Here is a 69,944-nt window from a genome sequence, read left to right as displayed (position 1 = left end):
ATGCAACAGGTTCGGTATCTGGCTTCATTAACGCAATGTGTGAAATTGTCAATACAACGAAACGAGTGCCAGTGGCCGATTCCTGTTTGGATGTGCACTAACAAACCTTCAGTACTCATACAAGACGTATGCAACGACGTTAAGAATTTTTATTTCAATGTCGATGTGCAACAGTTTTTTTCAATGCAGCAATAACATTGAATCGACAATGACCTTGCATCTTATCAGGTGTACTTTAGAGAATATTAAATTCTGAAAATTCCGAAAATTCTGAAAAAGTTCCGAAAAATTCTGAAAAATTCCTAACAATTCGAAATATTTTTTAGACCCGTACGAAGTACTGGGGTCTTATAGGTTTACGCATACGTTTGTAACACATCGAATTGGACTCCCTGAGTAAGGGGGGAAACCTATTGTGGTTGTCTAGAGATGCCAAATCCGCGAAAAAAAATGTCCGTCTGTCCGTCTGTCTGTCTGCACGATAACTTGAGTAAAACGCATCCGATTTGAAAATTCTTTTTTTTTCCCGTTTGGTAATGTCAAAAGACAGGCTAAGTTCGAAGATGAGTGATTTTGGATCGACCCCTCCGAGCTGTGGCCCAATAAGTGCTTTACGGTTTTTTCGAAGATATCTGCGGACATTTAAACGTTAAACTTGTAAGTGATACGCGTCAAATAAAAGGTATTTACAATACGATCGACAAAAAAAAAGTTTATGGAAATCGGATGACCGACTCGTGGGTTAGACCCTTGGTGTGGAAAAGGCACAGGGCGGCAAGCAGTTTTTGCTTGTAGGTCGGCCACATTTTGAACATATTTCGTCTGTTTTAGCTTTATTAGATAGGTAATGACCGTACCAATCAGGGAAATTTTTTTTATGAAATTATGTTCTCCGGGAGCGTGAAGCTAGGTCTCTTGGAGTGAGCTCTTATCTGGCTACTCGGAAGAATACAGTGAACGTTGGTGTATTTTGACAATATCTCGAGTAAATTTTGACCGAAATTTCATGAATTTTTTTTGTTTGAAAGGTATTAACGTAATGTAAAGCGTCAGGTACTATTTTCGCGTTTCCTAACAAATGGCTGCCGGCGGCCATATTCGGATTTTACGTAAAATAGAAATATCTTGGGAAAAATGATACTTAGAGAGTTTCTGTTAACATGGAAATAATGTGTTAAGTGTGAGGGGTTTCAGGAGATTCCATATACGGACATCTATATATACCTATATACAGCTAATATTGAGCTATATACAGGCATATAGAGCCTATATAATAGCAATATTCATCTGTGAAATGTTTATTTATAGCGAAAATATTAGGTAAATATAGCGGTTATATAGCTGTTTAAATAGGAATTTATGAAATTTGACTTCGTACGGGGCTGTCTATATTGCCTCCGGCAATTTAGTGTTATATGATAACAAGGCAAAGAGTGGATAATGTAATTGGATTTCAAAGGGCGAATAGCTTTTCAGTAGAGAATGAAGTAAAAGAAATGAAGATGTTTCACATTGAAGGCTTTGATACGAATAGGTGTTTCGTACGGGTCGGCGTTTAGCTATGTTTTAGGAATTTTTTCAGAATTTTTCGGAACTTTTTCAGAATTTTCAGAATTTTAATTCTCTAAAGTAAGCCCTGCATCTTAATCGTATTGAAGAATGCGCTGGTATCTGCTACAAACATCTCTTCAGTCCGAGCATTTCTTAGCATTTCAGATGAAAAGGCTATGCCAGCTCAATGCAACTACATCAGCTATTACACTTACATGAACAAAAATTGAAATGTTTTACTTTGCCGCTCGCACGTTATTCGCTGAAAGCTGTGCAGCTTGTTGCAAGCTGTTCTCACACTGTACCACTGACGACAAAAACGAAATTCTCGAATCATTTTTTCTCGTTTCTCGTAAACATCACAGCCGCGACGTCTATTGCCCCGCGTCTTGAACAAACAGATTTGAATTTTCTTTAAAATGTTTTATTTTCCACAAGAAATCCAAAGTTCTTCACAATTTACTTCTTGGCCGCCAGCTTTCTTTCCAGCTTTTTTCAACTCTTGAATGCGAAGTTTACGCGTCTTTCTTCAGTACTCTGACGGAACCATCGGCCTTTGTCCTCTTCTTCAAGGTGTTGTATGCAACGGTAAGCAATTTGTTTCCGTTGCTCCTTCGGCGAATCTCAATTTGAAAACGGTCGAAATCGTTCAAAGCTGTGCGCTGAAAATGGAGAAAATTTTTCGCCAATTAGCTCGTCAATGGTTAGACAATGCTGGACGTTTGATGCGTAAATGGAATGAGACGGTCAGTATTTGAATAATATCTACAGGTGTGCTATCAGACGTGCAATTCCTATATGTTATCTGGATCATCATTGTCGAAGCGTTAATGTACATCTCTCTCTTTTCTAATATACTTTTTTAATTTTTTTTATTGTCGGAGAAAGCGTCCTCTCCCGCACTAAAACTCCGAAAAAAATATAATTAAATTACTACTAGCCGGATATCAACTTCACTATTTCACCTCAGCAGTTTTCCTATAAACTCTGTAGTGTGTCGACCAACGTGTTCGTACAATTGAGCAAATGGCTTGATCCACCCCTAGCATCTTTTAAATTTTATTTTAGCCCCTCTGACCATTTAAACTCCTTAACCACCTGATTTTTCATATTCTCTGAGTTCTGGTAGAAGGGATTTCGAAGACAGTGAGATTTTCGTCGCTTAGGGCCGAAAATGGGAGCAAAATTACATACGTACCTGTCTTGGACAATTGATTTACGGCACCTTCGCTTGTAACTCTCACTTCGTTCGGGCAACAACTTGCGAAATTTTCTACATTAATCGTCAAGAACACATATAACGTAATTACTCGATGAATTCAAAATCAACAGAAGTAACCGCAGTCAAGGTTTTTTCGTCTTATTGACTAGACCTTCGAAATCAATCTACGGAAGCCAGATACACCGTTGCGCTAAGGATTAGGAAACAGCAGATTAATTTAGCTATTACCTTGTGTGATGCGTTTACGGCTGTATACTTTGGGGAGGTAACGCAGATCGCCATTTTATTCAAGGCTGTATACTTTGGGGAGGTCACGCAGACCGCCATTTTATTAGATACGCGGGAACACACCACTTCTGATGATTTTACATGTAAAAAAATTCACCACATCATCAAGACGACGAGAATCATCAGAGTAGGTGAATTTTTGTATGAAATCGGCCATTTTATCATCAACTGTGGTGTGTAACCCGCGTATCTGTATCTGCGTGACCTCCCCAAAGTATACAGCCTTGATTTTATTAGATACGCGGGAACACACCTTTTCATCTGCATCTGTGACTGTGTGACCTCCCCAAAGTATACAGCCTTGTGATGCGTCAAGTCTAGCGAGTCTAACACAACAATGTCCACTTTTTCACTTTTCCTGCCACCAGAGAAAAAAAAAACTGTCGGTTCGTATAGAGAAAAAAATGTATTTAAATTTTCACAAACGGAATAGAATTTGCATACGGACACATCGACGTTCCATTGTCTTTTTGATAAAATAAACATATCAGCAAGAACGGAGGATAATGATGACGACTCGATGAAATATTTGTGAACTCAGTGAATATTTTTCCATTTCGTTCTTGTTAAAATAAACAGTGCAATAAAAGATGCTCCAACTGTTTCTGATAAAGTAAACATTAAAATCGCACGGTAAAATATTCGTACTGATTTCATGTTTCTATTATTCAGCTGAACTGAATACAATCAATACAATCAGGTTGTGTAATACTTAGTTATTTGTGTTACAAAACAGATATTGTTTGTTGAGGCGCCAGAGTGGATGGTCTGTTTTCTCATCAAAGCAAAAGAAGAGTTTTGAACTAGTTAACTTTTGAAAATTTCAGCAAATTTTGGAAAATTTAGAAAATAATTTTCCAAAAATAGTGCAAACTAGTGAAGCAATCACCTGAGTATTTTTAAACCACGACAGAGTAAAGTAAACCAGGCAGGTGCCAACGACCAAAATACATTCAAAGAAGGGACCTAAATCCCGTTATAATCGTTTACGTATTCGTTTCATGCATTTGTATTAGTAAGCGTTTTGCATCAAAATCAAAGGCATACTTATAAATTTAGGTCCCTCGTCAAAATCGACTGCTCTTGCCTGGGTTACTTTACTCTGCCGTGTTTAAACCAATTTCAAGAAACTTATCTTTCCTAGATTCTCTATTAGATTGCCTTTCGGGCATAACACATACGCCTTTATATGTCATGGTTTGTCGATTTTATCCGCATGAAGTTTTTGACGAAAAGTCTGGTCGGGAAAACTTACTAGCTGACACTGCCCTGGACGATTTTTGACATCCACAGAGCCTTTGCGAACATTTCGTCAACATAATTTTTTGGAACAGACCTGTAGTAAATGGGCACACCTCTCTCACGTATGTCAGATAAATCTTCTTTTTTTACTCAGCAATAGGCGCAGAGATGAGAAAAGATATTTAAAAGAAAAGCTTTAAAAGATCCTCTGGACCATCCGGAATACAACCATTGGTCAAAAGTTTTATTAAAAAAAACGCTTCGCAAAATTTACGCACCTTTTATGCTCAAAACAAACGAGGCATTGAAAACGTGTTTTGGTCCTATTTTTCATGACGAAATTTTCGAAACTTTCGAAACTGTCAAATGAAGTTAGAACTTTTTCTATTCAAAATTGCGACTGCTGCATCTGTCAATGAAAACTAGGACCAAAACACGTTTTCAATGCCTCGTTTGTTTTGAGCATTAAATATCATAACATTTTGGAACTATCGAAAGAGAAAATTTCATTTTGAAATTTCTACCAAATATTCATTTTATTTATTTATTCAAAATAAGAAAAAGACATTCGGCCATTACACCTAAATTTTCTCCCACGATCGGTTCATCCAATTCGTTAAACCATAGCACTGTTTTGGTCAAACTATACGATACCACTCTTTGAATATTTTTGCTCAAAACGCAGACCGATTGCAGACGCGTTGTGAATTCATTGCATATGTTGAACAAAAAAGTGACAGTGATGACAGTTCGTGTATATATAGAAAAATAACCCAAAAAACCCAAATTTTTTGTAAATATCATTTAAGAGCAATGGTAAAATGGTACACTCTTACCGCAATAGCAACAGTTACTGTTCTTTGACACGATGACTAACAGAAAGATAACCATACTGTACGGCAGTCAAACAGGCACAGCTCAAGATTTAGCTGAACAAATTTATCGAGAATCGAAACTGTACCACTTCAATGGACCCGTTCAGTCTATGGACAGCTATGATATTACCAATTTAATAAATGAAGTGCTAGTGATTTTTGTGTGTTCCACAACGGGACAAGGTGACGAACCGGATAACATGAAATCATTTTGGAGATTTTTATTGCGTAGAAACTTACCGACCGATTCATTGAGCGGCCTTAAGTATGGAGTCTTGGGATTGGGCGATTCCAGTTACAGTAAATTTAATTTCGTGGCTAAGAGATTATCGAAGCGATTGACCCAATTGGGTGGAAGGGAAATTACGCCAATCGGTCTGTGCGATGATCAACATGACCTGGGTGCTAGTGGAGTGTATTTTCCATGGATAGCGGACATGTGGAAGAAACTATTAGATGTTTGTCCATTGCCAGATGGACTCAAAATGTTAACCACAATACCGCAACAGCATAAATGGAATATTTCGATTATCGATGACAATAAGGAGAATATGGGTGAGCTGAAGCCAGACAGCACTGACATTTATGAAGGTTGTGTCGACCCAGTTTTCGATAAACCATTTACGACTAAAGTGTTGGTACGAATTGAATTATTAAGCAACCGTTCCATACACAGAACGGCTCAAATTTCACTTTTCTTTCAGAGTAATGTTCGCACCACATCCAATGATCATTTTCAAGACGTTCGTTTAATAAGCTTCAATAGCAAACATATTCAGTGGGCAGCCGGTGATGTCCTTGTAGTTAGACCAATCAATTCGAAGGATAAGGTTCGCGATCTATTCGACTTGTTCAGTGAACATAGCTTACAGCTGTTTCCGGAGACGATGGTTCAGTTGCATCAGATAGATTCAGGTGAGATTTTAAAGTCTTATTGATGGGTGATTTGAATCTTAGTTATTTTGCGCCTGGGGTGCTCTTACGGCAATTGGCGAAAAGTTTGATCGTTTATTAACTGATATTGAATTCGAGGATTTTTTTTTTGTAAAAAATATTGATCAATACTCACCCGCTTATTCTGCGTATGATCAGTACCATCCAACAAACGTAACAATTTAAAAGACAAATTCTCGCATTTCGGATACTTTAATTCTGTTCAACATCATCGTCCTGCACCCACCCATCTTCGTCTGACAAAAATCTTCTCTTTGCCGCTGTATTCATATACGGTCTCAAAACCCATTCAGTGTCAGCAGACTGCACCTCATCTAATGTACCCAATTTGATTTGATACAATTTCAACTGGAATCTCGGTCCGACTTCCGTCATATCAATTTCACGTTCAACGTATTTGTATGTGTGATGGCGGAACGCAATGTAATCGTCATGATTGGCAAAAGTGATCACACGTTTCGAGTCCTCTTTGGGCACGGGAAACAAATACTTCAAAATGGACATGGTTCGTTCGGCCAATTTTGTTTTGAAATTGTGGAATATCAGATGCGGCTTCTGTTCACTCATCGGTCCAATGTCGGGTACGTCGTGTCGCATAACCACACCAGATAAATTGAAATAGGCAGTTGGTCCGTGCGGCAGATGGCAGATGACTAAGTTATCGGGAACACCTCGATGTTCATGTACCACAACGAAATCGGTCACGTCGTTCGCCCGGCACGCATGAATTAGCTGTTTCATTTCGTAGTTACCACGGTTCATGCGTTGAGCATTCGGAAAGATTAGACGGAGCTCCTTAACAAACATCTTCAATCGAGCTGACGGGTCACGTGAGGTTGTGATCATGATTTTCGGATCTTCACACCCTGCATATCTGTACTCATCGTCTTGTGAATTGGCTGTATTAGCTCCACCACTAACACCGCTAATTGCAGCCGCTGCACTTGGACCTGAAGAAAGGAAATTATTATTCGACTTTCGAAACTGGTAGAGTAATTGAGTAACACGAACCTTCATCGTTCCATTTCAATTTATCTTGAAGCGATAGCGCTTCCCTCCGTAGATCACCATGTATAGGAATTCCTTCATCTAAGCTCCGTTTTAGTCGGTCTTTTTTCTCTTGTAGCTGTTTATGCTTATCTTCGGCACATTTTCTGTACAAGTATTCTCGCCGTAAACGGGCCTGTCTTCGCAACATTTTTGTTATTTTATCTTTATTGTCGACCGAAACTTTATTTTATTTTGAGGTTTCGAAGTATGTGCATTTCTCGTGCACGTTGTTTGAGAAGTTTTTTTTTTAAGACAGAAATGTCAACAGCTGTCAATGTCAACCCAGTCGATATAAATTGGCTGATTTAAAAAAATTCCACGCAATGGGGGGGGTGGAGCTGTCGACATACAAAACTGATGTAGTGTCAGAAGTATCTGCGCGATTCACCAAGTGTATAATTGGAGAATGTGAGATGCCATGCGTGGGGGGAGTGATCGGGCCCGTGTTGGGGGTGTGGGTGTCCGACGTACATAAAGTCAGACATTTGTCCCAAAAAAGTCGGACAAAGTCGGACATTTTTTCGCGATAAAAGTCGTAGTAAAAGGAACTTTATTTGAGGGATTCGACAACTCCTTGTGAGAATATAACACAATATAATTTACATAGTAAAACTCATTCCTTTAAAGATTTCTGTAAAATACATAGACCCTCGCATAGACCGGATCCTCGAGAAATCCTGCGGAATTTTCATGATTCTATATTGGCTGACGTGCTCGTTCATATTTCACGCCGTGAGTGCGACGGAAAATAAAACTCGACGCTTTGAAGTTCTTAAGTCTAGCTCAAAAGTGTGTAGATAGAATATTAGACTTTTACCTATTCATATGTCTCAAAAACGCATACTAAAATTCAAAAATGTTTGTAAAAAATCTTTACTTTACTATGTATGTAATGTCCTTCTTTCCCTCCCTAGGGAAAAGCCTTTACATCGCTCGTATAGCATACTATATCAGGAAGGTAACTCGATATCTAGTATCACGATGAGTAAACGTACATCGGGCTACGTATGCCTTTACTCATCTGAATACTAGATATCTCCTTACCTCCCTGATATAGTAATCTACTATTAGAAAGGCTGGAAGAAGTACGAACGATATTTTTCGACTTTATTTTATTTTCCTTCAGCTAGGGAGTACAGTTCATTTAAAAGATCCCTAAAAATATCTGATTTATGAATGACAGTTCATGTTCTTTGTACAGAAGCAGCTCTTCAGGATAATAAGTTGGGAAGAAATTCCTTTAACAAGTTGGTCTCCCTCCACAAACTCTACAATAAATCCTGTTTCGGGTGTTTCGAAGTATTTCTCAGACTATTTTGGTTTTCTGTCTGAATATAAACATCACAAATTCATGTCTGTTCTTACAAAATGAAGATTTTTATTAAAGTAAAAGCGAGCGGAGCGAGCAAAATTTTTTCTTTCAATTTTTCTAACAAAATCAATTTAGAAGAAAGAGACATATACTTTTACAAATTCTCATTACTGAAGAAAAGTCGGACAAAATCGGACAATTTTTATCAAAAAGTCGGACAAGTCGGACAAATGTTGAAAAAGTCGGACAAATCGGACAAGTCGGACATGTGGGACGTCTGATGAACACCGTCAACGTCAACAGGTAAAAAAACATTTGACCGTGAATAGATTCCCAAACAGAGGAAGCTATTTATGCAACAGGTTCGGTATCTGGCTTCATTAACGCAATGTGTGAAATTGTCAATACAACGAAACGAGTGCCAGTGGCCGATTCCTGTTTGGATGTGCACTAACAAACTTCAGTACTCATACAAGACGTATGCAACGACGTTAAGAATTTTTATTTCAATGTCGATGCAACAGTTTTTTTCAATGCAGCAATAACATTGAATCGACAATGACCTTGCATCTTATCAGGGCTTACTTTAGAGAATTAAAATTCTGAAAATTCCGAAAATTCTGAAAAAGTTCCGAAAAATTCTGAAAAAATTCCTAACAATTCCGAAATATTTTTAGACCCGTACGAAGTACTGGGGTCTTATAGGTTTACGCATACGTTTGTAACACATCGAATTGGACTCCCTGAGTAAGGGGAAACCTATTGTGGTTGTCTAGAGATGCCAAATCCGCGAAAAAAAAAATGTCCGTCTGTCCGTCTGTCTGTCTGCACGATAACTTGAGTAAAACGCATCCGATTTTGAAAATTCTTTTTTTTCCCGTTTGGTAATGTCAAAAGACAGGCTAAGTTCGAAGATGAGTGATTTTGGATCGACCCCTCCCGAGCTGTGGCCCAATAAGTGCTTTACGGTTTTTCGAAGATATCTCCGGACATTTAAACGTTAAACTTGTAAGTGATACGTCAAATAAAAGGTATTTACAATACCGATCGACAAAAAAAAAGTTTATGGAAATCGGATGACCGACTCGTGGGTTAGACCCCTTGGTGTGGAAAAGGCACAGGGCGGCAAGCAGTTTTTGCTTGTAGGTCGGCCACATTTGAACATATTTCGTCTGTTTTAGCTTTATTAGATAGGTAATGACCGTACCAATCAGGGAAATTTTTTTTATGAAATTATGTTCTCCGGAGCGTGAGCTAGGTCTCTTGGAGTGAGCTCTTATCTGGCTACTCGGAAGTACAGTGAACGTGGTGTATTTTGACAATATCTCGAGTAAATTTTGACCGAATTTCATGAATTTTTTTTTGTTTGAAAGGTATTAACGAATGTAAAGCGTCGGTACTATTTTCGGTTTCCTAACAAAATGGCTGCCGGCGGCCATATTGGATTTTAGTAAAATAGAAATATCTTGGGAAAAATGATACTTAGAGAGTTTCTGTTAACATGGAAATAATGTGTTAAGTGTGAGGGGTTTCAGGGATTCCATATACGGACATCTATATATACCTATATACAGCTATATTGAGCTATATACAGGCATATAGAGCTATATAATAGCATATTCATCTGTGAAATGTTTATTTATAGGAAAATATAGGTAAATATAGCGGTATATAGCTGTTTAAATAGGAATTTATGAAATTTGACTTCGTACGGGGCTGTCTATATTGCCTCCGGCAATTTAGTTGTATATGATAACAAGGCAAAGAGTGGATAATGTAAGTGATTTCAAAGGGCGAATAGCTTTTCAGTAGAGAATGAAGTAAAAGAAATGAAGAGTTTCACATTGAAGGCTTTTGATACGAATAGGTGTTTCGTACGGGTCGGCGTTAGCTATGTTTTAGGAATTTTTTCAGAATTTTTCGGAACTTTTTCAGAATTTTCAGAATTTTAATTCTCTAAAGTAAGCCCTGCATCTTATCGTATGAAGAATGCGCTGGTATCTGCTACAAACATCTACTTCAGTCCGAGCATTTCTTAGCATTCAGATTGAAAAGGCTGCCAGCTCAATGCAACTACATCAGCTATTACACTTACATGAACAAAAATTGAAATGTTTTACTTTGCCGTCGCACGTTATTCGCTGAAAGCTGTGCAAGCTTGTGCAAGCTGTTCCTCACACTGTACCACTGACGACAAAAACGAAATTCTCGAATCATTTTTTCTACGTTTCTCGTAAACATCACAGCGCGACGTCTATTGCCCCGCGTCGATGAACAACAGATTTGATTTTCTTAAAATGTTTTATTTTCCACAAGAAATCCAAAGTTCTTCACAATTTACTTCTTGGCGCCAGCTTTCTTTCCAGCTTTTTTCAACTCTTGAATGCGAAGTTTACGGTCTTTCTTCAGTACTCTGACGGAACCATCGGCCTTTGTCCTCTTCTTCAAGGTGTTGTATGCAACGGTAAGCAATTTGTTCCGTTGCTTCTTGGCGAATCTCAATTTGAAACGGTCGAAATCGTTCAAAGCTGTGCGCTGAAAATGGGAAAATTTTTCGCCAAATTAGTCGTCAATGGTTAGACAATGCTGGACGTTGATGGTAAATGGAATGAGACGGGTCAGTATTGAATAATATCTACAGGTGTGTATCAGACGGCAATTCCTATATGTTATCTGGATCATCATTGTCGAAGCGTTATGTGACGCGATAAGAACAACAAAAAATTTCCACTCACTTTCTTCACATTCTTGGACTTTTGTGCCCAGGCACTTTCTTCCCATTTCTTGGTCAAATCGGCACCAGCCCATTGTTTGCGAACCACTCTAGTTGGTGCATGGTATGGGAAGTTCAATTTGAATTTCGTCAATTGTAAATTGTTTAGCCGATAAGCTTGTCGAGGAACTCCGCTCTGTGGTCCATCAACGAGCACCTGCAAAACAAACAAACAAAAATGCCATGAGCTCATCAATTCTCACACGTGAACATCGACATTTTGATCGATGAGTGGATTCTCAGGTAGAAAGTTAGCTTCATATGTGTATCAGCCGGCAATTCCTATATATCTAAAGGATCATCATTGGCTTGGTGTGTGAATGTAAACAAATGGCTGTTACACATTCACCGTTTGTATGCGAAGAATGATTGAAACTTACCCGGGTTTGATCGATACAATCGACGATGCTGACGATCTTGCCTCGGAGTTTTCCTGATGTACATTTGGCAATGCGGCCTGTCTCAACGTATCTTTGGAATGGCTGGAAAACATAACCTCACTTTAGAAAATTATTTTCATCGGAACGGACACAAAACACAAAATTATGTCCCGTGATCAAGGAACCGTTTATCGTGAACGTTGATTGAATTTAGCGAAAAACGTTTCCATTGAAAATATGACCATAAATAACATCAAAATATACGCTCTGTAAACGAGCCATGTGGTTGATGTGGCAGTCATATTTACACAAAAAAAAATCTCAAAATTAGCTAAATTTCCGGCAAATAATGCGACGATTGCATTTAGTAGACACTATTGCAGCGATTTAATGCCATTTCGTTAATTTAACACTTTTAATTTACACGAAATTCACAAAAAATATCGCACGCACTTACCATCTTGATCCAGTTGATTTGTTGAAGAACGAAAAAGAATTTGCTGTCGGCTTAGTTCCAATTTTGTTCGTTTGGATGGGTTAGCGTAACTGGCATAAGTGGTCTAAACTGATCTGTTCTGGTACGAAATCGTTCTAAGAGGCGGTGTGAAGCATCAGTCGACGCTCACAGCACACACGTTGTACCTGTTATCACACACATAAAAGATCTAGTAAGTTTTGTTATCAATTGTTGTACTTGAGAGCAATAATACAATTACAGAGGGTGAAAATTCCCTCTATGCTATCTCAATGTACTTTCCTTATAGGTTCTGCCAATGTCATATATGAGGATATTGTAAACTCACTGGGGCTGTTTCGCCAGAAATGTGAATATAGTGTTATGATCAGAGCAAGATGACCAAATGCCAGTTAGGTATAACTTGCCTTGGCGTATTTGCTTCTCTTTCTACATTTTGCGATGCGATACTTGTCAAAATATCTTCTTCTCTTACACAAGGTATGGTCGAATGTCAAACTTTGTATGTAGCTGAGGACATAGCGATTTCATATAAACAGACTCACCTCTCACGAGAGGTGCAAATAACAAATATTGATTGAAAAACTGATTACTGTTTCTGAGATCATGTACGCTCATTTGATCAAAATCCGCCGATAACAATTTAATAATTTTCTCTTGGTAGCAATCACTGAATCTGTTGTAACCAAGGCTGTATACTTTGGGGAGGTCACGCAGATCGCCATTTTATTAGATACGCGGGAACACACCTTTTCCATACAAACAAATTCACCAAAATTGAATTTGTAAGGCGTGGTGAAATTTTTGTATGAAACGTGGTGTGTAACCCGCGTATCTGCATCTGCGTGACCTCCCCAAAGTATACAGCCTTGGTTGTAACGACAGGTATTCGCGAAATAGCGAAGCGTATTGATAAGGTAAAAGAATAGTAGTCGATACAAAATTACTGCCGTAATACCATTCCAGACGCCTGCAAATGAGGCAAAAAACTTGAGACCTATTAGTCTTTTGAATAGCTTGAGCAAAGTACTTGAAAAGGTTCTGCACAATCGTATGCTGAACTTCTGCGATGTTAACGACTTGTTGCCTAACAGCCAATTCGGTTTTAGGAACAAACATTCGACAATGCATGCGCTCTTGAGATTATACGAAGAGGCAATCATTGGCTTCAACGACAAAAAGATTACAATAGCTGCTTTCCTAGACATAGAAAAAGCCTTCGACACAATGTGAGTGGATGGACTCATTTACAAATTGATAAAGTTGAATTTCCCCACATATCTTATCAAAATTATAATATCGTACCTCAAGGATAGAAATTTCAGGGTTAAGTTGGGAGAGGCATTGTCGAACCCAGTAACTGTAAACGATGGGGTACCACAGGGTTCTATACTGGGGCCGCTACTGTTTATAATATTCATGTTTGATCTGCCAACACATATGAACACTACCTTGACAATATTTGCTGACGATACGAATACTTTCTCGACTAGAGTAAACAAAGCGAGATCAAATGTTCAAGGCCATCTTAACAGGCTACAGAACTACTATGAAAAGTGGAAGATTAGAGTTAATGCCGGAAAGTCCGAAGCACTCCTTATTTGCAGGGCCAACTACCTGAAACTTTCAGAAGGCGTATCTGCTTTGAGAATCAATGATTCGGATATACCATTCAAGAAAAGTGTTCGTTACCTGGGTTATCACATACAACCCAACCTTAAGCATAATGAACATGTGAATAGAACGTTGCTGAAAGCATACTCAGGGTTGCACAAGCTTTATCCAATTATGAGGGTAAATAATGGCATTTCACAAGCTGTGAAGATTAAAACTTATCTTACCATATTGCGACCGGTTCTCACGTATGCTATACCGATTTGGCATAATTTGCCTAAGTATCTTATAAAGAAATTGAAAGTTTTTGAGAATAAATGTCTACGCATGGCAATGGGTTTTCGAAGGTCGGCAACGAACTTCAAGTTTATATCTACTGAAGAATTGCACAGTATCACGAAAGTGCCAAGGCTCAATCTATACCTGTTTGACTTGGCGAGGAATATGCTCAAGAAAACGTATTTACATGATAACATTGTCATAAGTAAATTTGGAAATTTTTCAAATGAACGATTTGCTAACAGCACTTACAAGCCTCCCCATGTAATACTGAGGAGTAATGAATCCAAACTATTGTCTTTGTCATGATAGTGTATCGAGAATGACAGTACTTGATCATAAAAATAATAGGCACTGGCATGGCATATTGATAAATCTTGATTTGATTTGGCTACTTATAGCCATTCGACTTTTGTCGTACCCCTTAGGTTAAGCAAATTTCTATATATATAAAAAACGAGAATATTGATTGTTTTTTCGAGTCTTTTTTCAATCCTCAGGTGGCAACATGCACCAAAGAAATTTCTAAGACAATAATAAATCTCACCATTTTTCTGAATTGTCAAGTTATTAATATAAAAGTGTAAAGAAATGTCGGAACTTAAATTTGAAAAAGTCTGGAAGGCTGTAAATTTATCTTTATCTAGAATATAATTTTGTGTATATTTTCTAATTTGATTGAATAAACGAATTATATAAAACAAGGCATCAGAACAGTCGGAGCGTTTGCTGCGACTTAGCCCCGTACGTCCCGTAATCCTATTTCGTCCGTAACCATAATACGTCCGTAGCCGTAATACGCCCGGAACCCTAATACGTCTACAACCCTCTAATGCGTCTGTTACCAAAATGCAAGTCAAGTTCAGCGTGGTCAAATTTACTGAAAGTGTTCATTTTTAAAATTGCGCATAGCGCAATTACGAAAGCCCGTACGAAGTACCTCTCAAATAAAACCAACAATTTACGACATTATTTTAGAAACCCAAACTTTTTTGCCAACTTTCCATTGCCTTAGTGCAAGGGCCCAAATTTGAAACTTTTTTTGCCATTCTATTTGGCATTCAATTATCTCTCAAATGAAACAAAAACTAGCAAAATCGAATGAGATTTACTCGATTTATGTGCAAAAAACACTTAGGGCCGAGTAGCGGCCTTAGTCCAAGGGCTCAAATTTGAAACTTTTTTTGCCATAATTCTATTCGGCATTCAATTATCTCTCAAATCAAACAAAAACTACAAAATCGGATGAGATTTATTAGATTTATGTGCAAAAAACACTTAGGGCCGAGTAGCGGTCTTAGTCCAAGGGCCCAAATTTGAAACTTTTTTCGCTACGTTCTTTTCGGTATTCAATTACCTTCCATAAAAAACTAAATCTAGCAAAATCGGATAAGATTTACTCGATTTATGTGCAAAAACACTTAGGGCCGAGTAGCGGCCTAGGTCCAAGGGCCCAAATTTGAAACTTTTTTTGCCATAATTCTATTCGGCATTCAATTATCTCTCAAATCAAACAAAAACTAGCAAAATCGGATGAGATTTATTAGATTTATGTGCAAAAAACACTTAGGGCCGAGTAGCGTAGCGGTCTTAGTCCAAGGGCCCAAATTTGAAACTTTTTTCGCTACGTTCTTTTCGGTATTCAATTACCTTCCATAAAAAACTAAATCTAGCAAAATCGGATGAGATTTACTCGATTTATGTGCAAAAAACACTTAGGACCGAGGAACGACCTTTGAGCCCTCCCAACAAGCCCACGTTGCATCTTACCCAAAAACAATGTTCAGCAACTTTGTTCTACTCGTCAATACCTTTCATTTGATATATCACAAGCAGCTATTGCGTGCGTATTTCGGTAGATATAGTCGAAAGACTGAAAAACACCTATAGGGCCCTAGCTCTTGAAGGGCCGACCCTACCATGCCCATTTTCGAACTTGACCTTACTTTTGTCGATACCAATCGGGGAAAAAAAGAATTTTGAAAAAAGGTTGTGATTTGCTCAAGCTAGAGGGGTCACAGACGGACGGACGGACATTTTTTTTATTGCGGATTCGTCATCTATGAACATAACTAAATGCTTTGCCCTTACTGTCTGCTTCCAATTCGATGTGTTACAAACGGCATATTAATCTTATAAGCCCCCAGTACTTCGTACGGGGCTAAAAATGCATTACAATTCAGCGGTACTGACAGTAATTTGTGGACTCTTATGTACAATGTAGAGTGATACGGTCGTTTCTACTATGTACGCCATTGAGTATCAAATAGTTGGTTAAGAAACATTTGACACTTGACGTTTGTAATGCGGCATTTTTAGATGATTGTGTTTCTGTGGTTTGAACGAAATACGTTTACGTGAAATATAAACTAAATAAGAGACAGAACAGGAGCACAATTTGATTCTTCAAGCACCAACAAATTAGACCGTACGTTTTGAAACATTTTTGATTTTTAATGTGAACTTTTGTTACCCTAAAATACGATTGGAAGCATCTGGAGGTTATGTTTTGGTTCACTGAATTATTCCCCGATTTCAGATATTACAATGGACTCCGATTTGTATGACGAATTTGGTAACTATATCGGTCCCGATTTGGAGAGTGACGATGATGATGACAAAAGTCTGTACGGACAATCCGATCAACAGGACGAGCCCGATGTTTGTACCTCATACCTTAATTTCTGGGAACTTGTAAACAGATTTCGTATCCTTTCAGGACGATATTATGGAGGAAGATGAAGTCGATCATGACGACGATAAAACGTCAAGAGCGGTTGTGCTTCACGAAGACAAACGTTATTACCCCACGGCTTTAGAGGTGTACGGGCCTGACGTTGAAACGATTGTTCAAGAGGAAGATGCACAGGCACTGGATAAGCCGCTAATTGAACCGGTCAAGAAAATGAAATTTCAGCTCAAAGAACAAGACCTGCCTGAAACAACATACGAAATGGAGTGAGGAATTTTGAATGGTTTGTTGTGCGGCTGAACTGGAAACTAAATGAATTTTTCCGAACAGATTTCTTGCCGATTTGATGGACACACCACCGTTGATCAGAAATGTCGCGTTAGTGGGCCATCTGCATCATGGCAAAACAACGTTCGTTGACTGTTTAGTTCGTCAAACCCATCCACAGTTCGATTGTACCGAAGAACGAGCGCTCCGGTACACAGACACCTTGTTCACCGAACAGGAGAGAGGTGTAAGCATTAAATCCATCCCGATCACGTTGGTGCTGCCGGATATAAAGAACAAGAGCTATTTGATGAACATTTTCGATACACCGGGTAAGTTTAGACTGTGTGAAACCTTTGGTCGGAACTGCACTATCGCCTTGCGTGAATTTCGTTGCATGAAATGGTTTCAAAAAGAATGAATTTCCGGGCGATGATCTTGTTGATTAGTGTTTCGGTGGCCTTGAACTTTCATTTTTTTAAACAAAAAACAACTTCATTGGACAGTAGCAATGATATTTCGAAGGTAGAGCAATTTGAACGATTATTTCGGTTCACTTCAACAATGAAAGTCTGGAGTTGGCAATCTGATGAAGAATTTCAAAAAGCATCGAGTCTGCGTTTAGCAACGGGCTTCCATCTCAATAATTCAGTCAGGAATCCCGTTGAACTTCCAATATCTTTCCGATAGGTCACGTCAATTTTTCCGACGAAGCAACGGCTGCTATCCGACTGACCGATGGTATTGTACTCTTTGTCGATGCTGCCGAGGGTGTCATGTTGAACACAGAACGACTACTGAAACATGCGGTGCAGGAGAGAATGGCTGTAACCGTTTGCATTAACAAAATTGATCGATTGATTTTGGAGCTGAAGTTACCGCCGCAAGACGCCTATTTCAAATTGAAGCACATTGTCGAAGAGATCAACAGTCATCTCAGGTATGGTTTGGCGTGGAACATTTTTTTTTTGGTCAGAAAATCTCATTTCTCAATTTGTAGTCTTCACACCGGAGACACTCAATACCAAGTATCGCCAGTCATGGGAAACGTGTGCTTCGCGAGCTCGTTGTACGGTTTCTGCTTTACACTGAAATCATTCGCTAAATTGTATGCCGATACGTACCCAGGATTGAGCTACACAGATTTTGCCAAGCGGCTGTGGGGTGACATTTATTTCCAACCGAAAACGTAAGCATTTTTTTTCCCGTGCGCACAGTCTGAACTTCCTGTACTCAGAGCCAATCTAACTTCCAGACGAAAATTCACAAAGAAACCGCCACACAATTCGGCGCAACGCAGTTTCGTTGAATTCATTCTCGAGCCGATGTACAAACTGTTTGCTCAGGTGGTTGGAGATGTCGACGCATCCTTGCTGGACACGTTAGCAGAGTTGAATATTCGTGTGACAAAAGAGGAAATGAAAATCAACATTCGTCCCTTGTTGCGATTGATTTGCAATCGCTTCCTGGGCGACTTTAGCGGTTTTGTGGATATGTGTGTGGAGCACATCAAATCGCCGATGGACAATGCAAAGAATAAAATCGATCACATTTATACCGGTCCGAAGGAGGGCATTCTTTATGACAACATGGCATCTTGTAATCAATACGGAAATTTGATGGTACACAGTGCCAAAATGTATCCCACGGATGACTGCACATTCTTCCAGGTATGTAAAATCGAAACGCTCATTCATCAATCGTTGTGTATCATAACAATTCTTTGGAAATAGGTGCTGGCCCGTGTCATGAGTGGCACATTGCATTCGGAGCAAGAAGTACGAGTACTCGGTGAAAATTATTCACTGTCGGATGAGGAAGACTCGCGCGTTTTGCAAGTTGGAAGATTGTGGATATTTGAAGCTCGGTACAAAGTGGAATTGAATCGAGTTCCGGCCGGTAATTGGGTTCTAATTGAAGGTATCGATCAGTGTATCGTCAAGACATCAACCATAACCGAAGCCCAAAATACGGAAGATTTGTACATTTTCCGACCGTTGAAGTACAACACTCAGAGCATCATCAAAATTGCTGTCGAGCCTGTCAACCCGTCAGAATTACCGAAAATGTTGGATGGTCTGAGGAAGGTGAACAAATCGTACCCACTACTGTCGACCAGAGTTGAGGAGTCTGGCGAACATGTGATCCTTGGCACCGGTGAATTATACTTGGATTGTGTTATGCACGACCTGAGAAAGATGTACTCGGAAATCGACATAAAAGTTGCCGATCCGGTCGTTGCGTTTTGTGAAACAGTTGTGGAAACGAGTTCGTTGAAATGTTTTGCAGAAACTCCCAACAAGAAAAACAAAATCACGATGATTGCCGAACCATTAGAGAAGGGCCTGGCAGAGGACATAGAAAATGAGGTGGTGTCGATCGGCTGGAATAAGAAACGATTGGGCGAATTCTTCCAAATTAATTACGATTGGGATCTGTTGGCTGCTCGGTCTATTTGGGCTTTTGGTCCTGATGCAGCTGGTCCTAATATTTTAGTGGATGACACATTACCGTCAGAGGTAGATAAGACGCTACTGTCATCGGTTAGAGATTCCATCGTACAAGGTTTTCAATGGGGTACAAGGGAAGGACCTCTATGCGAAGAGCCGATCAGAAATGTCAAATTCAAAATTCTCGACGCCGTCATTGCTAATGAACCACTACATCGGGGTGGAGGTCAAGTGATTCCAACTGCACGACGTGTTGCTTATTCGGCATTTTTGATGGCTACGCCTCGGCTCATGGAACCATATTTGTTCGTCGAAGTTCAAGCACCGGCTGATTGTGTTTCCGCAGTATATACGGTACTAGCCAGACGAAGAGGTCACGTCACACAAGATGCACCCATTTCCGGTTCACCATTGTACACAATCAAAGCATTCATTCCAGCCATCGATTCATTTGGTTTTGAAACTGATCTGCGAACACATACCCAGGGACAAGCATTTTGTCTGTCCGTATTCCATCATTGGCAAGTACGTATGCGACGCTGATTTGTATTGAAAACAGTAAATTCAATCAATTTTCTCTTACATTCAGATTGTACCTGGCGATCCGTTGGACAAAAGCATTGTCATTCGACCGTTAGAACCACAACCGGCTACACATTTGGCACGTGAATTCATGATCAAGACCAGGCGTCGAAAAGGTTTATCCGAAGATGTGTCGATCAACAAATTCTTCGACGATCCTATGTTGCTGGAATTGGCCAGACAGGACGTTTTACTGAACTATCCGCTGTAAAATGATCACAACAGCTGGTAACATTTCGCATCAACACTTTATTTCAATTGAAAAAAAAAACAGTTTTCCCCGTGTGATTGTACAAACAATGATTGGAATAAACATTCGGTTTCGAATACATAAGTGGAATATGGGATGTTTAATGGTCGTCTTTTGCTGCTTCGTCGTCCCACAAAGCAACGGTTCGTTTTCTCTGGTTGATTCTATGCAGATGATGGTTCTTTTGTATTTGTCGGAAATGTTTCAGCAATTCGTTGAAGTCGATTTTGCTCTGGCATTGAATGGATTGAGTGTCCGTGCTGGAAACGAACAACAATTCCCTCTCAAATTAATGTTAACTCAAAAACGTTGACTATCTTACTCTTGATTCGACAATCCCCAATAGTTTGGAACGCATTGCAGCCGATTGGACAAGCATTTGAATGCCTCGGTTTGTGGGAGTAACATTAAAATTCCGAATAATGCTTGCGACAGATGCTTGGCATCGGCACGATTATTGTTATTTGAAACAAGCGTCAAACGGAGCGCTGTAAAATGACCGTTGTTGTTGTTTAATAGGGCGTATCGAATTTTGAGAATTTTAAGGGTCGCGATAGCCTGTGTGCGGAAAACGTAGATCATTGAAAACTAATTCCAGGCATATGGTTGATGGATCCGAAGGTGCCCGGGAAGAAGTCCCCCCGGACGACTTTAACTTTCGAATGGTCATAACTCGGAAAGTTGAGAGTATTTCTGAAAACAATGTTCTAGCAGGATGTAGAGCGTTAAAAACTCTACAAAACTGCTAAAGAAACCGATGGTCCAAAAGGTGTGTCTGTCGAGGTTTTCTAACATCGAAAGTTCGACATTTTCGTTTTTGACTTTTATTTCCTGAGAGACAAATTATTAAGTTTAGCTTTTGGCATGATGTTGTAGAGGAGGTCGAGTACTACCAGTACACTAGGCATTGTCCCGGTCGGCGATCCATCCGAAACCACTTTTTCAACATTAATGAATGAACTTTTTAAGTGTACCCACGTCGCCCACGAAGCCAGTGCAGACACTGTAACCGGTGTTGCTGAGTCGAGGTTAGGGATGGGAGGCGTTCAAAATTATCGATAATATCAATCGAAAGAAATTATCGATAATCGATTAATCATATCGTTATCGATAATTTAATAATTATCGATAATTATCAAAATATCGAAATTCGATAATTATCAAAATATCGATATTTTGATATTTATCTGAAAATTCATGATAATATACCGATATATCGGAATATATCGATAAATATCGGATTTTCGGACCGAAATATCGATATATCGAATTATCGATATCTTGATAATTATCAAAATATCAATAATTATCGATTATCGATATTTTTTTTGATAATTTTCGATAAAAAAAAGTCGATAATTATCGATTATCGATAATTGATAATTATCGATAATTGATAATTATCGATAATTGATAATTATCGATAATTGATAATTATCGATAATCATTTTCATTATCGCCCATGCCTAGTCGAGGTAACCTTGGTCAGTAAGTGCAGATAATATTCCATAACAGTAGCTGAACTCTTTTACAAAATATTTGGGATCTCGATGTAGCACATTATATTGACACGGTATACCACGAAGTTCAACCTTTTGTAAAAATATCGAAAAATGTGTATTTGCAACGAAATCGACTTCTTACTACTGTTCGTGGGTCAAATAACTAATTAAAACGTTTATTTGTTGTTTTTCTCACAAATTTCACTTTCTCAGATTTTGTAGTACAAAATGTGCTACACCGAATTCTTAAATATTTTGTAAAAGAGTTCAGCTACTGTTATGGAATATTATGTGCACTTACTGGCCAAGGTTACCTCGACTCAGCAACACCGGTTACATTGTCTGCAATGGCTTCGTGGGCGACGTGGGTACACTTAAAAAGTCCATTCAAAAATGTTGAAAAAGTGGTTTCGGATGGATCGCCGACCGGGACAATGCCTAGTGTACTGGTAGTACTCGACCTCCTCTACAACCTCATGCCAAAAGCTAAAGTTAATAATTTGTCTCTCAGGAAATAAAAGTCAAAAACCAAAATGTCGAACTTTCGATGTTAGAAAACCTCGACAGACACACCTTTTGGACCATCGGTTTCTTTGGCAGTTTTGTAGAGTTTTTAACGCTCTACATCCTGCTAGAACATTGTTTTCAGAAATACTCTCAACTTTCCGAGTTATGACCATTTGAAAGTTAAAGTCGTCCGGTGAGACTTCTTCCCGGGCACCTTCGGATCCATCAACCATATGCCTGGACTTAGTTTTCAATGATCTACGTTTTCCGCACACAGGCTATCGCGACCCTTAAAATTCTCAAAATTCGATACGCCCTATTGTTTAATCGTAAAGGAGATGTTTGTGGACTTACAAGCAAAAATTGGAGATTCGATCAGTTGGACCAGTTTATCGATTTCTGTAATGAATTCCACCGTTATCTCCAAATCGCCGCTGGAACGGGATTTTGCTTTTGATTGAAATTTAAAAAATTATTTGTTTGAGATCTTACAAGATTAACACCAATTCGGAGCAGTGCTGATAGCACTGAGCCAATAAACACAGTGACAGTGTTGATATTGGACAGTGACACCACGATTTGTATAGACATTGGAATAATGACGCCGATTTCTGTGAAATGCATTCGAGTTATTTCTGCTGAACTTAAGTAGACTCGTGCGTGGCCTACCTCATTTCGGATATCCTTCAGTTGACTTCTCAATTCAAATAGTTCGGATGATGTGACCAATATTGTATGCAGAGTACGAACCATTATCGAAGCGAATTTTACATTTACCGTCTCTTCAGATATAATTTCTGCGAACGTTCTGTAGATGAACTCGGCATTCAGTAGTACACACAGTTGTCTGGAAGTTGATCGCATCCAATAGGTAATGGGTAAGTGAAACGCGTAAAACAGTTGAACCTTACCTAATAATCAATGATCCTCGATTTTCCAGAAATGGTTTCTCTTCGCTAAACAAATTCAATAAACTAATGAGGAACTTTCTGTAATGAGTTTTGTTGATGTTTGTGTCTGAAAAATGGCGAAAACGAAAGAAAATCAATGAAAATTGATCGGTTAATGGGTGCAAAGAAACCAACCCTTTGTGTTAGTAGTATTGACAATTTCCGCTAAGACAATCAACCCCTGCAGAACGACCTCGTCAGAATTGTCCGACAATATTCCCAACAAAACGGGAAATAATCCGCTGGCATGTGCCGACATCTGGTAGATGAATAAAATAATTTCGAGGTCGCAGTCAATGTGATCGTTACGTTACCTTGTCTTTAGCTTCCGTAAATAAATGATGAATCCATTTCAGCACAGCCACCTTCGTATCGACGGAACTGTGTGCTAAGTACTGTCTTAGTACTTCCATGATAGAATCCAGGTCCAAATGTTTGAATATCTGAGACATATCGCTTTTCGACGAGACTAATTCAAGCATTGTTTTGTTGACAGCCTGAGCAGTCTCCTTTATGTCTAGACAGCGGTAAGATAACATGCAAAGTTGATGCTAAAATTCTTCAAATAAACCCTGGTGAACCTTACGTTTTCTGGAATCTCCTTCATAGGCCAAGCACGGCAAGATCGCTGTAAAAATCCCGCTAGCAAATGAAAGCATTTTCGGTCCGGATAGTTGTACGAACTCTCTAATCCACATGATTGCGGTGTACTACAATTTGTGACAATGTATTGCGAGCGGCTCAGGCTTCCCCACTATAAATGTCTGACTTTACCTGGATTAGCTCGTTCGTAGATTGTGCGTGTATTATCAAAATATTCGACATTTTGGACATATCGGCCGCACTGGGATCGTTCTGAATGTTCCGAAGGAATTGAGAAAGCAACGTTTCGCACCTGAAAATCCGAAAACCGTTGGAGAAATCAAATTGGGATTTTTGTTGGCTTTCAATGGTTTTTACATTCGATGAATTTCGACCATGTTGTCTTCGAGCATTTGAAACAATCCGTCCAGAATTTCCGGTAGATACACAACCATATTAATTTCCGGCACCGCATTTAATACGGACACCCACGATATGACAAATTGTCGAGAAAATGAATTGTTTGGATAGACCCGTTCCCTTATTAACGGAATGAACGAATCTAAATCGAATGTTTGTGAATTCTCCGTTACGATATCCTATCAATGGAATGAAATGTTCACGAAATCAATGAAATCGAAACAAAGTGTGAGGTGCACTCACCTTCAGTAATCGATCCAGCAATTCACTACCATTTTTCACTGATTGGTCAGGGTCTGTAACTAGTCGACTTAAGGCAGAAAAAATATCTGGAAACAGAGGCACTATGGCCCCTCTAGCTACCTTCACAACATTGTACAACGATTCACTAGCAAAATATCGGACCTTTAATTCTGGATCGGATAAACAGTTAAGAATCGGTCGAACCAGATCATTGATGTACTTCTCCGAATCCTGTAATGGAAGTTGATGACGGCACCGCTTAATTTAATTAGTTTGTTCAAAGTAAAAAAAACGAACCTTTCCAAGTCCAATACTGACTGCTGCCAGCCCGATAAGACCTCCCTTTCGTTTGTTGGAATCTCTGGAGATAGCAAAATCGTTTCCCAAGAGATTCAAGAGCTTACGAATTTGATTCGTATTTTTGGCTTTGTTGAACTCATTGACCATTCTAGAACAGAAATGATTCATCGACATCCATCAATGAAACCACTGATGATACACCCAATTTTCCGAAATTTACTTCTCTATTTCCAGTGCCGCTGCTTTTCTCTTTTCATAGGTCTTATCACTCAGTGCCTTTGCACAAGCTTCTGTAAGTGGAGCATAGCTGGATTCCATTGCTATTAATATTCACAGATTCGTGTAATTCAGACTAGACCCTTTATTGCTGTGTGGCTGGGAAAACGGATGATAGAAGACATTAAACAAATCACGAAAATCAAAAACAAATCAAAACTGATCCACTTTGACGTAAAACGATACATATAGAGGGTGTATCTAAAAGTTTATCAGATCACAACTACTACCGCAGTTATTGACATTTTTTTAGAGAGGCAAACATAGATTATGTCGATCCGGATCCATGCAGAATGGAAACCGGAATTCGCGCTCTTCGAGACCGTTCAATTTTTAACAGAAATCGTTGATCCCAACAAAAATCTCTTCGAGAAAAGTGTGACGCAGTCTTTGAAGTACAATTTCTAAAATGAATGATATCGTCAATTCAGCTTCGTTACGCAAAAATTAAATTTTACACCCAATTAGTTCAAACAAGCTGGCTTAGTTTTTCTCATCATCTGCCAAATAATTTTTACCAAAAAAAAATTTGACTGGAACCAACCAAAATTTTACCAAAAAAATCTCCGTCGCATGTGGCAGATAAATTTTCTTGCTGGTCTGTTCCTGAACATTTGCCACTTTGCGATGCAGATTTTTTTGGTAAAATTGTGGTTGTTTCCAGTCAAATTTTTTTTGGTAAAAATTATTTGGCCGATGATGAGAAAAACTAAGCCAGCTTGTTTGAACTAAAATTGGGTGTAAAATTTCGAAAATTTGACGAAAATCAAAAATTTGACAAAATTCGGAAATTTGACGAAAATCGAAAATTTGACGAAATTCGAAAATTTGACGAAAATCGAAAATTTAACGAAAATTTGACGAAAATCGAAAATTTGACGAAAATCGAAAATTTGACGAAATTCAAAAATTTTACAAAATTTAACGAAAATCAAAAATTTGACGAAAATCGAAAATTTGACGAAATTCGAAAATTTGACGAAATTCGAAAATTCGACGAAATTCGAAAATTTGACGAAAATCGAAAATTTGACGAAAATCGAAAATTTGACGAAAATCGAAAATTTGACGAAGAAAGTAATTCTCTATCTGCCACTATTCAAGAAATATATTCAAAACCCCAATTGACCCACCCATTTCCAACTTTCGACATTTTTCACAAATGCCCTTCTTTTCTACTCGTAAAACTCTGAGACTTTGCCGAAGAAAGTAACTCTCTATCTCTCATAATCGCAAAAATATTAGTCCTTTCATCCTACGCTCGAGTAGCTCAAAATTTGGTCACTCTAATCACTCTAGCTCACAAGAATCTGACCCGATTTTTTTAATTATTTTTTTGTTCGAATACCTTTCATTTGATGGGTCGCACGCCTCTGTAGGTTTCAATACAGCTAAGCTACAGCCGAAAGCGCGTTCCCGACCCTCGAAAACCACTTCGAGGCCAATAAAACAAAATTCTGGTTTTTCTTGGGGTAATGGCGCATCACAATTTCATTTTTATGCCCACCCTGAGGTTCCTGCAAAATTTCATGGAGATTGGCTGACTGGTTTCCGAGATCGACCGTCGATAGATAGATAGATAGATAGATAGATAGACAGATAGATAGAAACATACAGAGTAAGTTGAAAGATTTTGATTGTTTGGGAAAAGTCAATTTGGTGTATTTTCTATGAAAAGTGCCAATTTCAAAACGATGTATCTCCGGTAATTTTAGAGCTACATAGTCGAGTGATAGCTCGTTTTGCTCGTATTTGAAGCGCGAATAAGATAGAAGAGGATTTGTGGTGATACAGGCCAAAGGAAAGAAACTTAAGTTCTCGCCTATATATAGTTGCCGCGTCTCAAAAATTTTCTTCGTTCTTTTTTTGGAAGTTAGACTGCGTCATCGTTGATCATCTTTCACTGACTCTAAAACCCTATTTCGTTTTATGTGTACAATTTCACTTATCACTACAAGGCTATTATTGGATACAATTCTCAGGTTAGAAGTCAGTGCAGTGTTTCTATTTCGTTTCTCAAACATTTGTCCCCTTTGACCAGTAAATCGGAATTCACGCCGTAAATGTGCCTAAAATTTCAATTTTAAGTGAACGATTTGATGAAAAAGTGAACCGAAAAATACATTTCAACGCGCTTCATTGTTTGAAAATGACGCTACGTTAGAAAGACCTCCGCACTTTACATTTTGAATTTCGACCGCACTTACGGCTTGAATTGTACGACAGGGAAAACGTCTATATACATACACAGTTCGTGAGGATAAATTTTAAGAGACAAAAATAGCTAGCTGCAACGCTTCTACAGTAAGTCCCTTAGCCTCGGGCCATTTATTCATTGCGAATCCTTCCTAATTATTTTCATGTGATAAATTGGTAATTTTGGTTGGTTTATGTGAATGATTACGAATTACTACTATACGGTGTTTAAGTAGAGGGAATATAACTGATCTCGGGGTATAACTGTCACAATAAAGTGAGCTAAAAATTTGAATTTGCGTGGCAGTATATTTTCATGTGAAAACAATTTTGAGTTTTCTTCGTTTTAATTGCATGTAGATGTAGTGTGTTTGACTTCAAAACAATTGAATAGTAAACTATAATCTTTCAATCGGTTGAATTTGTCTTTCCCAAATTTTAATTTAATTTTGTTTGCAAAATACAAAACAAATTCAAATTTTGCCTCCTGTTTTGACAGCTATACCCCGAGATCACTTACACTTAATTAGTCAAAAAAAACTCTCTGCTTAAGTGCCCATTCCACTTAAAAAAAAGTACGCCGTGAGAAAGCCGTTAGAGCGCCGTGAGAAAGCCGTTAGAGCGCCGTGAGAAAGCCGTTAGAGCGCCGTGAGAGAGCAAACTGTCAAATAAACAAAGAAAAATTGAAAAAATTCAATTTTGTCTCTCACACGGAGTACTTTTTTTGGTAAGAGGAAACTAAGCATTAAACACTGTATACAACGAGAAAACAGAACAATCCCTCTGCGCCCTACAGACATTGAATCACCCTGTTTATGTCAACATTGTGTTGACAGTTAAACTTCTTGTTTGTTTATTGAACTTTTAACCCTTATCGACTTACATTTTCAATGCGACTGATAAAACCTCGAGCGTCGGATGTTCTAACAACTTATTTGAAACAATGTAATGAACCGCCCTGGACGTCTTACTTTATTAAGGTAGAAACACTTCTTCGTTAAATTGTTCTTGCGGGAAATAAGTGAAGTCAAAATAAATTTTTAGCAAAAAGATGTATCCAACGATCAATGGGGTAAATCACATTTTAACTGGACTCTAGATAGTGGAAATAATTATCATATTCTGCGAACAGGATGTTATCCATACATGAAATATCACTGCAGCAAGCGACCTTATCAAGACCTTAGTTTGGATGACAATTTTTTCAGAGTCATGAAAGTGATAAATTTGGGTAAATTAGTTAGCTAGAATGATTGGTCATTTATACGATTATTTTGGGTGTTTTCTTAGGGATTCCTCTACTGTTTTATGGTTTAGCAGCAATAGCTTTAATCAAACACACGGAGATTGTTCACATGGCCGACGGGCAGAAGGTTCCAATATATTTCTTGTATCCAGAAGATAAGGGATCGCCTCATTGAACTGATTGGAGGTGAATGCGAACTGATCTAGTCAACGTTTAGTCGTTAGTTTAACTATTCCGCCACTTCCTCAAAATGTATAAATTCCGAACCCAATTCTGTTATTAAAATTACCGAAAAGACGAAAGAGAAGGAACTTGTAAATTCGATTTGAATGTCGGCAAAGCACCTAGCAGGGTAATAGAAAAAAATAAAGTAGTACTATAATCGAAGTATGCGAATATTTCCATACCTTTTTTTCATAATGTCATTGCAAAATTACCATTAAGGCTGCTAATGGTAATATTGGTATCAAAAAACTACTCTATTTGACGTGTAAAATCCTCTATTACCCTGCTAGGTGCTTTGATGTCGACTATCTTTAAGATGTTTACCTCTTGGGAATGGAGTATGAAATTGTACAACTTTATTGAAGAACCACAAGGCTCTTCCATTTAATTTGTACCTTGAGCCTCCTGCTAATTATTACGAGTCTAATAACGAAATAGAACATGATGGAGAAGTAGGCTGAAATCTGGTTACTCGCCCGTAGAATGGCTGATGACTATTTTCTGTGCAAATAAATTACTCACCGACGAATCTGCGGTTTTATGTTTGGAACGAAAGATTGATGACTTGAAACGTCTGACGGAAAAATTAAAAAAGATCAATTTTCACAGTGCGTTCTATTTGCTGAAGATTTCCATTTCAACTCCACGTTTGATCTTCTTTCTCCGAGGCAATCCGATGTGGAAACACACCCATGGCCTAGAACGATACGATGCCGTACTCAAGGAATCATTAGAATCGATTTTAAACATTCAACTGTCAATTCGTTCATGGTCCGAATCTTCTTTGCCAATTAAGTATGGAGGAATCGGAATCAGACATGCAACAGAGATCGCTTTGCCTTGCTTTTTGTCATCCATACATGAAGTTTCCGATTTGGTGGACCAGCTGTTATCTGAACCTTACCGACAGCTTGATCCAGCATTGTTGGAAGCAGAAAAGTTTTGGTGCGAAAATTTTGGTGAGCTGCCTGAAAAAGATCTAAGAAACATTCAACAAGTTTGGGAGTCTACTGACATAGAGCGAAAAATCGAATTTCTGAGTGGATCTTTGGAAAAAACGTGGGATAAGGCACGATTTAAAGCAAACTCTGCACGTGAAACAGGTGCTTGGTTGCATGCACTACCATCGCCACAACTTGGGACATTTCTATCCAATGATGAATTCCGAGTGGCACTATCACTACGTCTCGGCTTACCAATCGTTCAACCTCATGTATGCATTTGTGGAGAAAAAGTTGACAAATACGGACATCATGGTTTATCGTGTGCTAAGGCTAAAGGCACGAATTCACGACATGCAAATGCAAACGGTATTTTCCAACGTGCATTGAAATCAGGTCAAGTGCCGGCTATTCTCGAACCACCTGGGTGTTCTCGGCCAGATGGAAAACTTCCAGACGGAATGACTCTAATCCCATGGGCGAGAGGGAGGTCAAAGCTGTGGGATTTTACATGCAGGGACACTTTTGCGCCTTCGTATCTGAATTGATCATCCAATCATGTCGGCTATGTAGCGAAACAAGCCGAGAGGAAAAAAATCAGTCATTATTCGGATTTGGCCCATCATTTCATTTTCATTCCTATTGCTACTGAAACATCAGGGGTCATAGGAAAGCTTGGAATGGATTTGATAAAAAGTATTGGAAGTAAAATTACTGATGCTACTGGTGAAAAACGAGCTACATCGTATTTAATTCAAAGAGTCAGCATCGCCATTCAGAAAGGAAATGTAGTTTCAATTTTGGGAACAATCCCACCCACGAGAGATTTGAGCGAAATATTTTATTTGTAAATTAATTATTATTATACGAAACAATAAACGAATACGGAAAAATACAAAAATTCATTTTATGAATAGAAATCGAAATTGTAAGTAAAATTTAAAATATGCGAAAAATTGGTCAGGTAGACGTCAAATTTGACTAATTTTGGGGGTCTGCCAACGGTTTTTCGTGCGAATCTTGTGAAATATGGACTAAAGAGCATTGCTAACGACAGCAAAAGAAAGATATTGACTCCACCAATCAGGATTTATAACAATCGGTTCAGTGGATCGTGATAGATAGGTCTCGAAGTGAGCGTCATTCAGGCCACGCGGCTGTAGAATTAAAGGTTATACATTTCGCAAATAAATCAAGTGCAGAGAATGTGTTGATTGATTCTGGTCCGGCTTAGTACCCAGATTATGGAAAGTTCGGGTGCCAAGCTGAACTCCCGGCGGTTTTCGAGTAATCATGTAGTTTTTGGCACAAATTCTGGGTTGCTAGGAATCTCGCACCGCGTCATTCACAATAATTTACACTTTGACACATTTTGTATAAAGAAGATGTCACTTTGTGAGTTATTGTGAATGACGCGGCGCGAGATTCCCTAACACCAAATTCTGTTTTTCTTCAGTTTTCGGTGTTTTTGGACATGAAGTTCGACAGATAAAAAAAAAATTCTTCGGCAATATTATAGGATATTAAATTGTGCATCTTAACTCCGTAGACGAAAATTCTGTAGAAATTACAGGGATCGGTCAAAAGTGAAAATTTGTAAAAAAGTGCAATTTCATACGCTTCTTCGAAATTTCTTCATGAACTTTTTGTATCATAGAGATCATAATCGCTGCGAGTTTGCTCATGGTGAAATTCTGAACAAATTAAGTGTTTTACCACTTATGAATACAGAGTGGCCCATATATGTCTTGAAAAAATTCTCATAATTATCGAAAAAATAATAATTTGAAGCTCAAATTTCCTCTCGCTCGCCTAATATTGACGCAGTAGCTAAACTCTCAGCTTGGCACCCGAACTTTCCATAATCTGGGTACAAACCGGACCAGAATCAATCAACACATTCTCTGCACCTTTCATGGACACGGGTTGTTCTATGGCCCCTCGACTATATGTGTTTGCAGTTGCTATCAACGATGGAAATTGCACGAAAGTTCTATGTACCATTTTTGATAAAACTGAGAAAAACAACACAAAAAAAAACTTTTTTGTAATTTGCGGCGGTTCACAGGTTTTTATTCCAAATGTTTTAATTTGGAAGCATCGACCTCGAAAACCTTTTAGACAAAAAATTTCATGTCGATCTATTGTATTTACGCGACACCTATCGGCCAAGCGACACATATTTTTGTTTTACTGAATCAAAAGCACTACTGAAATCAACCATACGTGACATTTAACCTAGACCCGAGAGAATGAGTCATTCTCATAATACCAATACAAAAACCAGGAGGAGCTAAAGGATCACCCTGCTAATACCCTCTTTTAGAAAAAAGTGGTTCATCAGTAAAATAAAGATTCGAAGGAAGCCTATACGCCTGCTGCAACAAAGGCAACAACTCCGGACAAATGTCCTTCACTTCACCTAGCATGAACTTCCTAAACAGCATATTAAACGCATTCCTAAAGTCAAACTTAACCAGCACCATCGGTTCAGCATGATCAGCCATACAAAATTTACGTACAGCATGAACCGCTTCAGCACCACCCTCAATGCCGAAACCCCACTGAACCGGCTTCAACTTTTCAACTAACTTTTCCCTAATATTACTACAAGCAATTTTCGATGCTAAGCGTCTCCAAACAACCCCAACTGCTATTGGCCTCACATCACTCTCCCTTCAAAAGAGCAGTCAAAGAAGCACCAAAAAGGATCTTCGCAACTTCACTCTGCACTTTACCACCCTTAATAACATCCACAAATGCAGCAATCGCTCTCAACAATCGATTTGCTGAATCACCACAAGTAAAAGATATAAGATCTTTTAAGTGTTTAGGACGTAACCCACCAATCCCTCCAGAAGAACTCATAGGAAAACTCCTAATGGCCCTAATAACATCTTCAACTTCAGTCAACGGCAAACTACTCTCAAGCTTTATCTCCTCAAAAACCTCACCATTATCATCCGGGTGCTTTGCTCTCAATTTAGTAACAGTCTCAAAATTTTGAGGCGCTATTACTTCCGCACCCCTAATATCGCCTTCACTAATCTTCCTCGTAGCAGTCTTAATCGCTACACTATTCCTGTCAACTGACTTCTCTACATTAAAAGGAACACCCTTCTCACGCAAAACCTCAGACAAGGCACCGTTTACATCAGTGCAACCCCTGAAAAAACTCAAGTTAGACCTAATCACATTAACTCCATCCTTTCCTTTCGACTTATTACTCAACACAACATAGGGAAAAGCAAGTACCCTCATCCAAGAGCCTAAATCATCTTTCTCTATCAAAAGCTCGATTTCCCTAGTAAGCTCCTGACAAACAACCGTCCTTACAGACTTTTGAATAATCCTAGTCAAAGGAACCGTAAGTCGGCATCTATTAAGAAGCCAACCAAAATCGTTCAAAATGTCTGAATCACCCTCTAAAACCGGAAATACATTCCTACTCTCACTACTATCATTCCTATTCCCAAAAGCCACACCACCAACACTTCTAAAATCATTTCTATGCTTCCTCATATGAACACTAAGCCCATGGCTATTCTTCGCAATGAAACCGCAGCTCTCACAAAGAACCCTACCAAATGAAGACTTTTCCTCTGTCAAGACACAACTAGACTCCGGAAAGCTATCAGGAAATTTCTCCTTGCACTTCCTGATGTATTAGACTTGCAATAAAACGATACCGTTTACCGTACATCGAGAAAGTCAATGCACCTGATCAGTTACTGTTTCTTGCTAGGTCAGTTTCAAAACAAATAAGATTTTTTAGTACCGGATATCCAATTCATCTAATCCGAATGCATCATAAATAATGATGAAATCATCATCACAATGATGTGTGACACACGACCAAATAACTAGCGAAAAAAAAGAAGGTTAGCCGCTACATAGACAGACTATATATAAATGTTGTACATCAGTCGATGTACTATGTGCATTCAATAGTTTAATGGGATGTTCTTGCTGTTCATTTCAATCAACACGAAGATCAATGAAATATAAAATACGCTTTTACACCTTACTTATAATTACCTCATAAAAACCGATACAAATTGGTGAAGTTAATGTCGCTTCGATGTTTATCATGTATATAAGGTCAGCATCACATTATTATCGTGCCACTATCAATATATAAAATGGATGTGTGTGGCTTTTTTAGCGCGTCACATCTAAATAGTGTTCATCTCATTATTTTTATTATGTAATGCCAATAGAGAATAGAGCTGCAATTTGAATTTTAACAAGAAATAACGCAAAATCTAGCAACGCTTTGTGTTTTGCTTACGAAATGTTTATTGAGGAATTCCGGCCGGATCCAAAACAATTGTGGCAAAATTGATAGACACTTTTCTTCTCAAGTAGGTGATGGTTTTTAATGGTTTGGATGATGATTTATTTGCTTGTCTCTAATTAGAAATTACACAAGGAATGTATAATACGAAGCACATTTTAGACGGAGTTATTTGACTTGATGTGATATATCGTCGTCGCAATGTCAATTAAATAAGAATTTTAAGTGGAACTGACACTGAATGTACGAATTTTGGATCTAAATTTTTAATTTAAGGTAGTTGAAGCGTCTATAAAACATATATGCTTTACATGCACAGTCTGGTAATATCATCATCAGCTTAGAGCCGAATTTTCATCTGAAACACCGGTTCGAAAATTTGTCATATTTTAGCTGGATCATTTACCGTCGAACAGAGAGGGCTCTGACGCCCCACGAGTAAAATCAGCTTTCGACGACGAAAAGGTCAACAGTATCCAACAGTCTGCATAGGATACATCCGTTGGAACATTTTTTTCAGTTTTTCGTTTAGTATGGGGGGGGGAGTACCAGATTTTTCCCATTTTAAACGTTTATCGTGTAGCAGGAGTCATTACCGATCAAATGGTACCAAATTCGCCGAGTGCTGGTCCATAAGTCCACTTCCACATCCGTTGGAACATTTTTTCAGTTTTTCGCTATGGTACTATGCCAGGGCCTACTTTTTGGAAACTAATTTCTTGAATTTCTTGAAATTTCTCGAATTTTCTCGAATTTCTTAAAATTTCTCGAATTCGAGAAATTCGAGAAACTTCAAGAAACTCGAGAAATTAGTTTCTCGAAATTTCTTGACATTCTCGAAGTTTCCTGAATTTCTTGAATTTTCTGGAATTTCTTGAAATTTCTCGAATTCGAGAAATTCAAGAAACTTTGAGAAATTCGAGAAATATTTCTCGAAATTTCTTGAATTTCTCGAAGTTTCTTGAATTTCTCAAAGTTTCTTGAATTTCTCGATTTTCTCTAAAAGTTTCTAAAAAGTAGGCCCTGTACTATGCACATCCACTATGGTACTGTTGGGGAGTTGACCTCTTGTGATGATTATCGTTGCTGCGATGATTTTATGAAAAAAACCAAATTCTAGGGTCCATTCAAGTGCAGTGTAATATCATTTCATTGTGTCACCTACAGCTTCAGTAGAATTTTCGCATACTTTTTTCCTAACTGTTTCTCACCCCCACGTCGTTTAGGAAAAACTGTGCTCCTAACTTATGCTAAAAGGATTTTTTAGCGAATTCTATTCCTATTCGCTAAAAAAAAGCATTTTAGCATGCGTTAGGAAAATAACTATTTCATCATTCATACCATTATAATCACCACCCACATTTCATCAACTCTATTCAAATCGTTAGCACTTTGGTGTATCCAAATATAACGCCGCACACAAATTCGCCCGAAAGTTGGGTTCCGTATTTTTTGTGATCCGCTGAAGGTTTGCGTTACCTTCGGTGTTGATATACTTTGGCTACCTCTCCCACAGTATACAGAATTGATCTACTTGCAAAACATTGGGAAACATTCCTAATAAAAAGTACCTTCCCTGTTGCCCTGTTGTCCGCAGGATTTCCTTCGCCGTAAGAATGGCCCACGTAGAAGACTAATAAGGCTCGAAACGGGTTCGGGTTGACCTGATCAGTTCAGATTATGACCCGAACCGGAACTAAGACTTCGGGTTCAACCCGAACTTGACCCGAACTTGACCCGAACCTAAATTTTCGATTTCGGGTTCCAACCGAACCCGACCCGAACACGAAGTTATTCAACCCGTACTTGACCCGAACCCGAATTTCCATTTCGGGTTTGACCCGAACCTGATCTGAACCCGAAATTTTCAAGTAGATCAGGTCCGGTTCGGGTGACCCGAAAATTTTACACTAAAAAATGCCAAAAATTTCGGGTTAACCCGAACCGGACCTGATGGTTCAGGTCAGGTTCGGGTCAAACCCGAAATGGAAATTCGGGTTCGGGTCAAGTACGGGTTGAATAACTTCGGGTTCGGGTCGGGTTCGGTTGAAACCCGAAATCGAAAATTTAGGTTCGGGTCAAGTTCGGGTTGAACCCGAAGTCTTAGTTCCGGTTCGGGTCAAGATCAGGTTCGGGTTCCGGTCTGACCGAACCCGACCCGTTCCGAGCCTTAGACTAAAATCGATTCCATTGTATCAAAAAATCATTAATTTACAGAATTAAATTTTTATTCTTTGCAGAGAAAAAAATATTAATTTTCATTTTTTTTTGTAATTTTCATAAAGATATTTGCATTTAAACACAATAATTATTACACAGAGACATTCATAAAGTGACGATATAATTGTTTCAAAGAATAAAAACTCCATATGTCTCTCGCACTCTCTTTGAACAATTTTCTCTTTTCTCTTTATAAATAAATTATTTACATTTTCGACGTGGCATTTTCTTCTCTTCTTCTTTTTTTTGTAGATTTTATCTTCGTAATTTTTTTTTTATCATTTCTCATAAATAATTTAGTGTTAAAAATCTTAAAATATAAAAAAAAATTTGTTTCAAAGTAAAACTTCCATTTTCGTAATAATGTGACGTGTGACAGTTAATAATATTATAATGCTTCATTAGGTAAATAATTTGAAATGATTTGCATTCTTTTGTTGAAAACTTTATTTACTTACAATTAAATAGTTAACTGAAATTGAAAATAATTTTTTTTATGCCATGCCGTAACACAATTCGACAGATTCCGAATCTTAAGGCCCGTCATTGGGAAATGACAGGACAGTTTCCCGAAAATGTATGGAAAACTTTATCACAAAAATTCACCGAAAAGATTCAAAGAAACTCACCCATGATGCTTTCCATTGTATTCGTGCACCGTCTCTTTATGTCCCCAAGGCATATTTAAACACTAAAACACTTTTTACTCGATGCAAAAACAAAAAGTTTTTTTTTGTTTTGTCGCGACAAAAACACAGAAAATATTTCGACACAACTGTGACACTCCGCTACTATAAGTACTAGAATTAATGTTTGCTGTGTTCACTTCGGCGGTAAAATATTTTCATTCAAAAAAGTGTCGGACGTTTAAAAACAATCATCAAACAGTTGACAAAGGGTAGCGTATACATTCAATAATGCTCATCGACCATTTTTTAAAGCTTTACGAGAGCTCAGCGGACATTCTCTCAACGATGGGAGAGCATTTATTAAAAATTTAGCCTCTCGTAAGACTGCGCTGAACGTAAATAAATGTTCGTTCCTCTTTAGTAAGCTAAGAAGACTTCGCGAAGTCTAATTATGCCACCTCTTTGAATAAAAATATCGGCTGAGGTCGAATAATTCTCCGCTTAAGCTCTAATAATTCTTCGCTGAGCTTTAACAAACCTCCGCTGAGCTCTAATAATTCTCCGCTAGGCTTCAGGAAGTGTCCGTTGGGCCTAAGCAAGTTGCAGGAGGGCTTAATGGAGCGAATCGGACACTCAGCGGAGATCTGCCAAAGCTAAGTGGAGTCTTATTAAATCATAGCAACAATTATTAGGTATCCGCTGATGCTTATTGAGTGTTCGCTTAGCTTTATTGCCTTACTACAACGTGCTAAGGTCTGACGGACTCGTACTGAAGCCTAGCGGAGAATTATTAGAGCTCAGCGGAGGTTTGTCAAAGCTCAGCGGAGAATTATTAGAGCTCAGCGGAGGTTTGTTAAAGCTCAGCGGAGAATTATTCGACCTCAGCCGATATTTTTGTTCAAAGAGGTGGCATAATTAGACTCAGCGAAGTCTTGTTAGCTTACTAAAGAAGAGGGAGAGGTTACAATTTTAATAAATGTCTACCATCGTTGAAGTGTCGGGCACTTTTTTGAATGAAAATATTTTACCGCCGAAGTGAACGCAGCAAACATTCATTCTAGTCCTTATAATAGCGGAGTGTCACAGTTGTGTCGAAATATTTTCTGTGTTTTTGTCGCGACAAAACAAAAAATAAATTTTGTTTTTGCATCGAGTAAAAAGTGTTTTAGTATTTAAATATGCCTTGGGGACATAAAGAGACGGTGCACGAATACAATGGAAAGCATCATGGGTGAGTTTCTTTGAATCTTTTCGGTGTGAATTTTTGTGATAAAATTTTCCATACATTTTCGGGAAACTGTCCTGTCATTTCCCAATGACGGGCCTTAATAGCAGATAAAGTCAAGCGAACTGTCGGAATTAAAACAATAAGAACAAGACATGATCATTGATCAGATCAATGAAAGTTCTTCATCGAATTTAACAGAGAAATGATAAACAGGTGGAAATGATACCCAGTATCAGCATCACGTCTTTATCATTTCTTTGTTTTTCTTTTCTTCATTCTTTGTATAAAATAAAAAATTGTTTTATGTTCGTCTCATTGATATACGGCATCTTCACAAATGTGCATCTCGTTGCAGACAAGTTGAATTTTCGTAGCGCACGTCTTAATTTTCCAAGTGTGCTACAAAGACTTTGTGCAACACGGGTGCACAATTATACATTATTTTCGTCCCGCTTTTTATCTTGTACACAAAAAGAGGAGTTCAAATATTAAATTTCGATATTTTTTTTTATTAATCATTTAATCAACACTATAAATTGTTTAGGCTTTATAGCACATTATGATGCACATGACATTTATGTAAAGAAAAAGAAACGCAAAACGCGCAAAATATAAGGCTCTTTTATTGTGTGTCTTCGTACGGTTGAAGTTGTAGTAACATCCTAAGTTCCTTTTTCTAATTTTTCGTTTTGTTTTTGTTTTTTTAAATTAAATTTTGTAAACAACAAAACTTCCGGTAATTTTCTAATCATCAAAATTTGTAATTTTTTCTCTCTTCCACCCTTTCTTGTATAAATTTCCAACGAATCGTTTTTACTAAAGACTAACCATAAATTTGAAATTTAAAAAATTTCCATTTTCATGTAAAATTTGCATATAAAAAATACTTATCTACGCAGCAGTGGTTGTACGAAATTCCCATTCTGAATTTTTCTGTTATTTGAGTGTATAATTTTGTAGTTGCCCAATGTCTTCGTATTACATATTTGTTTACTACAAGTTTTCCTTCTTTAACTTAACCTCGTTTCGATGGCGGAATCAAATGTTCTGGTAATACATTCGGCAATTCATTTCCGTCCAATTTAACGTTTATTAAATGCATTGCTAAGGCAAACTCTTCGGCATCCAAAAATCCGTCAGCATCAACATCGGATAGTTTCCAAATTTTGCTCAACACCGAGTTCGGTAATTTGGATTTGATTAGTTCGGATTTGGCGGCTATTTGGGAAAATTAATTTTTGTTTTGTGGAAATAAATCGAAATAGTTGAAAATGGTAACATTTCAATGAATTTACCTGCTCCAGTTATTTTCCCGTCGACAGGATTTAATGACTCGAATAGCGGGTCCGTCTTTGCACGATCTCTGTCACAGATCCAGTCATGTTCGCCGAATCCAGCGTCGATACCTTCACCGCGTTTATATCCAAATGGTGATATAACGTCGTCCACGACTCCCTCAAATGCACCACCTGTAAATGATTTTTTATATTTTAAAAATGTGTGCAAAATTTCGAGAGTTTCGATAGTCATTCCTTACGGACAACAAAGAAAAAACGCGGAGCTTTGAACGGTACAAAGGCAACTTAACGGATAGATTTAGTTTTTTTTTTTACACAACAGTGTAGACACAAGCGAATTGGTGACTCTTTAATGGTCTTCATTTGAGTACGGTCTAAACCAAAAGATAGATGAAAAGTTGAGAAAATGGGAATTGATGTTTTTCTTGGAAATTTGGAGATTGTAGTTGGAAAGATAAAACCCGTGCAAGAAGTCGATTCCAACGTGCGGTAGAATCTAGAAGACACAAAATATGGGTGCGCTTGGGTAACGTTCGAATTATATGATCTCATTTTCTATAAGTTCCTTCGATCATCACTATGACAGAAGAACGAATATGGCAAAAGATTGTACCGTTAAAAGTTCCCTTCATCTGATGAAGTTCATCATCACTCGAGAAATGAACTGTTATGAACATTCTGAACAAACTTTCATACTCATCGTTCTAATAATAACTGCCTCCGAACAGACTTTGTTTTGATAATTTCCATTTCGGAACATTTTTATCACTTCCGGTGATACAGTGTGTGTGTGTGTGTGTGTGTGTGTAAGTATTAAGCAACGTATTTTTTGTACAAGTTATGTTGCTGGGGAACACAAAAATTCACAATTCACAATTCTGTCGCAATTTTCAAATTCTAGACGAATTCTGAGTTCCTATCAAGAATTTAGTACATGCACTGTACATAGGCTTTTACCTTTTTAAATATTAAAATCTCACGCTTGTTATAAGAATTCTATTCTTCATTAATCTATCGAAACATCAACATCAACATCAACAATAAACTAATTGATTCTGAATAATTAAACGACAAAGGTATTACGACTGTTTGCTACCCCATATAATAACCCATAACCCTGACATATATCAAGAAAAGGTATTCCGAATTTTTGTTATAAAAACTACAAATGTGTCCATCCCTTCGCATCCCTTCGAAAAAATATAATTAAGCTAGACAGCCGCTTTAATTCCAGACCCGCACTGGTAATACTGACGATCGAGTTATGGCCGATGCACCTTTACAAAATTTCTTCCAATTTCGCCTCTGTTGCTGAATTCAGGACGATTCAGCATTGAGAATCTGTTTCGATCCAATTTTTCCATGTTTTAAATATTATTAAGCATTTAATAAAAACTTCGTTAAGCGATTAAGCGTCAATGAGGCATTAAACAATGAAAAATTTGATAGAAACAGATTTTCAATACTTCGTCTGTATTCCTCTGTTATACGAAATTTCGGTGCCAAACCATTCGACAATCAATTTTATTTGAATGTGAAAACATAATCTTAAAACAAAAAGGGGCCGCCACGCGTTATGAGAGAGTTTTGTTTTTTAGCTTTTTAGCAGTTATTGTCGTTTATCAAGGAAAGTGCACCCAATCCGTAAATTGTACGGTATTATACCCTGTCCACTTGATGTGACAAAAAACTGCTTTATTATGCACATCCACCGAAAGTGATGATATAGAAGGACTGATGAGGCGACATAACTACACGGTCAATATCGTCAGGAACGATATTATCGTTTTTTAGACGATAGTATCGTCTAAAAAACGGTAGTATCGTTTTTTGGACGATAGTATCGTTTTTTAGACGATAGTATCGTCCAAAAAACGATAGTATCATTTTTTAGACGATACTATCGTCTTAAAAACGATATTATCGTCCAACAAAATTTCATCCAGGACGATAATATCGTCTAAAATTATAAATTTTAAAATATTTTCAGGATGATATTATCGTTTTATTGACGATATTATCGTTTAAAAAAACGATAATATCGTTTTTAAACGATAATATCGTTTTTAAACGATAATATCGTTTTTAAACGATAATATCGTTTTTTTGGACGATACTATCGTTTTTTGATGATACTATCGTCTAAAAAACGATATTATCGTTCAAAAAACGATAATATCGTTTTTTTGACGATAATATCGTCCTGTATGAAAATATCCGCTGGACGATATTATCGTTATTTTCTTTTTCTTAACAAATTTATCGTTATTTTGGACGATATTATCGTCCTGGGCGATAATTTTTGGGACGATAATATCGTTTTTAATTAATTAATTTTTTTAAATTTGAGATGATAATATCGTCCAGGACGATAATATCGTTTTTAATTTATTTAAAATAAAAATTCTAGACGATAATATCGTCCTGGGCGATATTATCGTTCTGGATGGTTGTTGAAGACGAAACTCAAAATCTTGTAGATAAACACCTTTTTATAGACGGAAAATATATATTAAAAATTGGTTCATTTGGTTCCGTAAATTTAAATTTCATATAGAAAAATGACACAGACTAATTATGACACGATGCGAGAAAAAAAAATTAACTCCTAAGTTCCGACACCGTTCCGGCGCCCGGCTCGCATTGCGGCCCTCCGCTTCGCTCCGGGGCAATGGGCCGGATCGCTCGGCGTGTTAAAACGCTTTTTATGTACAATCAAAGTTGGTATTCATTTCGTAAAAAGCTGAATTATTTAGGGACGAACTAAACGCCTTTTTTAAACACTGATGTGTAGGTGATTTCCTCTGACAATTGTTTTTCGATATTTTGGAAGAGAATTCGGTTCTTGCTGCACCTCTGTGTAAAATTGAGTCCTGGACAATATTACCACCCAAAACTAAACGATAATATCGTCCTGGGCGATATTATCGTTTTTTTAAACGATAGTATCGTCCTGGACGATATTATCGTTTAAGTAAACGATAATATCGCCAAGGACGATATTATCGTTTTGAACGATATTATCGTACAGAAAACGAAAATATCCATTAGATTTTCTAGAACGGTAATATCGTCCAGAAAACGATAATATCGTTTTTTGAACGATAATATCGACAAGAAAACGATACTATCGTCCAGACAATATTTTAGAATTTTTCAATTTAGACGATATTATCGTCCTGGATGAAAATTTTTTGGGCGATAATATCGTCTTTTTGGACGATAGTATCGTCTAAAAAACGATAATATCGATTTTGAGACGATACTATCGTCCAAAAAGACGATATTATCGTTTTTTTGGACGATACTATCGTCTAAAAACGATATTATCGTTTTTTAGACGATAGTATCGTTTTTTAGACGATAGTATCGTCCAAAAAAACGATAATATCGTTCCTGACGATATTGACGGTGTGGAAATGTCCCGCCACCAGAAGGACTCATCAGTAAAATTAATTTGCCATTAAACTAAACAGCTCGTCGATGGAAAAGATTTTTTTTTTTGAAAATTTCTTAAAAGGGGCTGCATAGATAGCGGTGAAACGTGTGAACCATTCATAAATTATTTTATGACATTGGTCAGGTCACCAACCTATTATGATTTAAGAACAATGAACGATCAATTTGGAATCATTGAAGAAATTTTTGCAATCATTTTTTCTCATCTAATTTTATCGTAGCCAAAATATCGCTTAAATGTACCTTGTAAAGCGAGTTAAAATATTACCCGTTTTCATTTACGATAAGAACACGATTTTTCATTATCTATCATCAATGTCCTACCTATATTTGAGTTATATCATCATTAACATCATACCGTACATACGTATGCATACCGTAGGTACATCATAATACGAGTCAAGAAAGAAAAAAAAAGATTACAAAATATCGTACCTCGATTCGGCAAAGATAAGAGTAAAATATTTTCCCTGTCGACATTACATTACGTTCGGTTGCCAACATAAATGATATCAGTGAGGTGTTGTATGAATAAGGTTCGCTTCTTTTGTTGCTTATGTTCAATCGGTACAATAGAAATGTAGCGAAAGAAAGAGAGACCGAAATGCACATTTTTGTCGAATATTCTAATTTGCACATTTTGCCGGTTGCAATTTACTTATTTAAATAAAATTGCATTCCATTTAATGGAAATGTTTATCGCCGATGTGGTCTTGCTGAAAATGTTGACCCAGTTAGAAAATGAATTGTTGTATGAGTATTCCAAACATAATGGCTGGGCTTAGCGTACTAATCAAAAATTTACTTATGTCTCTAATTGACTTTTAATTAACAACTTAGGCTTAAGGTTCGGAATTTTCGGACAAATTGTTTATAGCTTTTTGTAAATGTATAATTGCCACAAAGTAGCATTCGATGTGCGGCATATGAAGCCATTTTTAGAAAGAATGTAATTTTGACTCGTGTACAGTTTGAACCCAATACAAATCTGACATCCAATGATATCTGATATCTAACATCGCATGTAGCGACACATATTACCTCATAAGATGGAACACATAGATGATGTGACTTGCAAGTGCAACTCCAACTGTAATATCACAGAGAACATCTCATATATTCCGATAACATGTTTTACTGACACACTACTCATAGAAATAACGTCAATTACTAACGACCCCGTAAATCCGGTCTCCTTTTCTTAAGATTTTCGAAACTCCACAACCGTACAAAGCACAAGGAGGCACGAATTTTATGGATGGATGATCTCATCATGAATTGTCACACAGCAAGACTCAATCAGTGAAGATTTCTTCTTCGGAACAAAGAGCCCGAAGCTCCAATTTGAATTGCTATATTTCTTGTTCGATTTGGATCTTTGAAAGTGTTTCCACTGTTAAGAGTGATATCGCCAAATCTTCAGGTGATTGGAGAACAAGCGGTATCCGATTTTAATGAGTGATAGCTCGTTGGATTCGTCTTTCAATTCTAAGACACACGTATCTTTCACTTTTTCTAAAAAAAAATGTTTTCTGTGAAAAGCGTTCAAAAGTGAGGACATGTCAGAGGGTACCGAAAACAGTTTTTCGACAATAACTCAAGAAAAAAATGATTTTAAATTGTTGTAATGTTGTACGAATGTCGGCCTTGGAAAGACCTACAGGTATAGAGTATACGCACCGCTTGGTGCGAGTAGATCCACGAGAGTTACGACTAAAAATGTAGTGAATGTTCGGAGAGTCCGCCTTCTCTGCAGCTTCGATGTTCCACGAAACTGAGTATGGGGTGTTGTAGCTGGCCTCACCCACTATCGTTCCACATATAAATGAACCCAGTACTATTGTGCTACAAGCCCACAGAAGTGTTGGAAAAAAAGTTGGTGTGATATTGGTGGTCCGATTGAAAAACTAATTACAACACCTCATACTCAGTTTCGTGGAACACCGAAGCTGCAGAGAAGGCGGACTCTCCGAACATTCACTACATTTTTAGTCGTAACTCTCGTGGATCTACTCGCACCAAGCGGTGCGTATACTCTACCTGTAGGTCTTTCCAAGGCCGACATTCGTACAACATTACAACAATTTAAAATCATTTTTTTCTTGAGTTATTGTCGAAAAACTGTTTTCGGTACCCTCTGACATGTCCTCACTTTTGAACGCTTTTTACAGAAAATAATTTTTTTTAGAAAAAGATACGTGTTTCTTAGAATTGAAAGACGAATCCAACGAGCTATCACTCATTAAAATCGGAGACCGCTTGTTCCCAAAGTTAAAAAAATCACCTGAAGATTTGGCGATATCACTCTTAAGTCGTCTGTTAACGATTCGAAAATATCAAAAACCATTTTCTGAACACCTATATAACTTACGGGCCATAAGGTCGTGTACGCTACACAATATCTATAAAAGTGCCTACTAATCTCAGAGCAGACGAACTGCTTTGCCTTTAACGGTTACGTTAAGGTCTGTTTTTCATTTGAAATCAAACAGAATTTTTTTTATTTTAATCATAGAGTGGAAGGTAACTTATTACGGTGTACACAACAGCGCACACAGTGTACACATTATGTTTTAAAATGGTATACGATCGAATTTTTCTTATCAAATTGTAATGTGCATTGACTTGAGACGTGTTGAAAAGAAAAAAGGAAAAAAAAAGAAAACTTGTGATACACATCGTACACATCACAAGTATTGACTTTAGTCTCTGAAATTGGTAATATGAAATGGGTAACTGAATGAATTACTGAACTGAACAAATGAATTGCTTTTCGATGATGTATACCGTCGACCTTGTATGCGTCAACAATCCAAATGAATTTTATATTTATAAAATTAGATGACTCACCTTTAACAGCACTTTCGGCAACCAAATTCTGTTCTTCGTGCGGAATCATTTCCATCAATCGGGCAATATCGATAGCTAACATACTATCTACAACTTCGAGTAGATTCGGCTTCAATGAGTGGAATTTGGTGAAATCCTGATGTTGCAGATGTTCTTGCATTTTACGAACATCCGGGAAATCTCCCGGCGATATTTGATGTTCCCTTTGAATGCGATCGTAAATTTGACCCAAATTTTTGATCAATTCCTTCTTTTTACTGTCCTTGCCGAATACCGATGGCATTTCTTTGCGCAATTCGGATATGATGTATGCATGAACTTTGGCCAGTCTGGCGCGTTTTATTAAGTCGTTCAGTTTCCTAAGGGCTGCGTTACGCGGTAACGATTGCAAATCTCTGAATAAGTCCTGTTCTTCGTCTTCGAATAGCCTTCGATTGACGTCGTAACGTAACGGTTGGTCCCAAAATGACCCAATGTAAACACGAGCCACTTCGGGTGTTTGTAACACTTTACCTAATGACCACATCAAAGCACCGTAAACTCTCATCAACTGCTGATGATCAATCATATCAGCTTTGTTCAGAATAATTCTAATTTTGTCATCATGTCCTTTAAGAGCCTCAATAGATCGTCGAAATTCGTCGGATATGTCTAGTTTATGTGCATCGAACAGCAATATGATTCTGTCCACCCGTTCGGCAAACCATTCCAACACTCCGGTGAAATCGTAGCCGCGATCGATCCGTTGCTTCTCACCTGACAAAATTCCAGGTGTATCAACAATAGATATCGCCTGTAGCACTGGCGAACCGACCGAAGAACATTGGAATCGGTTTAAAAATGCATTTCCGTACTTAGAGAGCGGTCGAAATTGTTTTTTCGGATCGACGACTAATGCATTACCCGGAATCACGCCCTCTTTCTCGTCATACATTACCGCAATAAATCTATCGGTAGTGGGCTCCGGGCCTATTCGAATACCCGGAAAATCGCGCTCAAGCAAGTACCGAATGAATGTTGTTTTGCCTGTTGAATATTGTCCAACAAGTAAGATCATTGGCTTTGCATCGAAGTCGGGATCCTCCAGTTTCGGCGAATGGAAATCGTGGAACTGATAATGTTCCTCCAGTGGTAAGAGTTTACTTCGATAAATTTTCTTCAATTCACCGACGACATTCTCCACCACTTCGACTTGGGCCTTTTCTCGCTTCAGAAAACTAAACATTTTTAATTTGAATTCACTTCACAGCCAATAATTTAAATATTAAAGAAAAAATATTGACGTCCCCTATCACTGCACTGATTTAAAACTCCGAATGAATAATGAATTCAGTAATAAAGCGAGAGATATAAAGTTATGATGTGACGTAGTCTTTTTCAGCATTTGGACACAGCACGCCCAGTGAATAATGACTGAAATATGCTACAAAAAAGAATGATATAAATCATATGAAGTGAAAATGAACCCAGTCGCCACTATGTTTTCCAACATTCCAAGACATTTCTATGAAGGTAGTGACGTGACGAAATATGGAAACAGAAATTTGGTGTGTGTCAAATTCGGTGCACTAAAGTGTATTGCACTAAAAAAAATGAAATTTTGGATGTTCATTAAAATCGCCCAATTTCTACGAGTAACCCGTAGAAAGTACGTTTTGTATGTACAATTTACGGATGAGTAAACCATTGGTCTTATCGCGTTTTTGGGGGTTTTATCCGTACGTTGATGTACACTTTATTCGTCCATTGTTGTACATTTAATTCGTACTTATCATGTGGCAGATTAAATGAAAATGTTAAAAAAATAATCTGACGCGGGTTTGATTCGAAATTACGCAGAGGACAGCCACATCAAGAATTCAAAACTTTGATCTGATGAGGCCGATCAAGGTGATTGATAAATGAAAGGTTGCTCGTAAAATTTGCAACTAGTTTGTCTACCATTCTCATTTGGCAGTTGATGTTAGTAACTGACACGATGTTATGAATTGTTTGTCGTGTCAGTTATTAACATGAACGTCAATATTTAAAAAAATTTGCCAACTTCGATTTGAAATTATACTTTTGGGAAATATAAGGCGGGAAATATTTAATTATAAAATAAATTTTTTACAAAATCTAGAAGTTGAACTTACATTTTGATACGTTGTATCTGAAACTAAAAAAGCACCACTGTGCCAATCAATTATTTACTTTACTTTACTTTTCAACCGTTAATTAGGAGCTGGTCGAAATACACTTTGATTCTTTCAACGGCCTGTTAGCAGGAAAGTCTTTGCCTGGAGTGTGAGAGGTACCCGGTTCAAATCCATTGAAAACTTGTTTTTTTTTTTATTATTTATTTTTGCTTGTGACATCTTTTCAAAACTAAAAAACAGATGATATGATATGATTGTATCATTACGAATCATTAATTAGCTTTGATCTATTTTTAAATTGACAAATAAACGTCAAAATCTGTATGACACTTACTGTATGTTTTAAATGTACATGGTGTAAGGATGAGTGAACCATTTGTCTTATCGCGTTTTTGGGCGATTAAAACGTAAAACTTTTTTTTGGGTGTGCTGTGTAATCGACAAAGTATTTCAAGTAAAAAGATTTCCTTTGTTTTCAGCTCTTTTCCCATTGTCTTAAAATGTCAAACTTGCATTTGCTACCAATTTCCCTTGATTGATTCAATGTAATAGAGAACATTTTCGAATGCAAGTTTGACATTTTAAGACAATACGAAAAGAGCTGAAATACAAAAGAAATTTTTGGTTAACGTTACATTGCTATCTGAATCAACAGTTAGTCGAAATACCAATTATACATACTTGATATAAGTGTGCAGAGAACTTAGTGAAATCAACGCATTGTCCGCCATGTAACTTAGCAATTGTATTTACATTATTGTGAAAATGTAAATGTATCAAAATGGGATTAGTTGAACAAAAGCACTCCAGCTTCAAGCATTAGGCTGGCCTCACAGTCGTCCGTTTTCCAGCCGTTTATTTGACTGTTGGAATTAAAACAATTGAAAAATCATTCAAACAATAGAAACGTCATGTAAACATAGAGCTAAACACTCTTATGTCAAGCGACAAAATGACTCCAGTTTTTATACAAACATGAATGCAAATTTGAAAATGTATTGTTTTGCTTCATCGTACTAGATCAGCGAAAATGTGTACTTCAACTACACTTGGCAACGCGAAAGAAAACTAAATTTTGTCGTAAGAAAACTTCGTGAAGGATTTTTATTGGTTTAAAAAACGAAAGAGACGAATTTCAACCAATAGAAATCCTCCACGATGCTCTCTGACGGCGAACATTTTTAACTGAAACCAGGCTTTATTCAAATTTTTCCTTTGTTTTACTGTCAAATGTCAAATTTACTGAGACCTATTTGAACTAGGTCCCTTTTTTGCGTTGCTATATAGTTGCAGTTAGCTTATTCAAAGTTTATACACGAAAGCATCTTAATAATAACAACTAGTTCCATCTTGATTAGCATCTCTGAAGTAGCATAATTTGCGGCTGGGAAATTCTTTCAAGTCGTTTCAATTTTTGTTTCCATCGTTCCAGCAACCGCATACGTAAGACCTCTTCGATTCTTTTTCCTTCTTTTTCACTAAACATTGTCATTCGTAAGTTGGACTCGTAGTGCGATAAGCATATTATTGAAATTTCGCTTTTACATTTCGTTTAAACACCGATAAGTTACTGTTGTTGAGGAAAAAGAAAACCAGAGCATTCAATAATATTATTATTCCAACTGATTAAGTAAGTGGCATTCTAATAATTAATTATTTATTGACGTAATTAAAAAAAAAAATATCGAAAACGAAGTGTTATATTTATAAAATCGCAATTAGAATGCGGCACCGCCATTTTAAAAAAAAGTTGAAGTTGTTGTCGCCACATTGATTTTTTTTTTTCAAAATAAATAAAATTAATTTTGGTGTTCATTTGTCTTGAATTCGCAGAAAATGGTAGGAAGTCGCGTTTATGTTGGAGGTTTACCATACGGAGTCCGTGAACGAGACTTGGAACGATTTTTCAAGGGATATGGACGAACCAGAGACATATTGATTAAAAATGGCTACGGCTTTGTGGTAAGTTATTTCGAAATATTTTTGGATTCAGTCGGGCTTGGAATTGATTGGTTGATTTTCTAATTTTTTTTTTATTCCGAATTTTACAGGAATTTGAAGATTATCGCGATGCGGACGATGCTGTCTATGAGTTAAATGGAAAAGAATTGCTGGGAGAAAGGTACGCGAAAAAGTGCGTTTTTATTGATTTTCATAAATTTTAGTAATCTTAGAATAGACAAACAAGAAGGGAATTTATGTATAAGAAACTGTTCTGTGCTTGAAGTGTTTTTATACCGGCAAATCACCAATTCCACTGCCATTATGTTGACCCTTTGTTAAAAAATTGCGAAAAAGTTCGGAAGAATTATGTTGACTTCGGATTTGACTAATTGGAACGGACTTCTGTTTTTTTTTTTTCGGAAAGAAAATTTGGTGAATTTTGCGATAGTTGTCAATGGAAGTGAATCAATTTCCATGTGTGTTAAATCGAACATGAATTGAATACATAAGTTCGCAATAATTGTTTTGTGAGTAAAGTAGATAGAACATTTTGATGTTTGTAAATAGTGATTAGTGGTAAAAAAAAACAAATGGTAGAAGTTTCGGTAATCTTCATCTAACAGGCGTACCATTATTTTGACTGATCTGACATTTAGATGTTTTTTATTTTGTGTGTCAATCAATTATTACCAATTTTTAATTCGTCAACACATTCCGGCCACTCATACAAATTCAGTTCTTAGTCATTTCTCACTCTTTGCAGACTCTGATAGTTCTTGTGTTTTATTTGGAATCAGAATCCTAAATCCGGATAATCCGAGTCTCGACCGATTTCTATTACAAATTTTGTCCGGTTAATTTATGCAGTCGAATAGCTTCTCTTAACAACTTCTGCACGCATAGTGGTTTCATAGTGGTTTGGGGTCGGTCATCAAAATAAATATCTTTCTCGCCACAACTCAATTGACGTCCGAACATTGTTCCAACACACACAAACCACTTAGCAATTCTAAAATAAACATAAAATCCGTCTTCTCGCATAAAATTCACTTCACCCAAGATGATGATTATGCTGAAACCAATTGCGTATTTGATTGTAGTTTATCGACCTCCGGTTATTTATTTATCGAGAATTTTTTTATTTATTTTGTTCGTCGAACGTGGAACGATATATTTTTTGCATGCAGTATAATGTTTAACGTGTGGGATGATGGTGTAGATGATAAATTTTTCAGCTATTTTAGCTATGTCGCAAGTGTGATGAGTACTTTTTGGAACCAGTTTCGTTCTTCATTGTTTGTTAAATATGGTCTGTGTGCAGACGCAGAACAAAGAACTCGAACAGAAAATTCAAACGAATTTTTTGTTGTCTGTTTGATCGATTGAATTAGTCTTAGCCAAACACCTTGTAAAATACTTCAATTTTTCTGCCTATATCATGTCCGGAGCGATAGCGGAGGACTTGACGCAGTCTAACTTCCAAAAAAAGAACGAAGAAATTTTTTTGAGACGCGGCAACTATATATAGGCGAGAATTTAAGTTTCTTTCCTTTGGCCTGTATCACCACAAATCCTATTCTATCTTATTCGCGCTTCAAATACGAGCAAAACGAGCTATCACTCGACTATGTAACTTTAAAATTGCCGGAGATACATCGTTTTGAAGTTGGTCATTTTGATAGACAATGCACCAAATTAACGTTTTCCAAACAATCTTTCAACTTACTCTGTATGTTTCTATCTATCTGTCTATCTATCGACGGTCGATCTCGGAAACTAGTCAGCCAATCTCCATGAAATTTTGCAGGAACCTCAGGGTGGGCATAAAAATGAAAATGTGATGCGCCATTACCCCAGGAAAAACCAGAATTTTGTTTTATTGGCCTCGAAGTGGTTTCTGAGTGTGGTTTTCGAGGGTCGGGAACGCGTTTTCGGCTGTAGCTTAGCTGTATGGAAACCTACAGAGGCGTGCGACCCATCAAATGAAAGGTATTCGTAACACGATTCGAACAAAAAAATAATTAAAAAAATCGGGGCAGATTCGATTGAGCTAGAGTGATTAGAGTGACCACATTTTGAGCTACTCGAGCGTAGGATGAAAGGACTAATATTTTTTTGGGTTATGAGAGATAGAGAATTACTTTCTTCGGCAAAGTCTCAGAGTTTTACGAGTAGAACAGAGGGGCATATGTGAAAAATGTCGAAAGTAGGAAATGGGTAGGTCAATTATGTTTTTAGAGTTATTTTGTGAATGGTGGCAGATAGAGAGTTACTTTCTTCGGCAAAGTCTCAGAGTTTTACGAGTAGAAAAGAAGGGCATTTGTGAAAAATGTCGAAAGTTGGAAATGGGTGGGTCAATTGGGGTTTTAGAGATATTTCTTGAATGGTGGCAGATTTTCGTCAAATTTCGAATTTCGTCAAATTTTCGAATTTCGTCAAATTTTCGATTTTCGTCAAATTTTCGAATTTCGTCAAATTTCGTCAAATTTTCGAATATCGTCAAATTTTCGTCAAATTTTCAAATTTCCGAATTATAACTGTTATAAAAAGCAGTGTTCTAAAACTTCTAAAACGACTGATATCCCAACAAAAATCTCTTCGAGAAAAGTGTGACGCAGTCTTTGAAGTACAATTTCTAAAATGAATGATATCGCTAGAGTTGACGCTTTCAGCTTCGTTACGCAAAAATTAAATTTTACACCCAATTTTAGTTCAAACAAGCTGGCTTAGTTTTTCTCATCATCTGCCAAATAATTTTTACCAAAAAAAATTTGACTGGAAACAACCAAAATTTAACCAAAAAAATCTGCGTCGCAAAGTGGCAAAAGTTCAGGAACAGACCAGCAAGAAAATTTATCTGCCACATGCGACGCAGATTTTTTTGGTAAAATTTTGGTTGTTTCCAGTCAAATTTTTTTGGTAAAAATTATTTGGCAGATGATGAGAAAAACTAAGCCAGCTTGTTTGAACTAAAATTGGGTGTAAAATTTAATTTTTGCGTAACGAAGCTGAAAGCGTCAACTCTAGCGATATCATTCATTTTAGAAATTGTACTTCAAAGACTGCGTCACACTTTTCTCGAAGAAATTTTTGTTGGGATTCTCTAACTCTATTACGTTGCTGTAAATGCTCTCTCCACTGCACGTTACTGCGTCGAACGATTCGGGTTACAGTGGGGTCAAGAATTTTTTTATTTTATTTTATTTTATTCCTTTACCTATATCGAATACGTTGTCACATTCGGAACATTCGATTGAACTTACAATCAGACGATTTGAAAATTCTATGTTTAATTTCACAGTCCACTAATGGTGTACCGTGTGGAGAGGGTTGAATTGCATATAAACAAGAATTGGTAAATGAGACTTAAGCCATTTAAAATTCAATGTGACCGGCCTTTTTCTCTATGTAGGACAATTTGACTCATTTGCCATTGGAATCGTTTCAGTCAGTAAAATTTTTCTTTCGTTTTTTTTTCACATCGACCTTATCGCAAAACGATGACGAATAACATTTCAGTATTTTTCATAAAATGTTGCACTGAATTTTGCGATGTAAAACGCCACAACAATGAAAATGTTGGATTGTTTTTCATCGTCGTTTTAGCCGTTTTATGTTCGAATTTTTGTTTTTTTTTTTTACATAAATAATGCACCACGAACATTACACAAATTATACGAAACGACGACTGTAATATGGATTTACTTCCGTACAGAGTTTGATGCGTGTAATTTGTTGATTATACTTGAAACCTTCCATTCATCATCACACCGAAAGCCATGAGAAAAATCGATTTTCTGTGTTTCTGTGCTTTTCATTTCATTAATTAAATTCCAATTCATGAATTTCTGTTATTACTTATTCGTTATGACATCCAAAAATCATGAATTCTGTCGATCCATTGATGTGAAAGTGGGACACACGGTGTAGGGAGTCAACCAACCGTATTTTGAAAATCTAGAATCGTCGATACAATTCGATTGATTTGGAAAGCCTCAAAGTATAAATTCGAGGACTTACGATCCCTTTCGATTAGTAGAAAGTCGAATCAAGATGAGTCAAACGTCTGGTATGTTCTCCAGCCCATAATGCCAATGCCAGTTTCGTGGAACATCGAAGCTACAGAGAAGGCGGACTCTCCGAACATTCACTACATTTTTAGTCATAACTCTCGTGGATCTACTCGCACCAAGCGGTGCTTATACTCTACCTGTAGGTCTTTCCAAGGCCGACATTCGTACAACAATATAGCAATTTAAAATCATTTTTTCTTGAGTTATTGTCGAAAAACTGTTTTCGGTACCCTCTGACATGTCTTCACTTTTGAACGCTTTTCACAGAAAACAATTTTTTTCTAGAAAAAGTGAAAGATACGTGTTTCCTAGAATTGAAAGACGAATCCAACGAGCTATCACTCATTAAAATCGGAGACCGCTTGTTCCCAAAGTTAAAAAAATCACCTGAAGATTTGGCGATATCACTCTTAATCAGTAAATAAGTGTAGGTACATACACAGTCACATGAGATCATGGCCAATAATTCAGGCGTCTTACATCGTATAGACAAGTAAATTGATGTCAAAATTAAGATATTTCTTCCACATCAAGAATGAATTTCAAAAATTTCATTTTGATTGAGATATTTCTCGTGTCTGATTTGAAAACTAGCAAATTTCGCGATAGGCACCGTAGACCTTTCAGCAAAGACTTTTTGTTAAAAGATCGTTCTATGGGTTTCTAACTGCAATGTGGGACTGATTTATGTTAGGTGTTCTGCGTTCCAATGAACACATCGGGCCTCATTCGTTTCTGAACCGTCCAAAGATTGACTAGATTTAAAAGATGTCTCTTAGTTCATCCATTAAACGGGCCCGTCGATTAACATACTCAGCTTTTTCTAAATGAATTGCCATTTTGTTAAGCAACGACAATCAATTATAATTAGTAATGTTTCCTGTCGATTGCATAATTACATTCAAAATCATAGGCAAAATATTCATTCATAATTCATAGATTTTTCATATTATAATACATACTTTTGTTGGTGCTGTTGGGTGGGTAGCAGTTCCAGGTTATTCATCTATTGGCATTGAACTTAACAATATGGTTTTCTTAATTTTATTTTAACATCGCAAACTAATTTGGTTAGATTTCTGTTTTTATTGGTGGGCGTACGGTTAGCATAAAGAGATTTTTCAACAAGTTATTGTCTATGGTGATTATGGTGTTAAAATGTTGAAATTTTGTGGTTAATTTGGTCGTAGGTTTCCATTTAATATAAATTATGAAGACAGAAAAATTAACTTTTCATTTCGATTTGATATATTGGTTCTTTTCATGTTGCTGAAAGAATTGAAAGTAATTTCGGTTATGAGTAGTATTCATCGATGATATAATGGTTTATGTGGTTGCGTCGTGCGCCTTAGTTAAGTTATCTTATCTTGTATATGGTTGACGGGTAGATATTCGGGTAGATGTTTATCAGTTTTATTATGTCTGACAAACAACTGAGAACATTGTGCATTAATATGGCCTCGATATTCTAATCCATTTTTAGTCCTCTGATGTTTTTACTAAAATTTCGATAACGAGAAATGTTATTGGTCTAACCAAGCATAGATTAGTCATACCGACGGATGTCAATTTTATACAAAAAGAGGACGAAAAGTGAATTTCTGACACGGAATTACAGCAACTGTACAGTGTACATGCTCTTTGTGCAACTATTGTGTAATTTACATCAGTTCATGCTAAAAATCAAAAATTCTGTGTACAATATGCACTGAAATCTTCCTGATATTCTTTTGTATTCCTTCTCATTGATGACATCCACTCCATATTACCTGAATACAGACTTCGTTTTACCTTATCCTTGCGTGATATTTGGTATCTCACACGACGCTACGCTGTTCTTGTAAAATGACAAACTTTTATTTTAATGTATGAAAAAATGAGAGGTGGTAAAGAATGTGAGCGGAGCGCAATTTTTCGTTCTTTAGGTATGAGCTGCATTAAATTTACTTAAATAAGAAGAAGAGCTGAAAAAAAGAGGACAAAGACGACGTCTTCTTCAAAAAAGTGATGTTCTTAGAATTTTTGTAAAAAAGAAGAACGAGATGAAACGAGCCGTCAGAACAGTCGGAGCGTTTGCTGCGACTGAGCCCCGTACGAACCCGTACATCTATTGCGCACGTGACCCTAGTGCGTCCACCCTAGTTGAAGTCAAATTATTATGAAATGTGTACATCTTAAAAATTGCGCATAGCGCAATTACGAAGCCCCGTACGACGTTCCTTTCAAATGTAACACAAATTTCAAGTTGACCTAAAATTTTAATTTATTGAGAGGCCTAAGGCCTAGTTACGGCCTTAGTCCAACGACCCAAATTTAATTTTTTTTCAACATCATTATATTCGGCCTTCGATTACCTTTCAAATGAAACAAAATTTAGGAAAATCGGATGAAATTTACTCGAGATATATGCAAAATACACTTAGGGCCGTGTAGCGGGCTTAGTCCAAGGACCCAAATTTAATTTTTTTTCCAACAACATTCTATTTGGTGTTCGATTACCTTTCAAATGAAACAAAATTTAGGAAAATCGGATCAAATTTACTCGAGTTATATGCAAAACACACTTAGGGCCGTGGAGAGGCCTTAGTCCAAGGACCCAAATTTAATTTTTTTTTCAACAACATTCTATTCCTCGTTCGATTACCTTTCAAATGAAACAAAATTTAGGAAAATCGGATCAAATTTACTCGAGTTATATGCAAAATACACTTAGGGCCGAGGAGCGGCCTTAGTCCAAGGACCCAAATTTAATTTTTTTTTCAACAACATTCTATTCCTCGTTCGATTACCTTTCAAATGAAACAAAATTTAGGAAAATCGGATCAAATTTACTCGAGTTATATGCAAAATACACTTAGGGCCGAGGAGCCTTTCACTTCTAGGGCCCTAACTCACGGGCCATTCACCCGATTTTAATAAACGTTTTTTTCCTGGATCGGTATCAACATTACCTATCTTTTGCCGTTTCATTTACATTTCCATCGTTTGTTTTGCCATAAATATCACCAAAAGACCTTAAAGCACTTAGGCGACCCTAACTCACGAAGGGCCGACCCAAATATGCCCATCTTCGAACTTAGCCTCACTATTTTGACTATCTTTCAGGGAAAAAAAAAATTTTGAAATCGGATTTGATTTACTCAAGATATCGACGGACAGACAAAATTTTTATTGCGGATTCGTCATCTATGAACATAGGCAAACACTTTGCCCTTACCGTCTGCTTCGAATTCTATCAATTACACACGGCATCGTAATCCTATAAGCCCCTTTGTACTTCGTACGGGGCTAAAAAGAGGACATGTTCTCTAAAAAGATGACGAATGAGAAACCTACGATTAGTGCATAACTTTCCTCATATCAGACAATGCGACTGATAATGTGACGCCCATTAAAATGACGAAACGACTATACTAAATAGAGCCTAAACATCAACATACTGTATTTATATCAAATTGAGTCTAGACTAATCAAATTGTAAAGATTTCTGGCTTACAGAATCCGTAGATGTTGCTTGAACATTTTCTAAATCTTTTTTATCAAAGTGGAGTGGAACTTATTTTAGTTTTGTTAACGTTTAGCTGTACCTCGAACGTCGATTTTTCGTTGCGCTCTTTTTACGACTGAATATTTCATGTTGAGGATGTGAATATTAGAGAAGGTTTCGCCAAACAGCATAATTTTGTACTTACACTCCGACTCACTGGTTATTGACAAGTGCATATTTAAGAAAACATTTGATCGCTTTGTTGAACCAGTCATGCGAACGTATTTTTGGGATTTAGGTATTTTTAAGGTTGAAGGTTGCCGATAGATATTTTACGAGCAGTAGTTGATTTTAGATTTTCGTCGGCTCTCATGCCTGGTTTCAGTGGTCTGCTTTATAATTCGAATTGGAAACGCACTTTAGAGAATAATTTCCAACCACCTTCTACTATTGTTAAATGCCCATTCGGGCAATACAGTGAATTAACAAATTTCTTTCCTTATTTTTGGCAGAGTGGTAGTGGAACCGGCCCGTGGACAAGCCAGAGGTAGTCACAGAGACAGATACGACAGTGACAGATATGGTGGCCGCGGTCGGGGCGGCGGTGGTGGTCGATACAATGACAAGTGAGTGTTGAAGAATTTATTTATTTTTTTTCGTTTTGTTTTTATTTGGTTGAAAATTTGTTTACTTGTGGAGAAGAACGTTCGTTACTTGACCAATTTGTACGTTGAGTTAGTAACGGGTTTTTAATGTTCGTATTCAGGGAGAGGTTTGAAACAGCAGATGGGTTGTGGGTAAAAGAACGCAGAGAAATTTTATTAATTTTTTTTTGTATATTTTGTTGATTGTTGATGAAAACTGAAATGGGGTTTAATTGCTTATTTTCTTTATTATTAATTTTTCATTTATATATTTTCTTGGATCGCCCATTATTATCTTTCAGTGCAAGCGTTGCAAATCTATACAAATATTTTTTTCGTTTTATTTTAAAAATATTTTTTTTTTTTTGTTAAACATCCGTTTAATTAGGGATAAACCAAAAAGTCGAAGGAAAAATTCATTTTTATATCGCTTATTAATTTCAAGAAAGAAAAAAAAAGGCGAACAGAATAACATCGAATTCGATATATACTAAATGAGAGATGAAGATGGTTGTGCCAATTGTTTTTTTATTTGTTAAAAAAAAAGAGAGAAAATTACTACATGTACACATTATTGTCCTAATCGAACCAACCAAAGTCATCTATTTTAAGACATTTAACTCAAATAAGCAATTATAAACCATTTATCTATAAATAAATGCATGGACTCGGTTCCGTTAATGTTATACGAGAGACATTCGAATACACTAGATACTATATAAAAATTCCAGAGCTGCATCAAGATATGGTCCTCCGTTACGCACAGAATATCGTGTTATTGTTGAAAACCTTTCAAGCCGCGTGAGTTGGCAGGTATGTATTTTTGTTAATTTTATTGATTTTGTTTTGCCGTTAAATTGTGAGAGAAAACAAATACGAGTTAGGGACATTTGATTTGAGCAATTTTTTTTCTTTAACAAAAAAAAAATAGTTTTGAGATATAAAACCGCGTGGTCTTCCAATAAATTTTTAGTTTTGTCATTGAACACAAATGTCTCTCTCGAAATGAACTTGGACATTTATTTAAAATACAAAGATCAAATTATCTCCTTTTCTTATGCGAGCCGAAGAACAAATGATTTTCGATTACCAAAATGGTGTGGATTCCATGAAAAAAAAAAAAACACAAAGCACTGTGAGGTTTCGCATAGAGTCGGTCTACTTCTGCGCCCAGAAATGAAGACGATGAAATATAAAAAAATTCGGTTGTGGTTTGCCGATGCGATTGTTATCTATTATCTGACTAGAAGCGCTTCTCTGTTGAAATTAACACACTTTCCATAAGTCTAAGACGGAAGAGGATGGGCCCCCATTGTTCACTACTGTATAGGATTTTTGGTCTGGTCAACTGGGAGATGACGGGATGATTCCAAAAAAAAAAAATGAGGACGAAGACGCATGCTGATTGAAAATCATTTGTTTTTCGTCTTGATATCGGACACGCATTTCAAACAAACTAAAACAAAAACGACGAACACGATGAACGAGTGTTGGTTCATTTTCTTTTTCGAATTAAAACCACCGGTAACGAAAGAAAATTCTAAATTGAGATAATTTTGTTTTTAAAATCATTTTACTTATAATCTCCATCTATCACCAACGTTTTTTTTTTATTTACCAAAAAAAAAATTCCTTAGTACTACTGTCTGTATTCATCAATCGCAAATAAAAAACTTTTAATAATTTTTTAGTGAAAAATAACACTAGAAGATGAAGGGATGATGCGTTGATGAAGACGGTTTTGAAGATATCTGATGAAGAGAGAAAGAGATCGTATCGTTGACACTGATTTGATGATGATGATGATGATGAGATGACCCCTCCCAATTCTTCCCGAATCGAGAGAGTGATGTTAAACGGATTAATTAGGATAATAACACTTGTGAAGAGACGGCAAAAAAATACTATCTTGTGTGTGACTTGACTGAGAGAGGCCATTGTGGACGGTTGATAATCTGGTTTTCACGAAGTGAGAGAGAGAGAGGCCCGTAGCTCGGTGACGATTCTCAAATAGAAAATAAAATGATGAAAACGTTGACGGGATGATTTATGTGATGGAGTATTGCGGAACTGATGGTGGCGCACTCTTGCGTATACTTTCGAAGTAAGATTGATGAATACAACAGATTTTATCAAAACAAAATTACAAAAATACAAAAAAAAATACAAAAAATATCTACACCAGAAAAACTATTCACAAAAATCCGTTTAATTATGCATTTTGAAACGAAATTCATCTTTGGATTTCCGTGGAATAGAAAATTCTGATTTGATTATTTATTTGATAGCTCTACCGTTCTAATTCTCTCTGTCTGGCAAATTTTAGTTGAACGAATATGACTTAGCTTAGGGCTGCGCTATAAGTTGATTAACAAATTGATTTTGAGTTTTTTTTTTTGGATTTTTTTCTTTAATTAAAAACAAATAAAAATTTCATAAAAATGTGGACGCTTCTCAACATCAAAAAAAAAAAAATTTGAAATAAAATCAAATTTTGCACTGAACAAAGAGGTGATTGACCTGTTCAAAAATCTTCTTCTTAAATTTTTTTTTTTATTAAAAATTTATTTTACGGCAAATTTAAAAACAAATATAGACAAAATGGCAAATAAAAACATAAAATTAACAAAAATCTGTGTGTGGTGTAATGTGGCCCCACCTACGTGCGACCTTGGTTGGCTCATTTTGGCATATATATGTAATTTATGTGGTATTGGTTTTGCTTCCATCTTCACCTCATTTTGGTTTAAAACAAAAATTAAAAAAATAAAAAAAACTTTTCGTATATTTGGCACATAATCTTCATACCATTTGTTCGAACTATCATCATGAGCAGTTTGGTTGGTATTATTAAAAAAATGTACAAAAAATAATAATAATTGGTTGGTCAGTGTCTGGTACTCTTTACTTGGTAACTTGGTATTATCGTAACACAAAACACGAAACGTTCCGAACAAACAAGCAAGCAAATTACAAAACAAAAAACAATCAAATGAAAACAAAAAATCCAATGCGTTCGTGTGCACCAAAAAAAAAAAAAAAAAAAAACTTTCGGGGTGTGCGCGTGCAAGACGAATAAAAAAAATTGCATGGACCCCGGTTCTAAATGATAAGAATTCAAGCGATATACACCCAGATCCAAAAATTACAGATCTTCATCAAGATACTATGGACCGGCATTCAGCACCGAGTTTAGGGTAATTGTTAAGAATTTGTCAAGCCGAGTCAACTGGAAGGTATGTATTTTTTGTTAATTTTACTGTTTTCTATTTTGTTTTGCCGTAAATCGAGTTTTAATTAGAAGATTCAAATAAAAAAAATAAAAAAAACAAAACAACGAACATCAAAATCATATAATAAAATTGATCAAAAGAAACGTTAATAGGAAACTTCACACACAGAGAGAGAGTTTTTTTTTTGTTTCAATGGTGTGCGTGTACTGCACTTAATTTTTTTTTTATTTATGTGCCCAATGTGTCCAAAAACTCATATTTCATAACACTTAGATTTGTAGGAGAAATTTTAGCGCGTAGATTTGTGTGGGTATTTATTGTATACGTTTTCACGTCGGTATTAATTTACCTCCGTTTCCCGATTCATTGTCGAAATTTTACTAGTCAAAACTTTGGTTCAGCCTTTCCCTATTTTATACGCTAACCTGATGATAGCAAAACACAAACACAATCGCTTACGCTTACGAGTAAAAAACAAACAAACAAACAAAACAAATCACTAGACCTTTGCACTAACATAAGGTTCTGACTGAATCAATGTATTTCGATAATTGTGTACGCGATACCCGATACCTGTGCTTCCCATAAATTTCTTATTGCACGAATCTACATGGGCTTGGAAATAGATCCTGAATGTCCTATGGACGTTTTCAAGTTCCGTATTTCGTTAACTATTCAAACGAAATTCGTTGTTTTGCTTTCAAATAACAGAACTGGAACTGCAATTCCATCTGCAACGATAGTCTATCTCAAATTGACCAATTTATCGTTCCCTATCTGATGGCCACTGAATTCAATGAAAAAGGAATAACGAGAAGAGGGATTCTTTTGAAAAGCCGCCTACCAAAATCGGACCCATTTCGCCTGGGATTGATATATACATGGTTTGAAAGGTCTTTGCCAGTAGACCTCAAAACAGGCCTAACACGGTCTCTAGCCACACCTGGTTGCTGGTTGATCATCTCCGAAGTTGGTAAAATGGTGATTTTTATCCGAATTTTTTGGCCGTCATAAACGATCGTCCCGGGCGAGAGTGGGCTCGTTGGAAAGCTGAGTTCAAGTAGTTTCGGGTCATGCCTAGTTTAATTCAATTCATTGATATATGTTTGCAGAAATCTGCAAGAAAAATTTTCAAAATCTTTAGACAGGTCTGGGCTGGTACTGATGACGCTTAATGTGAACCTAACATGCTAGTTGTAACATACATTCTGTAAGCTTTCCGCTGATACCCCATTTGCAGTGCTGGTGATTGCCGACATAACAGAATTTTATGTTAGCACAACCGCTACTCATAAAACTCGCCAGCAATCACCAGCATTGCAAATGGGGTATCAATGGAAAGCTTAGACAATGTATGTTACGACTAGCATGTTAGGTTCCCATTAAGCGTCATCAGTACCAGCCCAGACCTGTCTGAAGTTCACACAGATTTTGAAAATTTTTCTTGCAAATTTCTGCAAACATATATCAATGAATCTAATCAAACTAGGCATGACCCGAAACTACTTGAACTCAGCTTTCCAACGAGCCCACTCTCGCCCGGGACGATCGTTTATGACGGCCAAAAAATTCGGATAAAAATCACCATTTTACCAACTTCGCAGATGTTCAACCAGCAACCAGGTGTGGCTAGAGACCGTGTGAGGCCTGTTTTGAGGTCCACTGGCAAAGACCTTTCAAACCATGTATATATCAATCCCAGGCGAAATGGGTCCGATTTTGGTCGGCGGCTTTTCAAAAGAATCCCTCGAAAGACTTAGTACGTCAATCATTACATCACCACTTCTTAGCTTCTTACCCTTTTTAATTGATTTTTTGACCGGAAATTTCTATTTGTCACTCGCGACTGATATCGTAAACAAAAACTCTTGACAAACGCAACACAACTGTTGTTGTTTTTCTAATTTATTGGTCATTAGAAATGCTCGTTGTGAACACATAACCATTTAACATTCATTCAATTTACTAGATTCGTTTTTTTTTTCTCGCATAATCCGATAGCTAAAGCTACGAATAATTTTAGCTTAGCAAATTGAATTGGTAAAGACGTTTTATATAACCGATAGAAATACCTACATTCCGTTATAAACCCTAGATAAGTCTTACAATCTTAGATGATTTAAATAGATGAAAAGGTTTGCTTCAATGTCCTATCATTTTCATGTTCCCCCACGGAACTACCGTTCTAGTTGTTCTAATGAAAGTTTAACTTTCACTTATTCACCGTCATTATAAGTAAGACTGATCCTTTTCATCGCTGATACAGTACTTTCCCTTTACTTAAAATCGTAAATAACTTGCATAAGACTCTTCAACCCAGGCCTTACTTTAGAGAATTTTAATTCTGAAAATTCCGAAAATTCTGAAAAAGTTCCGAAAAAGTTCTGAAAAATTCCGAAAAATTATTTCAGAATTTTTAGGAACTTTTTCGGAATTTTTTCAGAATTTTCGGAATTTTCGGAATTAAAATTCTCTAAAGTAAGTCCTGCTTCAACCAGTCGCTGTAATTAGTCTCTTTGATAATGTTTAATCGATTCCATTCCGCCACACTATTAATATAGTGGAGGCAGGATTCAGCTCGTTGAACTTTTTTTTTTTAAATACTGTTACCCATCGATTAATGAAATGAGACAATTTTTCCGTCCATGTTAAATCAAGTGAAATTTTCTTTTTAATTATTTGCACGATAAATGTCTTCCATTTTAGAACGGAGAGCTATGAAAATATTCAAACCAAAATTTTGTCATTATTGTCAAACACAAACTAAATTTTCTAAATTAAAATTAAAAGAAAATTTTTTAAAAATTTGAAATTTGTTGAATTGCATGTTTTAGAAGCTATAATTTTGTTAAAATAAAAAATTGAAATATTTTCGTAAATTTTAATGCGGATAACATCGCAACAATTAAAAAAAAAAACATTTTTTAAAATTAGTTTAAAACAAAATGAGTAAAAAAAAATTTCATATTTTTTCGAAGAAAGCCTCCCAAAAATATGGGTTCGCTGATGATACTTGTGACTAAGAGACTATGGTCCCCCCCAATGGTGACTTGAGAGAAATGAGACGCTATAAATTTGGTGGTGCTTCACACATTCAATCAGACGTTAAATAGGGCTCCCCCTTTCACACAAAAAAACCAAACTAAGTATACCGTGTGAAACAAATATACAAGACAGCGCTCGAAAATTAACCAGTCAATAAAATCTATTCAAAAAAAAAACCATTGTCGAGAGGTTGGCTAAAAAAATGTTTGGGTCAGGAAAAATCGCATATAAACCACACACGTTCAAAAATGAATACCAAAAAAATGAAAAAAAATGAATTGGTGGTCGTAATACCGTTGTTTGACGCTCACTTATCAATACCTCACTCGTGTAATGCTATTGCAACCGACCAACGAAAGTGCTGTGTACTATGGCTTTCTTCCAATATTTCGTACAAAAAACACTGATTCATCTCCATCCAGTTAAATAAAATCAACTTTCTTGTGCGCTTGTGTGGTGGCAGTGACCAAATCTAATAAATAAAACGTTATGGTACCGTCCTCCACTACTTCATTGCCGTCCCACAAGGTAATGGTCGAAAATATGTTGCCAGATGATATTTAATCGCATTTTAAATGAAACCAAACCACAGTGTTTTATGTAAGAAAATATTTATTTAATCATCAAAATCATTTAAGTTTAGTTATTTTGTTGTATTTTTTTTTCAAATTTTTTGTTTTATTTAAATGATATTTTTGGGTTTAGCAACTACCAAAACAAAACAATCAAAACCGAAAATAGTTTAACAATCTATCGCACCATTAAACTTGTAATTAATGTATGCAAATCGGCGGAATGTTTAAAAAAAACATTTGGATGTTTCTCCATTTAAATTCTACTCTACCATTCAAAAGTATTCGATCATTGAGTGTTTTCAGTGTAAATTGACAAAGTTTGAGAGGGCGCCAAAAATCGAAATGGTACCGGATTTTCACAAAAGATGGCAGGGCTTATTATTGGAAATTTTTTAAGAATTTTAAAGAATTTTTGAGAATTTAAAGAATTTTTAGGAATTTTTAAGAATTTTTAGGAATTTTTAAGAATTTTTAAGAATTTTTTAAGAATTTTAAAGAATTTTTGAGAATTTAAAGAATTTTTAGGAATTTTTAAGAATTTTTAGGAATTTTTAAGAATTTTTAAGAATTTTTTAAGAATTTGGTTGTTTTTGCTGTAAAAAATTAAGTTCATGCAAATTTACGTATCTAAGTCAATTTTTAATTGTCAATTACGATTATAAAATCGAACAATTCAAAATTCAATTTTATCTCATGAAGTTGTGTCTGATACGATTTCGACTGATGAAGTCGCTCTGACATAGTGGCGACATATCTTAAACGAGCTGGACATAATGCTCAAATGAAAGCATTGTCAAAGCGACAAAAAACCATTAATTAATGTAAAGACAGTTTTGAGTTTGAAACTAGGCCCCATCTCCCTTGACTCACTAACTTTTCCAATAATTGCAGTCCCAGTTTTCTTACTATTTTTGAATAAGCTGGTGTTTTTAAGAACACAAAATTATAGTCAGATGAAAAAGCGATACAATAATGGTCTATTTGCTACATCATTGATTGTGTATCTCTTTTATTTTCACTGGCCGTTTAGAAAACTCAAAATTAATTTAATTTTCTGAAGAAACAAAGAGAGCTCTGAGTTGAAGGTTCAGCGAGCGATGTTTTACACCCAATAAAAATGAGTCTACTAAAAAGCGCTAGAAAGATGGCATATTTCTTACCTAAATCGTGTGAATTACTGCCCTCGCTTCGCTCTGGTCGCAATATTTACGCTCGTTCAAATATTCCCTTTCATAAGCTTTTTAAGCATGGGAAAAATTCTTTTAAGAATATCCAATAGTCCAATAAAAATCCAATCTTCAAACTTAACTACCCACTGGTCGGAACCACCAGAAAATAATTAATGTCATGTACATCCATGCTTAAACTTACTTTCAAAACTCACCGAATGAACTAAGACCCATGTACCTCCAAACCACAGACTACCTAAATCCATATCTCTATAAACAGTACATGTGATTACCTTTCTAATGACGCGCCACACGGCTCGTGTAACTGGAGAAACTTTTGTAAGAAAAGTGCAAGTTTTTAGTTTTTGATCACCTTTCACCAGCCACACAAGCTTCGAAGAATTTTTTTGAAAGTGCTTTTGGCTTCTAGGGTTGAAGTCCGTTCTAGGCACATATAAAAAATTCCACATATAAAAAATGCGACCGATTTCGGTAGGCTGTTTTTTCAAAGAATCCCTATAAAGAATTACTTAAGTTATCGCGGCAGCAAGTGTACGCACGTTTTCTGTATTTAACGTTTTACGCCAATGTAGCACATTTTCAATCATTTCATCATATTGAACTTAGCGTTATGTACATTAAGGTTATTTTCTGTCATAAAACCCTGACTTTCACATTAAATGCAAAATATTTTTGAATTTTTTTAAAGAATTTTTTAGGAATTTTTTAAGAATTTTTAAGAATTTTTAAGAATTTTTATGAATTTTAAGAATTTTGTAAGAATTTTTAAGAATTTTGAGAAATTTTAGAATTATTTAAGAATTTTTAGAATTTTGAGAACTGAAATTCCCAATAATAAGCCCTGAAAGATGGCGCATTCGATAGCTTGATCCTTAATCTTTAAAGGAAAAATATTTTAAAAATATTTTCACCAAATATGAAAATTTGGAGAATTTTCAATTTTCCGGAAGGTCTGCATGGCCTGGGAACAACTTTGTTCCCCGACTATGTAGACCTTTGCAAAAATTAGGATTTCTCAAAAATTTCATATTTGGTGAAAACATTTTTTATATTTTTCCTTGAAAGATAAAGGATCAAGCTATCCAATGCGCCATCTTTCGTGAAAATCCGGTACCATTTCGATTTTTAGCGCCCTCTCAAAGTTTGTCAATGATCGAATACTTTTGAACGGTAGTGTATGTTTGAAACCAGAACTGATACAGATTCTAAAAGTGTGAGTACGGCCAATATAAGCAATTAAATTGTTTCGAACGGAAGACTTACTCGCTACAAAATTAAAGTATTACATTTGGTTTGAATGTGGACTCTATTTTAAATCAATGCCGAATCTAGTACTTCAAAGTCTAAAAACTCAATTGGAATTTGTTAATAAGGAAATAAAGTTTTGTCAGTTGTATACAACGAAGCAGAGATTATTGTATCTCAATTTTAAATTTCCGCTAATTTCAACGAAATTATTTCCGTAAAATAGACTACGAAAAGAAGTTAAAGACCGAACCATTTGTTTCAGCTCTTCACTGTTATAGAATTACAGATCTAAGACATTAACCTGTTACAGACGGCTGTCATCTGTTATCGACAACGACAGTAATAATAAACGACAAGCTCTGACTAAATAGTTCTTATATAGCAAAAAGCAAGTTCAAAACAAATGAAGTAAAAGATTTCTGAAATCAATCTATGAAAATCTTCGATCAAATGAAGTAATAGATCAGATAGTGAAACTGTTAGTATGCTTGCCGTCTGTGACAGGTTAAGTCTGGTGTTCGTAGCCAGTAACAAGTTAGATTAAAATCATGTTCCGTCCCTAAATATTATAATCCTCAAATCGCATAAACAATGACAAAATGTTTGAATCAATCCATGCATGCTGATCACTTTCCATCCGATTGTTGCATTAATTTCAAGTTTTCAAGTCTTATACCTTTATTATAACCTCTCTATTCAAATTAACACTTAAACTCGGTGTTGGGCACCCTTCAATGTGATAACACTTCCGTTGGCCACCGAAATTAATAAACTTGAGTCTTAACAATCGAAGACACAAAATCAATGACAACACACGTACGTTAACAAACCGAAACAAATTCAAAACCCAAAAATATCGTTTAACTTAATGAAATAAATTTTCACGTCCTGCTGGGTAGTAACAGTTCGATAATTACTAATGGCCCTTTTAATCTCATTCAGGATCTTAAGGATTATATGCGTCAGGCTGGAGAAGTGACATATGCTGACGCCCATAAACAGCGTCGTAATGAGGGGTAAGTTTGAAATGCAACATTTCTTTGCAAATTCCAGTTATTCAACTCACCAATATTCCATCTACCATCCAACAGTGTTGTAGAGTTTGCCTCAGTTTCGGATATGAAGAATGCCATCGAGAAATTGGATGATACCGAGTTGAATGGACGTCGTGTACGGTTAGTCGAAGACCGACGTGGAGGAGGACGAGGCAATGGAGCCGGTGGCAGTGGACGTGGTGGTCGTTCACGTTCATCCAGCAGTCGATCTAAGTCACGCAGCCGATCACGTTCGCGCAGACGTAGCCGATCCAGGTAGTGTTTCAGATTCTATTCCGTTTTTGCATCGATGCTTTCATGTTGATCGAAAGCAATTTGAGATAATCAATCGCATGAAACGTTGCACTTGTTTGAATTTAAAGTTTAAAGTTGGAGCCAAACGATTTCTCTCAATTTTTACTTTATTTCACCTTATCCAAATGAAGTAATAGAAATGCACTTTTCAGGTCATCACGCAGCCGATCGAAGTCACGTAGCCGTTCCAAATCTCGAGGAAATCGCAGCAAATCTAAATCACCCGTAAAGAATTCACGTTCAAGATCACGATCAAAGTAAGAAAAATTTTTCTTTTGGCCGTTTGACGCTTTTCTAATTGATTTTCCATTTTTTTTTTCAGTCGTCGCGATCGCTCCAAATCATTGAAACGCGATTCTCGCTCCCATTCTCGTTCGTTGAAACGTGATTCTAAATCTCGATCACGTTCAAAATCGAAGGGTGGTCGATCTCGATCAAAGTAAGTATAAAATGTTTAATTTGCATGGTCCTACATTCCGTAAATAAAAAAAAATTAGGCTGAGCAAAATGGTCCGTTTAAATGATGGAATTGAATAAGAAATTAAAATTAAAAAAAAAATATTTGCAGCGATCGTTCAGTATCAAAATCGAAGGATCGTGAATCGAGATCAATTTCACCAAAAAATAACGGCGGATCGCCCGGCGGCAGGCATGAAAGTATGGAAGATTAGACAGAAAAAAAAACGAAAAGAAATTTTGTTGTGGAATTAGTCGTTAACACTTAGCAAAGAAAATGATTTGTACGATTTTCTTTGGATGATATTTGTCGTCTATTGTCTATTTTTCTAAAAATAAACACAAAAATTATTCAAAAAATTGTGAATGGGACGAGATAGAGAAAAAGAGGATAAATTGTACCCGCTCTTGTCTTTTCTCTTCTTTTTTTTCTTTATGGGAATTCAGAAACAATTTTGAAAAAGTAAATTTGGTTAAACAAAACAAAAAAATAAAACATTTCAATTTAGCATAGTCTGAACGAACCAGCAAAGTTTGGTTCTTTTTTTTTTTGACTACGCGTTACATTTCTATTATATTTTGTAATGGCACTAGTATAGAATACATGAAATCGAAAGAAAGAAAACTATTGACTGCATCATTGATACACAACAGCAAAAACCTAACATTTATAAATGGATGGGAGATTTTTTTTGTGGAGGGCATGGTGTATCTTAAGTTATGTATGTAAATGTAAAATGCAATTAATTTTTAATTTAACAAAAAAAAAAATGGAAATGAGAGAAGATGATGATGATGACGGGGGGTAGGATGTTAATTTAAACAAAAATTCAAAAAACCAAACGCATTTTTTTGTAAAAAAAAAGATCATTATCGTCATAATAGTGATTCGTAGAAATTTAATTGTATTAAAAATTAAAATTTAAGTTTTTTTTTT

At 36.6% G+C, this 69,944-nt stretch overlaps 8 protein-coding genes and 1 long non-coding RNA gene across 22 annotated transcripts; 4 read left to right on the top strand and 5 right to left on the bottom strand.

Moving 5' to 3' along the window:
- The first annotated feature begins 5,025 nt into the window (after positions 1-5,025).
- LOC119067782 (NADPH-dependent diflavin oxidoreductase 1-like) lies at positions 5,026-6,145 on the top strand. Its single transcript, XM_037170920.1, has 2 exons — positions 5,026-5,816; positions 5,883-6,145. Exons 1-2 carry the CDS (start codon positions 5,172-5,174, stop codon positions 6,114-6,116), a joined length of 879 nt encoding a protein of 292 aa, XP_037026815.1. The 5' UTR covers positions 5,026-5,171; the 3' UTR covers positions 6,117-6,145.
- Positions 6,146-6,300: 155 nt separating this feature from the next.
- On the bottom strand, positions 6,301-7,443 carry LOC119067781 (U3 small nucleolar ribonucleoprotein protein IMP4). Its single transcript, XM_037170919.1, has 2 exons — positions 7,144-7,443; positions 6,301-7,082 (listed from the first exon to the last, which is right to left on the bottom strand). Exons 1-2 carry the CDS (start codon positions 7,328-7,330, stop codon positions 6,325-6,327), a joined length of 945 nt encoding a protein of 314 aa, XP_037026814.1. The 5' UTR covers positions 7,331-7,443; the 3' UTR covers positions 6,301-6,324.
- A 3,333-nt stretch (positions 7,444-10,776) lies between these two features.
- On the bottom strand, positions 10,777-12,256 carry LOC119067779 (60S ribosomal protein L14). The gene is made up of 4 exons (XM_037170918.1): positions 12,105-12,256; positions 11,648-11,749; positions 11,230-11,424; positions 10,777-11,029 (listed from the first exon to the last, which is right to left on the bottom strand). The coding sequence occupies exons 1-4, from the start codon at positions 12,105-12,107 to the stop codon at positions 10,832-10,834; spliced, it is 498 nt and encodes a 165-aa protein (XP_037026813.1). The 5' UTR covers positions 12,108-12,256; the 3' UTR covers positions 10,777-10,831.
- A 4,043-nt stretch (positions 12,257-16,299) lies between these two features.
- Positions 16,300-20,346, top strand: LOC119067777 (116 kDa U5 small nuclear ribonucleoprotein component). Its single transcript, XM_037170916.1, has 9 exons — positions 16,300-16,443; positions 16,555-16,676; positions 16,735-16,973; positions 17,038-17,306; positions 17,665-17,914; positions 17,975-18,163; positions 18,230-18,644; positions 18,708-19,949; positions 20,014-20,346. Exons 2-9 carry the CDS (start codon positions 16,563-16,565, stop codon positions 20,215-20,217), a joined length of 2,922 nt encoding a protein of 973 aa, XP_037026811.1. The 5' UTR covers positions 16,300-16,443; positions 16,555-16,562; the 3' UTR covers positions 20,218-20,346.
- Positions 20,236-25,217, bottom strand: LOC119067778 (protein VAC14 homolog). Its single transcript, XM_037170917.1, has 14 exons — positions 24,981-25,217; positions 24,758-24,908; positions 24,461-24,691; positions 24,176-24,396; positions 23,990-24,110; positions 23,802-23,925; positions 23,530-23,732; positions 23,351-23,474; positions 23,177-23,282; positions 22,935-23,112; positions 22,758-22,876; positions 22,620-22,699; positions 20,579-20,744; positions 20,236-20,516 (listed from the first exon to the last, which is right to left on the bottom strand). Exons 1-14 carry the CDS (start codon positions 25,076-25,078, stop codon positions 20,357-20,359), a joined length of 2,082 nt encoding a protein of 693 aa, XP_037026812.1. The 5' UTR covers positions 25,079-25,217; the 3' UTR covers positions 20,236-20,356.
- A 2,838-nt stretch (positions 25,218-28,055) lies between these two features.
- On the top strand, positions 28,056-28,782 carry LOC119067769 (uncharacterized protein C15orf61 homolog). The gene is made up of 3 exons (XM_037170913.1): positions 28,056-28,212; positions 28,277-28,463; positions 28,523-28,782. The coding sequence occupies exons 1-3, from the start codon at positions 28,123-28,125 to the stop codon at positions 28,651-28,653; spliced, it is 408 nt and encodes a 135-aa protein (XP_037026808.1). The 5' UTR covers positions 28,056-28,122; the 3' UTR covers positions 28,654-28,782.
- A 6,955-nt stretch (positions 28,783-35,737) lies between these two features.
- Positions 35,738-35,987, bottom strand: LOC119067775. Its single transcript, XR_005086034.1, has 2 exons — positions 35,922-35,987; positions 35,738-35,891 (listed from the first exon to the last, which is right to left on the bottom strand). It is a non-coding gene; the product is annotated as an uncharacterized LOC119067775 (long non-coding RNA).
- A 2,550-nt stretch (positions 35,988-38,537) lies between these two features.
- LOC119067762 (EH domain-containing protein 3) lies at positions 38,538-47,050 on the bottom strand. Its single transcript, XM_037170894.1, has 3 exons — positions 45,626-47,050; positions 39,314-39,487; positions 38,538-39,236 (listed from the first exon to the last, which is right to left on the bottom strand). The coding sequence occupies exons 1-3, from the start codon at positions 46,848-46,850 to the stop codon at positions 39,034-39,036; spliced, it is 1,602 nt and encodes a 533-aa protein (XP_037026789.1). The 5' UTR covers positions 46,851-47,050; the 3' UTR covers positions 38,538-39,033.
- A 2,176-nt stretch (positions 47,051-49,226) lies between these two features.
- On the top strand, positions 49,227-69,689 carry LOC119067765 (serine-arginine protein 55). Of its 14 annotated transcripts, XR_005086028.1 has the most exons (12): positions 49,234-49,393; positions 49,597-49,725; positions 49,815-49,885; positions 57,780-57,893; positions 58,643-58,724; positions 59,603-60,015; positions 64,123-64,789; positions 68,145-68,218; positions 68,294-68,512; positions 68,704-68,808; positions 68,874-68,990; positions 69,120-69,689. XR_005086028.1 is itself a non-coding variant. In XM_037170902.1 (10 exons), the coding sequence occupies exons 2-10, from the start codon at positions 49,600-49,602 to the stop codon at positions 69,220-69,222; spliced, it is 1,023 nt and encodes a 340-aa protein (XP_037026797.1). In that variant the 5' UTR covers positions 49,227-49,393; positions 49,597-49,599; the 3' UTR covers positions 69,223-69,689. The 14 variants fall into 14 exon arrangements, 10 of the variants coding, with proteins under 10 accessions (XP_037026797.1, XP_037026799.1, XP_037026794.1 ...); XR_005086030.1 differs by lacking the exon at positions 64,123-64,789 and having other exon boundaries at positions 49,229-49,393; positions 68,716-68,808; XR_005086027.1 differs by lacking the exon at positions 64,123-64,789 and having other exon boundaries at positions 49,229-49,393.
- The last annotated feature ends 255 nt before the right edge of the window (positions 69,690-69,944 follow it).

Source organism: Bradysia coprophila, assembly GCF_014529535.1.
Source record: "Bradysia coprophila strain Holo2 chromosome X unlocalized genomic scaffold, BU_Bcop_v1 contig_128, whole genome shotgun sequence".
NCBI lineage: Eukaryota > Metazoa > Arthropoda > Insecta > Diptera > Sciaridae > Bradysia > Bradysia coprophila.
The sequence above is the reverse complement of the archived record's forward strand: the minus strand, read 5'-3'. Positions and strand labels throughout refer to the sequence as shown.

Coding starts and splice junctions, on each gene's coding strand:
- LOC119067782 (XM_037170920.1), top strand. CDS start 5,172: ATGACTAACAGAAAGATAACCATACTGTACGGCAGTCAAACAGGCACA. Junction 5,817..5,882: donor CATTTACGACTAAAGTGTTG/GTACGAATTGAA, acceptor CTTTTCTTTCAG/AGTAATGTTCGCACCACATC.
- LOC119067781 (XM_037170919.1), bottom strand. CDS start 7,330: ATGTTGCGAAGACAGGCCCGTTTACGGCGAGAATACTTGTACAGAAAA. Junction 7,083..7,143: donor ATTGAAATGGAACGATGAAG/GTTCGTGTTACT, acceptor TCCTTTCTTCAG/GTCCAAGTGCAGCGGCTGCA.
- LOC119067779 (XM_037170918.1), bottom strand. Junction 11,425..11,647: donor ATTGTATCGATCAAACCCGG/GTAAGTTTCAAT, acceptor TTTGTTTTGCAG/GTGCTCGTTGATGGACCACA. Junction 11,030..11,229: donor AGTCCAAGAATGTGAAGAAA/GTGAGTGGAAAT, acceptor TCCCATTTTCAG/CGCACAGCTTTGAACGATTT.
- LOC119067777 (XM_037170916.1), top strand. CDS start 16,563: ATGGACTCCGATTTGTATGACGAATTTGGTAACTATATCGGTCCCGAT. Junction 18,164..18,229: donor ATTTATTTCCAACCGAAAAC/GTAAGCATTTTT, acceptor TCTAACTTCCAG/ACGAAAATTCACAAAGAAAC. Junction 19,950..20,013: donor CCGTATTCCATCATTGGCAA/GTACGTATGCGA, acceptor TCTTACATTCAG/ATTGTACCTGGCGATCCGTT.
- LOC119067778 (XM_037170917.1), bottom strand. CDS start 25,078: ATGGAATCCAGCTATGCTCCACTTACAGAAGCTTGTGCAAAGGCACTG. Junction 24,111..24,175: donor ATGGTCGAAATTCATCGAAT/GTAAAAACCATT, acceptor TCGGATTTTCAG/GTGCGAAACGTTGCTTTCTC. Junction 20,517..20,578: donor TGGGGATTGTCGAATCAAGA/GTAAGATAGTCA, acceptor GTTCGTTTCCAG/CACGGACACTCAATCCATTC.
- LOC119067769 (XM_037170913.1), top strand. CDS start 28,123: ATGCGACTGATAAAACCTCGAGCGTCGGATGTTCTAACAACTTATTTG. Junction 28,213..28,276: donor GGACGTCTTACTTTATTAAG/GTAGAAACACTT, acceptor ATAAATTTTTAG/CAAAAAGATGTATCCAACGA. Junction 28,464..28,522: donor CATGAAAGTGATAAATTTGG/GTAAATTAGTTA, acceptor GTGTTTTCTTAG/GGATTCCTCTACTGTTTTAT.
- LOC119067762 (XM_037170894.1), bottom strand. CDS start 46,850: ATGTTTAGTTTTCTGAAGCGAGAAAAGGCCCAAGTCGAAGTGGTGGAG. Junction 39,488..45,625: donor TGCCGAAAGTGCTGTTAAAG/GTGAGTCATCTA, acceptor AATCATTTACAG/GTGGTGCATTTGAGGGAGTC. Junction 39,237..39,313: donor CGGGAAAATAACTGGAGCAG/GTAAATTCATTG, acceptor TTTCCCAAATAG/CCGCCAAATCCGAACTAATC.
- LOC119067765 (XM_037170898.1), top strand. CDS start 49,600: ATGGTAGGAAGTCGCGTTTATGTTGGAGGTTTACCATACGGAGTCCGT. Junction 49,898..57,779: donor GGAGAAAGGTACGCGAAAAA/GTGCGTTTTTAT, acceptor TATTTTTGGCAG/AGTGGTAGTGGAACCGGCCC. Junction 68,991..69,119: donor GGTGGTCGATCTCGATCAAA/GTAAGTATAAAA, acceptor AAATATTTGCAG/CGATCGTTCAGTATCAAAAT.